The sequence below is a fragment of the Mustela nigripes genome, chromosome 14 (assembly GCF_022355385.1).
Source record: "Mustela nigripes isolate SB6536 chromosome 14, MUSNIG.SB6536, whole genome shotgun sequence".
NCBI classification, from domain to species: Eukaryota; Metazoa; Chordata; class Mammalia; order Carnivora; family Mustelidae; genus Mustela; species Mustela nigripes.
In genome coordinates this window covers 29620518-29692108 of record NC_081570.1, presented here as the reverse complement: position 1 = coordinate 29692108, position 71591 = coordinate 29620518, and the positions used below count along the sequence as shown (strand labels likewise).

The window sequence follows — 71591 nt, the reverse complement described above, 5'->3', positions numbered from 1 at the left end:
GCCCAGCCTTTTCTGCACATCAAAGAAAGGCATGGCTGAAATGGAAAATAAAAAAAGAAATAATGCCATAACAGTGCAATCAAATGAGAAACTTCTAAGAAAAATGAGATAGTTAATTTTAAGTATTCCTCTAGAAAGATATTTTATGCTATTCTCCCAATATATTCTCATTTTTTCATTTGACAGGTTCCTCCAGTTTCTGGTAGATTAGCAATATCTGTGTTTTCACAAACCTGGGGGGGGGGAACCCATGAGAACTAAAAAACAATACGTAAAAATCATCTCTGTATTAATAAGGTCATTTTTTAAATAAGATAATTTTAATCAAAAGTCAGTCTTTATGTTTTGACTCAATAATCCCAATTCTTTGAGATAGACCTGAAGAAATAACTGAAAAGAACAAAAAAGCACAAGCACATGGGACGCCTGGGTGGCTCAGTTGGTTAAGCAGCTGCCTTCGGCTCAGGTCATGATCCCAGCGTCCTGGGATCGAGTCTCACATCGGGCTCCTTGCTCAGCAGGGAGCCTGCTTCTCCCTCTGCCTCTGCCTGCCATTCTGTCTGCCTGTGCTTGCTCTCTCCCCCTCTCTCTCTCTGATAAATAAATAAAATTAAAAAAAAAAAAAAAAAAAAGCACAAGCACAAAAACATTTTACATTTTTCTCTTTGTATCAATTCAGATGACACTTCTGTTGTGAAACTATCCTGAATCTGGTGTCCCTCCTCTGTGTTCACACAGCATCTGAACTTCTCACAGAAGTACTCTGCATGGATTATTAACCTGAATGTCTCCATTACTGAACAATGACTGCTGTGGGGACATGGCAGGTAGGGGGCTCAGTAACTGTTAGGGGAAAAAAAAAATTTCAAACAACTTAAGTGTGCAACAATAAGGAAATGGATAATTTAGGTAACCGCCTAGTAGAATACGACAGACATTAGGAAAAACAAATAATATATTTGGTACGTGCATTTTAATGTTAAACCAAAAAAAAAAAAAAAAAGGTCTACAGTGTCAAAGAACAGACTGGAAGGAAACACAAAAAATGTCAGGGAAGTCATATATGAGCGGTAGATTTACAGGTGAACTTAATTTTTATATTTTCTACCCATTCATTCTTTTACTGAGTAATAACGTTCCAGGCACTGGAATGAGAGGAAAGCAGCAGATGCAACGAAAGCACTAGAATGGGGACACACACACGCAAGGAAACGGGAACCCAACGGACAAGAGGGTATGGCTCGAAGAAGTAAGCACCAACTCTGCCCAGGAGACTTGAAAATGCCTTTAAGATGGGTTGAGTTTGCCAAGTTAAGGTCAGTGGGCAGAGTACTCCACTAAAGCACAGCACAAATGACAACCGGCGGTACTGGGTATGTCTGCGGGACGCCGAGCAACCAGACGTGGCTGGAGCGTACAGCGCATGTCGTGAAGAACGAAAGGAGCTGGAGGTTGGCGGCGCCGCAATCACTCAGCGCCTTGATAGATCAGGTGGGTGGACCTCTGATTAAGAAACAGAAAGCCAAAGCATTACTCCGGCAGAAAGCTAAATTAATCTGGACAGAGAGCCGAGAAAGGCGCGGTCTACAGGCTTCATGGCACTGGCTGAAGCGCAGAAGGCCTGGGAATGCACAAAACATGCCCAGAGTTCGGGCCCGGAAATTCCGACACTCTTGAAAACAAGAGAAAATTCGTTAAAGAAATCTTGGAAGGAAACTCCTTAAGCTAAACTGCCCGCAGACAAACGCAGCCCCTACCGTCGCACCGGTATGCCCTTGTCCCTTCGATGACTGCCGCTCCCGGATGATCTGCGAGCGCCGCAGAGACCTGCCGCAAAGGACGCCCGCAGCGCGACGCTTGCAGTGCGACGCTTGCGGCGCGACGTGAGTCCAGACCTTCCCTCCGCGGTCGCGCCCGGAAACCATAGAAACCAAGCCCTTCGGTCTGCGCCTGCGCAGCCGTCAGCGAAAGCTACTGAAGGTACGGGCTTGTAAATAAACTGATCTTTAGGTGACTCCGTTAGACGGGGCCCGGGGGGTAGTTCCTACTATCTGCTCGCTTGGTGCCTAGCATTCTCACTACAGTTCGGATTGGTGAGGGGCTTGAGCCAGGCCACAAGAGAAAAAGTAGTGCCTACCCCACCTCCACCCCTTGCAGTACTAGTTGATTGAGCTCATGGGCTGTGGTGGGTTCAAATTCTGGCTCCGCCACTTCGGTGTGACCCTGAGAATGTGTTTTAACCTCACTATGCCTCAGTTTTCTCATTTTAAGTACCTGCAGTGTTAGGGTTGCTTTGGGAATTAAAAGAGGTAAGTGTAAAACACCGAGGCTGTTCCTGGCACGTGGAAAGCTCCCCAGGGCAACCACAGTTCGTTGATACTTCAACTTCTAAACTTTTCAGATTCGAGAAAGTCAACAGAGACCATGCCGCTCCTGTTTCAGAACATCCACGGGCTCTCTTTAAGAGACTTCAGAAGGGCCTCCGATGTGGCATCTGTGATATACACGGGGAGTGAGGGAAGAAAATACTCAAATACTTACATTTTTTAATCTTATCTTTTAAAAATTTCTATGTTTAAATGCTTTTTTTTATTCAGTAAACTTTGCACCCGACATAGGATTCAAACTCACGACTGTGAGATCAAGAGTTGCAATCCTGCAGTTATTGAGGCACCCAGTTGCCCCTTTAATTTCCATCTTTTGGTGTAAATGTTTATGAAATATGTAATGTTATTGCAATTGTACATATAAGTAATTTATTAAAAAATATGTGAGGTTTGGGCTTAAAAATTATTCTTTTAAATGATGTGCTCTCAGAAACGTTTATAGAAGTCAAGTCTTCTAGCCTTCCCAGCCTCATTGTCCAAAATTCTCTGCTTACATCTTCCCCATCCAAGAGCTTGTTGTTCCATTGTATTCTTGGAAAAGTCCTGCCAGCCAGTCTGATTTTTTTTTCCCCTTTCCCCTAGAAGGACACCATTTTCACCCTATCTACATTTCTTTTTTTTTTTTTTTAAGATTTTATTTATTTATTTGACAGATAAAGTAGGCAGAGAGGCAGGCAGAGAGAGAGAGGAGGAAGCAGGCTCCCTGCTGAGCAGAGAGCCCGATGTGGGGCTCGATCCCAGAACGTTGGGATCATGACCTCAGCTGAAGGCAGAGGCTTTAACCCTCTGAGCCACCCAGGCACCCCGCCTATCTACCTTTCTATGTGTCAAATTCTTGCTCTGCTGCAGGACTTTTGTATAAGTTTTTCCCTTGGATGCTTGGAGGCATCCAAGCCCTAGGATCACCAACTCTGGAGAGAATTCCTAAGGTCCCACAGCTTAACTGGTTTTCTTTTAAGCATTCCAATTCTTCCTCTGCTCCCCCCAGCCCATCAGATCTATAATTCCCAAATGGAATCAGAGTTTCAATTCAGCTAGAATTTCCTGAACACCTAATGCATGTTCAGCAGAGTACTGGAAGTTTATGGGATTGGTAATTCATGGGTCTTGTGCACAAAATAGTAGAGGTAGTAGCAAGATATTGAATGCCAACTCCTTCAGTACCTTCAATATCTTCCACTTTCTTGTTTAAATTGGTGATATCATCCACCCAGTCATTCAGGCAGGAAACTCTGAAGTTGTGTTTCGCCTTTTCCTCATCTTTTATCCATCCTTTAATTACTGGCCACGTTCTCTCAAATATTCTTTAAACAGGTTTCTAATTCATTTCTTCCACTCTGCCTCAGAGCTCCTCACTTTATTCTGTTTTTCACTGAATAATGTTTCTAAAATACTAATTTCATTGTATCATTCCTCAGATACCAAGCAGGATGGATTAGTACAAAGACGGGAGACTCAAAAGCAAATCAGAGTTCACTAAAGGAAACAAAAACATGCACCATAATAAATAGCAGCTGGTATTTGGCCTCAGTTTGACTGATGGAAGGAGTCATGTGGAATGTGACAAACAGGGGAGGATATGTCCTGTCTGAAGGCAGCGGCAGCTACTCGGCTGCATCCTGTAGTTATTAAGAAAATCAGGGCCCTCAAATTGTCAAATCACCTAAGTTTTTCAAGAGAAGCCAGAAATCTTATGTTACTGTTTAAATGTGAAACCTGCTACTTTTAAAATGCAGGATGAGTAAATTTTTTTTTTTTTCAAGTGCTGGCCCAACAAAACCCACATTGGAAATGTATTTTGATGTGCTAGATTTCAACCCTTGGATAGAGGGAAATCTGAAGGTAGGGAAAGGAATGTACTCTGATGGCTTTTTACGTCCAGCGTTGCTCCCTTCTTACCCACTCTTCTCACTGCTGCCAGTTTCTTTTCTAAAACTTAAAATGGATCATTCAAAAAAGAATTAATTAAAAAATAAAATAATAAACTAAAAAAAACCACCAAAATATTTCCTGAGCTCTTATCATATGTCATGGCCCTTGTTGAGCCCTTTGGACTAGGACACAGAATGCTGTAGCAAGTGATAGCAGAAATATGAACAAACAAGGGAGAACACAAAGGACAGGGTTATTCATACTGCTTCGGTTGTGTGTCAGGTGTCAGTGTATTCACGAAAAGGTTAAATTTTCGGGTTTGGCATTCAAGACCCCTCATTCAAGATCTGACTTCTTCCTATTCCTAAATCCTCGGATATAATTGCTTACCGAGCCTCCTCGTGTTCTCGGCCATCTAGAATTGCTCTTCCAAACTTTGGAGGAATCGTTTCTTTTCCCTGTAATGTCCCAACCTGCTTGCCGCCACCTTCCTACGGTCTCTCAAGCGAATGCCTAATCCGTCCAGACCGTTTTCTGGTGAAAGCTTCCCAAATTCCTTAGGCATTTACTACGCCTTTCTTGAAATCCCGCCAGCCTTGTAGACTTCTATTGTAGATGCTGTTCACTGTTGACACACCGGTCCCCTCCAACGGAAGGTGCAGACAACCCCGTGTCCTCATGGTATGAAGGAATGTCGGTGACCCGTCTTCCCGTACTGCGAATATTGGAGAACTACAACTCCCAGAATTCCCAGGCCAGAACTGTTTCTGCGCCGTTGCCATAGTGAGCACGCGCCCTCTTGGATTCTTGCGGTTTACGTTACGAGAGACTGGTTCCAGACCTTAAGGGTGTGTTGCCGTGCTCCATTAAACGCCCTTGGTTTACGTTGCGTTTACCTTGCTCTGCAGATTCTCTGCTTCGGGACTTGACGCGCAGAAGCAAGCCCGAGCTGTCGTGTTCTCCATTTTGTATGCGGGAATCCGAGGCGCGGAGACCGAGTGGAAATCGACGATGCGTTCGCCGCGATTTGTTCTAAGCAAGCAGAGCCTTGCTCCCAGCTTCAGCGCGTGAGAATGGCCTGATGACTTAATTTAAGCCCCCCATTCCTACCCCTGGAAACTAGCCTCAGCCTTTCTGTGTGAGCAAAGGCTGTGGACGGTGTCCGGCCTTCTAGAAACACCCTCGGTCTCCATTCACAGGACTTCTGTCCTTGACCTGAAGGTCCCCTCATGTTTACAGACCTTACTCAATTATAACCCAAGGTAAAGCTTTAACACCACCCTTCAGTAGTTAGGCTGTCTGCATAGTTTAACACATGGGGGACTTTGCAGCCCTGTATCCTACCAAGGCTACAGAGTTGAGTCCTAGCACATTTGGGGAAGACAGTTTGGAAACTTACCCCCACCCTCACACCCAAGCCCCCAGATACAAGACACATTAAAAAAAAAAAAAAAAAAAGCCAATAAGCAAAGTAATCTTAAAAAGATAATAATGGGGCCCAAGGCCAAGGCACCTGGTGGGCTCTAGTCGGTAGAGCATGTGACTGTTGATGGGGGTCCTGAGTTCGAGCCCCGTGTTGAATGTAGAGATTACTAGAAAAAAAAAAAATTTTTTTTTAAATGGGTGCAAACGCCTGGAATATATTGGAAGCCGGGATGATCACTTAAACTAGGAAAGAATGCCGACTGGAGTGAAGATACCAAGTTTAAGATGCAACAGAACCAGGAACTAAAGCAGCATAACTCAAGTGGGAATCTGTGCCAGGTTCATGGTGGTACGTAGGGGTAACTTGGTGCTGGTAAACATTCCATCCCTAGAATTAACTCCCCCAATTCTGACTTTAATTAGGCTTCTGAAATGGTATGTATGATTATATGAAGAGAAAACAGTTAAGGCCAATGGGGTAGGCTAACACACTTGACATATTTCCCATTGTAAATTTATGCACTGGAGGGGTGCCTGGCTGGTTCAGGTTCTGAGGGTCATGAGTTCAAGCCTCTCCTTGGGCATAGAGCCTACTTAGAAATGAAAACACACACACACACACACACACACACACACTGGAGTCTGGTTTTATAGACCAATATAGCTATATTAGTGAATCAGCCTTCCTGTGTACAGATCAGGGTGATTAACCTATCTGGGGGGAAACTGCCAAGGCAGCTGAGTAGCCTTCCCCAGGAAGCACCCTGGTCTCCCTGTCCAGATGCACAGAACACTTAACAAAGCAAGTTTTATCCGTTTCTGCCCATAGACTGTGAGCTTTTCTAGGGTAAGGACCACATTTCCCTTAACCCTAGCTACAGAGAGACAACCTGTGGAAGGCTTAAAATTATTTTATCTCGAAGTTAAGGGAGAGTTTCAGGTAGTCCACTGACTGGAAAAGGGAAGGAGTAGCTACATAATTCATTTAGTCATTCATCATTTAAGAGGCTAGAATAGAGAGGGACCTGACTGGCTCAGTGGACAGAGCATGATCTCGGGATTGTGAGTTCAAGCCCCACTTTAGGTGAAGATTACTTAAAAATTTTTAAAAACCTAAAAAAAGAAAAAAAAAGCCAAGGTGCTACTAATGGCTCAGTATAACGGAAGAGTCATGTAACACATAAACGCATTAGATAAAATGAAGCACTGTGTAAGAGTATGTCTCCTTAGGTCTTTCTCACAGTCCAGTTAAGGCATCTAGTTACTCATCCATTTTATTTTCTTTGAACACCTTTAAATCTTGGATTTAACTTGTTTTACTAGTTTACCTGTCTTGCCTCCTAAGAAAGGAAGCGTAAGAGCAGGGTTCTTTTCTGTCCAACTCATGGATACATTCTGGTGCCCGGAACAGTGCTTAGCAAATAGTAGGTGCTCAATTAATATTTATCAAACAAGGGGTGTGGGGTGGCTTGGTCGCTTAAGTGTATGCCTTTGGTTCAGGTTGTGATCCTGGGATACTGGGATCGAGTCCCACATTGAGCTCCCTGCTCATCAGGGAGTCTGCTACTCCCTCTGCCTTTTCCCTCTGCTCATGCTTGCTTTCATTCTCAAATAAGTCTTTAAAAAAATATATGTATCAAATGGACAGGTAACTCTGCCTGTTAGAGAGCAGGGAGGGGGCAAAGGAGCAGAAAGACCACTGCCCCTTGAGCAGACAACAGAGCTTTAATTCCAGACCAAAGAACAACAGGAGTACCATTAAAAATGACAGACTGAGTTGGTGGTGAGGACAGTTTGAGGGCAATTTCTCAATAATTCATGCAAGAACTAACCAGAGCTAAGTTTAGGTAGACTTTAGAGAATCTATGCAAACAAAACTCAGAGCAGCAGCAGCTGTGGAACTGAGCTAGGTTAGCTAAGTGAAAGGCAAAGACAAGCCAAACCAAAAGAAAAAGGGTCTTTCAAAGTGTGTCTATCTTTCAAAGTGTGTCTATATAAAGAGGGAAGATGAACCCAGGCAAAGCCAGAGCCAGGTTTAATCATCCTCCCCAATCAATGTACAGGCCTCTGTTATCTCTGATGGGACCAAAAGGAGACTCCTTAACTGGTCAACCTGCTGTCTAGTTTGGTATTAGCCCTTCTGTCTGGTACTTACCCTGAATTAGTTTCCCCCCCAATTCCCCAGATTTCTACAGATTAATAGCTACATGTCTAGTAGTCAAAACCTTCATTATCTAGCCCCTACCACCTAACTTCAAGCTTCTCCCAGGATCTACAAGATTTCATACTCTGGCTAAACAAGAATGTCCTCACTACATACCATCGTGATTTTCCACCACCCAGCCTTTGGACATTTCAAGCTCCAATTCTTTTTTTTTTTTTTTTTTTTGAAGATTTTATTTGAAAGAAAGAGAGCTCGGGTCACAGAGCTCAATCCCAGGACCCTGGCTGGAATCAGGACCTGAGCCAAAGGCAGTCACTTAAGCAACTAAACCACCCAGGTGCACCACCAGTTCCTACTGTTGCCTGAGTCTTACTTATTCTTTGCTCCAACTGTTGTCTCCCCAAACGAAAACTTCCTGGTCACTGCTACTAAGAACCATCTCTTCTTTTCCTTAGGCCATTATCTGTACCATTAATGTAACATTTAGCAACTTTGACCTGACCTGCTAATGTTCCTTGCTTATGTTCCTTGAGCATCCTTTTCAGGGCTCAAGGTCCAAATGCCTAAGTATATTTATGTATGTTAATTCCAAGTCAGGTAGGTACTGGGGATATAAGACGGACTAGGGCTACTTATAAAACTTATCAGGCTAGGGGGTGCCTGGGTTGGTTAAGTCTCTGACTCTTGATTTCAGCTCAGGTTGTGATCCAACCTTGTGTCAAGCTCCAGCTCAGTGGGGAGTCTGCTAGAGCCTCTCGCCCCCGCCACTCCTCCCACTCACTCTAAAATAATGTTTAAAAAAACCTTGGCCTTTATATAAACTCAAATATCTGCCCTCCACAAATAAAGAACTCAGAAGACACCAAGTAAAAAGCTTGCCAAATATTTGGAAAAACATTCAAATCCAACATAAACAGGATTGTCTCTACTTATCTCCTACTAACAGGAAGGCATGTTGGGTACCACACCAGGTGAAGCACCTTCACTGAAGCTGATGAGACCAAAAACACACTGGAATGTGCACCTCTTAAAAACTGAGCATGAGGAGGTTTGGATCACCCTGTTGCTAAAGTCAACTAAAAAGTAGTTGAAATATAAAATTATTTTCTTAATAAAAAGGCTAACTGGGTGATAAGGAATTACTGAAATAAAATCTGAGAATCCAGACAGCCTAGAACTCATAAAGCTGTGATGTTAAGGCATTTGCCAATTTGGAAGCCCCTGGATGCCTGCAGCGAAGGTTTCAGAAGCCTCATGGACTGAAGAGGACAAAAACCAAAATCTAAGGCCAGCTAAAGGTGGGAACCCCCATCTTAGGCTCCTTAAACTGGGATTCCTAAGTATTACACTTTTAAGATATGGGTGAAACACAATTAAGCCATTCTTCACATAGACTTGAGAACTGGTTGTGTGCCATCTGAAAGATCTAGGGAAACTCCAGCCTTCAATATGAATTACGGGTTAGTAATATCCCCAGCACAGGCAACCAGAAATCCTTCTAGAGGTAGATGCTTCATCCCTGTCCTGTTTATTCCTACAATTACTTGTTCAAATGTATCCAGCTCACAGATACCCTGGCACATAAAGAGACAACAGACTATAAGCAACAATCAGTAAAAACAAGAGACCCAGGAAGACTTCAGGTGCTTAAATTTTAAACAAATTTAGGTAATCTTCACAATGAAGTGTTAATTATCTTCCAGTATCATTTGGGGTTGAATAGCTAAGATTTTTCCCTAGAGAAACTTGCTTCTTTCTTCCTGAAAGTATCAACATTATTCAAATTAAACTGTAGCTGTGGACTATACCACTCTCTAAAGCCATTTTTAAGGAAAACAATCACCCAGGAAGCAGTCAAATCACTGTTTCTTAAGAACAATACTTAACGTTTTTCTGATAAACATAAAATCCTTACACCCATTTTTGTATTTAAAATTTCAAACTTAAATGTACCAAAAATAAGTCATTCTAATCACCCACCTCCCAAGCATGTTCACTGATCCTATCCTTGAGAATCATTGCTCTGAAAACTTCATTGACTTTTTCTGTAAAATATTCACTTTGACAATCAATTGGTTTTCATTTGTAAGCATTTTTTTAATCATGCGTCACCCAAGGTGTAACTCCCCTAGAAATGACAAATTAACATTTTTTTAAAAAGATTTTATTTATTTGACAGAGAGAGAGATCACAAGTAGGCAGAGAGGCAGCAGAGAGGGAGGGGAGGAAGCAGGCTCCTGGCAGAGCAGAGAGCCTGACACGGGGCTCCATCCCAGGACCCTGGGATCATGACCTGAGCCGAAGGCAGAGGCTTTAACCCACTGAGCCACCCAGGCGCCCTGACAAATTAACATTCTTGTCCACCAATCCACGATGTACTGAGTTTGCCTGTTTGTGAGTTTTTGTATGTTTATCAATGCTGCAGGGCCAGGGCGCACAAACTTTTGTGGGAAGGGCCAGAGTATTTTCAACTCGGTGGCCCATACTACCTGTTTCTGGAGTTGCCAACTGTGAAGCAGCCACAGACGCAAACAAATAGCTGTGGCAGTGTTTCAATAGAACTTTATTTACAAAACCAGGCCTTAATTTGCTGACCCCCGCTATAGTGAATAACAAAATACAGGTTCACTGAAAGGCATTACTGAATTCATTGGTTATTCATCTTTTATTATTTTCTTAGTCGAACACTTAAAAGTACAAATTCTAATTAGAGAACGTGAAATTTTGATGTTAACAAAGGGGTATTCATACTGGAAAGTTGAGAAATGCTGCTGCAGAAAGGAACGCTTTGGTCTTCAGATCTAATGAAGACCACTGTGAAAAAACCTGCTATAGAACAGTGTCAAATGTGTACTTTATGTCTCAGGCTGTGCTACTTTATGTGGGCTAATCTTGCACTTGAAAACAAAACCCAGTGATGTACATACAATTAACCCTCATTTTACAGACAAGAAAATTATGGCTCACAAATTTCAGTATCTGGGCAAGGCTCACGTAGCAATTAAACTCTGGGGCTACACACATCCAAAGGCCATTCCTTTAACTACTACACAGCCAACCCATCCTCCCTGGCAGGCAGAGAAGATTGACCATGTGTAAGAGGCTGGCCATATTCTTATATTTCTTGATGTTGTTCTTGTGGAGCTCTTAACAATTATCTGCCTCAGAAACTTTGATTTCCCCTATACTCTTCTGACCTAAGCATGAATACCTAACTCCTTTCACTCCCCTTAAGATTTTACCAAAAGAGGATAATATTACTTAAACAAAAAATTAAAACTAAGATGGTAGATATAGCTGTTCTAAGACCACAGGTCCTGGCCTATCCTTATGGGTTTCTGCAGGTTGACTACTTCTCTGGGTTTTGACCTACCTCCATGGAACAAAGACAATTCCCAACCTGGGAATGCCCCTAAGTTTGAGCTCTAGAAATCAAGGGAAAACTCCTTTTGTAGTCTAAGACCTACATTATAAGTCCCCATTTTCTGTCCTACGAACTGTCTCTTCTCCAGATAAAACACTAAACAAAAACATGTCTAGTACCTTTTGAGGAAGATTCCAAAACCCAGCCGTGGTGGTGTGTGTGTGGTCTTATTTACCCTATGGCCCCAAAGGGCAACTATATCATAACAGCCTAACAACACCAGGTACAGTAACAGAGTGTCTATCATTTCCCTTACAGAAACCTACTCTACCTCCCAGCCAGAAGCCATTTAGTAGGAATGGGGCTGACATCTGCCCCACGTCACACTGATTCTATAACAAGACATCAGTGCAGCAGCAGTCCCCATTCCTGATCCCTCCTTCAGGACCTCTGATAGCCCCCACAGCAGTCCTTCCTTGTTTTGGTGTGACTATCCCATTGTAAGGCCACTCCCATGACATCCACGGCTAGATCCTCTTACAGGAACAAGTGACTACCCTGGAGAAGGAAGAGATGAAACAAACTACCCTTCAAATATGAAGTGAAATAATTCTTTAATATTTAAAGATCACTGATGGGCTTTTTAAAAAGTCTATAAATCTTAAATGTAATGTTTTACCGGGGAAATGGTTATAGCAGCCTCACATATATTATTTGAATTAATAAACATTATCACAGTATTAAGAAGGCAAGGTAAACAAATAGCTTAAGTATTTTATTTGTTTGCAACTAAGCTTGTTAACACTATATAATGAAAATGTACAAAGAATAATGTTGCAGTTTTTGGTTAGATTTAAGTCAAAGACATTCATTAATAAGGAATCTTCGAATATGAATATTCCAGAATTTCTCTAAGCCATCTGATCAGAACAACTGTCTCTGAATATTACCTTACTTTGGAAGGTACTGGCATACACTTGAATTAAACTCAGAATTTTTCAAAATAAGCCCTAATTAATAAAACTATTCTATATTCAAACTAAAACAATTTTAATAGAACTTTCCTTTCCAGAAACAATAATAAAGGAAACAAGGCATTTTGTAAAATGTGGTCCTGAACAAGTCACAGTAAAAAATAAATGTATACTTAACTTCCACCTCCTCAAAACAGAGGCTACTTTCTGTTCCACAGCCTTGGAACAAGGTGAAGAACAGTCTGTAAGCAACTTTGGGCAGGGGGTTGCCAAAACAAAGCTCAAGCAGTTGAACATGGTCACTTCTTAAAAAGAATTTGGGGGAGCCTGACCAAAGGATCCAAATTCTGCTTTTAATAACCGATAAAAGGCGAAGTGGCTCCTCCCAAGTAGCAGTGCCACCAGGGGCTGGCCCAGCCCCACGCTCACCTGTGTTGTGCTCCCAAGCAAACCCTGATGCTCCTGCTCCAGGGAGACCTTTTCTTTCTAGAGGTTCAGTGTCCTGGGAGCTCTCTGTGTAAATGAGGTGAGCACAGACTCCACGTGGGTATTTTAAGGCTTGGAGTCAAAGTATTTTTCAACACGGCTAGGCAGAGTCCATGTGTCAAACGGCCCGTCTCCAGTTTGTCCTAATTCCTCACCAAGCATTTGTAGACCTAGGACCACAGACCTTTGCTATATTGTCATAATCACATCTAATGTCCATCCTAACTTATGATTCATATTCTGTGCCTGGAAACAGTCCCTGTATTTAACAATAATACCTACAACATAAAACAATCCACCGTTACAACTTATATGGTCACAAAACATTAATGATCTTCTGTAGACCAAGCAAATGTTTTTAACCATAATTGTCGTGCATCAAATTCACAGCCAGAATCCCCAAGATCAAATAAATTTGCACAATACAAATAATAACTTAAAACACACACACATACATATACACACACTCTCACACACACTTCTTACAGAACTGTGCTTGGGGAAACTCCATTTGTTGAGTGCCACTGAGGGCATATTTTGCTAAACTGCTGCTCCAGGTACTTTTGTTTGGAAAATCTATCACAGTAGGGCACAGCTGTTTATTGGATGAGCAGAAAAGAAAGATATGCTTGTGGCAACCAGAAAGTTTTAAGGTCTTTCAAGTTGTATAAAATGGACCTGCAGAAACGTTTAAGTGTTCTCAGGATGCAAAGTTGGAGCTGAAATGTGATATCAAACCAGTTGCAAAAAGTGTACAGCAGCCATCTCTTGAGGTCAAACCTGGTACCAGATATGCAAGAAAGCTTCAGGACACATCTATAAATTAGGGGGGAAAAAGAGTTTAAGAATACTAAAAATATTAACCAATGGGATATGTGAAAAACAACACAGAGAATGTAAGTCAACACTTAAGTTTTTAGTTTCAGTTTAGATATACAGCTAGTTATTACTCTATGTTTTGAGTAGTAGTAGTTCTAAGATGTCCAGAATTAAGAAATTCTGACCACACACTTGATAAGCTAGCTTAAGAAAGCAGCTTTCATAAATTAATAATTGAAACTACCTTTCTGGAGGAAAAGCCAGGTAACAAACAAATTGGTATTGCAGTCAGACTACCTAGGCTTCAGTCCTACTGAACTCCTAGCTTTAGGAGCTTGGACAAATTATATAACTTCTTTAAGTACCATCCTTACCTATAAAATGGGGCTAATAACAGTTCCTCCCTCACAGGGTTACTGTAGATTAAATAAACTTCACGAGGATTTAATGGGCTTAGCACAATGCTGGGCATGCTTTTTTAAAAAAATGTTAGCTATTATTTTACTTCACAGGGGTTTTTTGCTCTCAGGATACAAGGTGTTCAGTGTCAATACCTTGCTCTTGGAAGTTGGAAAATTAAAAAAAAACTTGGCAATACTTACAGCTTGTTGGCCTTGTCCCATATCGTCGCATAATCTGATCATGTGTGAATTTCACAAAAGATTCATATTGTTCTGTAAGGGGTAAAGACAGTATATACCATCCCTAGAACTCTCCCTCAGTTTTTCAAGAATCAAGTCAGGATCACATCTAGCTCCCCTGTTTGAATTATCCGCTCTCAGACCCTCCTTCTGAACAGCTGCTCTGAGATCTGTTACTTCCTTTTATTTATTTATTTATTTATTTATTTTAAAAAAAGATTTTATTTATTTATTTTGTCAGAGAGAGAGCGAGCAAGAGCGAGCACAGGCAGACAGAGTGGAAGGCAGAGTCACAGGGAGAAGCAGGTTCCCTGCGGAGCAAGGAGCCCGATGTGGGACTCGATCCCAGGACGCTGGGATCATGACCTGAGCCGAAGGCAGCTGCTTAACCAACTGAGCCACCCAGGCGTCCCTGTTACTTCCTTTTAGATCCTAGAGCCAAATCCCTAGCTCCTAGATTTGGTCACTGATCCTCTATAACATCACATTTTCCTAATTCTGCCCCTGCTATAACTCCTATAAAATGATTCTCAAGACAGGATTCTCAAGACAGACAGACTGGCTCAGTACTACAAAGTCAACAAATTTTAGGAACTCTGTAAGACATGAAGCTTGAAGCCCCTTTCTGCATTCTGTCCTTGCTATAAATCTCAACACGTTGAAAGAAAGAAGTGGGATAGCTAGAAAGAAGAGAAAATTTCATACTACCTAATTGCAAACAGTCCCAGAGAATTACCTTCCACAGGGAAACTCTGTAAAAAAGAAGGTAGTCTGACATTCATGAACAGAGGCATGACTTAGAGCTAACTGAACAATTCTGGGAATGGAGTTAGGAGAGGGGAAATGATATACAGGAGCTTCTTGTTTTAATACACATTATTAAGTATATTAAAGGATCAAAGAAGTTCGACTATAAAGAAATGCGTGTAACTACTACGAAACAAAAAGTTCTCAATTTAAAGCAGACTTTCCAACATTCTGCAGAGCGATGTGGTATGGGTCACCAGATTAGGAAATAATACTGTTACGGGAAGAAGTTGTTATCTAAAACCTTTCTGATCCCAACATGGTCCCCTTTCACTAAATGGGTACTACTTTCTATTCCTGATTCAGATCTCTTCCTTTCACAAAAGGCTCTACTTGTTGACATCACTGTCAACTCCCTTTGTTCAAACCTGAACTGTGCTTTCCAAACTAATGTACCTCCAAATCACAGAGTGCCAGATTTCCCACATCTACAAAGTGACTGCCACCAGGAAGTCTGATCATGTTGACTATACCCCACTCCCAACCAGGGGCTGGGAGGTTAGCCCAAATAAACCACTCACTGCCTTTATTCATATGGAAAAATGTCAAAAGAAAAGCCTGGTTTATCTTGTTTCAGAAATGTATATGAAATTTCCTTCCCTATATAAATCACAAAGTAACTTGACTATTCACAACTCGTTAAACGTTTCCTGCATGAAGTCTTGCTTTTTCTAAGTTACCATCTGACTGAACCTTATTATTTACCGAACCTTATGAACAAACAATGGTACAACCACTGCCTCAGCCTACCTGCTAGTTTGGTATTGAGGATTTGCTCATACTCCTCCCGAATTTTATCTTCATAGTCTTTTAAGAGACGCTCACATATTATTCCAACTTGTCGGAGGGTAAAGGTGGGCTGGTCCTTCTTCATCCAGGAGGAACCTAGTCAAAAAACAAATCTAATTTTGTTTTTGTTAAAAGATTTTAAGTTATCTCTACATCGCATGTGAGGCTCAAACTCACAGCCCCAAGATTAAAAGTCACATGTTTCTACCTGATGAGCTAGCCAGGAACCCCAAAACAAACCCAGTTTAAAGATTTTATTTATTTGACAGACAGAGATCACAAGTAGGCAGAGAGGCAGGCAGAGAGTGAGAGAGAGGAGGAAGCAGGCTCCCCGCCGAGCAGAGTCCGATGTGGGGCTTGACCCCAGGACCCTGGGATCATGACCTGAGCCGAAGGCAGAGGCTTTAACCCACTGAGCCACCCAGGCACCCCAACAAACACAGTTTAAATAATACATTATAGTTCTAAGGTTCAGAATTAATAACTTTATGTTAACAGTCCTAGGATACAAAAACTGTTCAGAAAAATGGTATTCTTCACAACTCTACATGGTGTTTTTCACAAAATTGCTGAGCTTCTGCCGCTAGTTTTACAAAGTCAGGCCAAAGGTAAATTGAGAAGTAGGAGGAAAAATGTTTATCCAGGTGTGCTAGCTGATCCGCATACAGAAAAACAGTTCTGATGCCATAACAATGTGAGTCCATACTCAATGCTCATTTGGTAAAGAACAAGAACAAAAAGTAAGTTGATATAAAGCCTCTAGTCTGGATTAGAGAAAGTAATTCAGAGCTACCCAAATCCTTGGTGATTATCTATACCTATGTTTAGCTGAGGTGCATCATAATTATCGGTAGAAGTAGAAGTCACAAAACATGACACACATTCTGATTTAATTCTAGGTTAGGGCCTGGCCATCTTTTAACTTCCACAGGTGATTCTGATAAGAAATGCTTAGAAGTCTGATGCTTAGGAGACCAAGTAACTCGTCCTATATAACAAACTATTAGCAATGTCACTGAAGTATGAATGAAGGAGACAATTAGGCCCTACATACCTCATCCTCTTTTTTTTTTTTTTTTAAGATTTTGTTTATTTATTTATTTGACACAGAGAGAGGAGATATAAACAGGGGGAGTGGGAGAGAGAAAAGCAGGCCTCCCGCAGAGCAGGGAGCCCAATGTGGGGCTTGATCCCAGCACCCCAGGACCATGACCTGAGCCAAAAGCAGATGCTTAAGGACTAAGCCACCCAGATGCCCCTACATATCTCATCCTTGATCCCTTTCAAATCTAGGAAAAGAAGAGTAAAATGTTTTTAAAATAGTAGTTAGAAACCAAAATACTCAATGGAATGCCAGAAAACATGGAAATCTGCTTCCTGATCATGAGAAAAATAGCAGCAGCTCCTTTGGTAGCCCAGTTGTTTCTCAAAGCTGAGTGTGTTGATCAAAGCTCAGCCTAGATTCCGTTTCTTCAGCCCGATTAATCAGTAAACCATTTAGCACTCTGAAACAAGTAATTCTTAACTTAAACCTAGATTTCTTCTTTACAATGAAACCTAACCAAAAGTTCTACCCAGTAATCACTGTATTGTTTCTCTGCATCCATTACATATTCTTCAAAATTCTAATACTAGAATCTCAAAAGAATATTAAGGAAAGACCAGCTTGTGCTTTTTCTCACTTTCTCAAGTAAATAAATAAAATCTTAAAAAAATATTATTTGGGGGCACCTGGGTGGCTCAGTGGGTTAAAGCCTCTGCCTTTGGCTCAGGTCATGATCCCAGGGTCCTGGGATCGAGCCCCGAATCGGGCTCTCTGCTCAGCAGGGAGCCTGCTTCCCCCTCTCTCTCTGCCTACTTGTGATCTCTGTCAAATAAATAAAATCTTAAAAAAAAAATCATGGTGAAATTCACATAAAATGCATCATTTTATTTATTTTTTTAAAAAAGATTTTATTTATTTATTTGACAGAGAGAGAGATCACAAGTAGTCAGAGAGGCAGGCAGAGAGAGAGGAAGGGAAGCAGGCTCCCCGCTGAGCAGAGATCCCGATGCGAGGCTCGATCCCAGGACCCTGGAATCATGACCTGAGCTGAATGTAGAGGCTTTAACCCACTGAGTCACCCAGGCGCCCCAAGGAGACAGTTTTAATCAAGGTAATTTTTAACTCTCAGAACTATTAAAAAGTAGAATAGTTTGTAAGGAAATAAACTACTGTTAAAGGACAGAGTTCACCACCAATGGAGATGTTTGTACACTTGACTCTTTCACACTTGCACTCTTGACTATTTGCAGGGATATTGCAAGCAAGACTGGTGGCTAAACTATGTGGCCATGAAGATTCCCTCCAACCCTGAGATTCTATTTTTGAGCACATCCTCTCTGACCACCTGTCAATGTTATAGAGCTGCTGTCACACAAATGTATGCAATGATGGAAATGTCCTATAGTTAATAGAACTACATGTGACTACTAAGCACTTGAAATGTGGCTACTGCATTCAAGAAACAAAATGTTAAAATTTCATTAAATCTTGGGGCGCCTGGGTGGCTCAGTGGGTTAAAGCCTCTGCCTTCAGCTCGGGTCATGGTCTCAGGGTCCTGGGATCGAGCCCTGCTCAGCGGGAGCCTGCTTCCTCCTCTCTCTCTGCCTGCCTCTCTGCCTGCTTGTGATCTTTATCTGTCAAATAAATATATAAAATCTTTAAAAAATTTTTTTCATTAAATTTTAATTAACTTTAATAGCTACATATAGCTAATCTAATGGCTAAGATATTAGACACTGCAGTTACAGAGGGTACTTCTGCACTGGGTGGATGGAAGCCAAATCAAATGAATCTAAGGTTTTTTTTCTGAGGGGTCTAGGTGGCTCAGTGCATTAAGCCTCTGCCTTCCGCTCAGGTCATGATCCCAGGATCCTGGGATCAAGCCCTGCATTAGGTTCTCTGCTCAACAGGGAGCCTGCTTCCCCTCCTACTCTGCCTACTTGTGCTCTCTCTGTGTCAAATAAATAAAATCTTAAACAACCCCCCCCCCATGACTCTGTGGTTTCAAATGTATTTATAAGGGGCGTCTGGGTGGCTCAGTGGGTTAGGCCTCTGCCTTTGGCTAGGTCCCGATCTCGGTGTCCTGGGATCAAGCCCTGCATAGGGAATCTCTGCTCAGCAGGGAGCCTGCTTCCCTCCCCCTCTCTCTGCCTGCCTCTCTGCCTACTTGTGATCTGTCAGACAAAAAATCTTAAAAAAAAAAAAAAAGTATAAGTAGTAATACAATGCATACATTTTACCAATTTTATCATTTTAGATGAAATCAGTTCTGGATTAGGAAACTATCATTTTAAGAACCATTTACAAACTTTTTTCCTTCTTCAATTTTTTTAATCTAAATTCCAGTTAGTTAACATACACTTTAATATTAGTTTCAGGTGTAGAATTTAGTGATTAATCACTTACATATAACAGCCAAGGTTCATCACAACAAGTGTACCATTTACACACTTTAAATGGGCGGTCTGTCCACACTAATGTTTGCTTACCTGGAGAACTAGGTGCCGTGAGTGCTGAGGAATGAGGCTGACTTTCCGAAGTACAAGCTTCACTCTGGTTAAGAACTACTTCTAAATGTCTCCACCTCTGATAACGACTATATTCTTGTTTTATGTTCTGAAAAATTTGTTCTAATAAAAAAAGAAACACATTTGAGCATTCATTTTATTGTTCTTCAAACTTCCTGTCCCTTCCCCCACATTATTAATATTAGCAAGAAAAGTATTTATACTGAATAAAGCACTCCTCCTATAACTCCAAAGTGTTCTCTCTTAGTGCTATTTCAACAATACATGGAAGAACAGCTGTTCTAGCATAAGCCCTTCAGACAGTTCCCTTTGCTTGTTTTCCTGTGACAATGAAGACCTGGTCTGCAGTCTGTTTTAGGATTAATGAGTGCAATTTACAGCAAAACAAAAAACCCATCTTTCACCTAATCAAGAGCTATTTTTGATTTGTGTTAAACTGCACAATTCTGCAAACTAGTATATTGGGGTGATTCTCCTACCACCCAAGGCCTTCTAAAAATGAAGCTCGTGTCCCATTTGGGACTCAAGATCTTTGGGGGAGAAGACAGTAGAAAACCACAATATGGTTGTCTCCTAGACATGGACCATGGGAAAACCTGAGATTTATTGCTTGGACCCAATGATCAGGGCTTAGAAAAGAACTTTCTGATCCTACTGAGAGGCACTACTTGATAGGACTCGGATTACTATTCTGAGTCAAAGTAGTCATAAACCAAATTTACTAACGCTATTGAAGGGAGTCCAGGACACACAAATTCACTTTGAAGTACATTCCTAGAGCCAATGCTGTCTGAAAGGATGTGGTTTTCAAGTTTTTTATTTTTGTGGGAGAATATGCATCCACTTTCCAGATGATAAAGCCTCCTTATCAAAAATAAAACCCAGAAAACCATATCACGACCCCACTCACATTATTCTAATGTATACTGTGCTATAATTGTAATTTTTTATGGGGTTGAGTGTTAATAATGCCATTCTGCTTCTTCCTAGCTGTGTGACTATGACCTTAGAAAGTCATTCAGGATCTTCAGCCTACTTCTTCAATATAAATGTTAACTGCCTACCCAATGAAGCTTTGAAAACAAGTGACAGGAGAGCCTAGGAAATGATAAACTCACAGTATCTCCACACATAACTAAATTTTCAAACACTCAGCCCAAATACATAAATGATGTAGGATTAGCAAAGCTTTCCCTTAAAAATGCTATGAAGTTCATATTTTAAGATCCCTGAACTTATGAAGGCTTCACTTCATCTTTAAAAAGTATTATTCTCCAAGCACATACTTGTCAGATTCAATACAAGGATGTACAGAACTGCAAAGATTTTAAACAAGAAAGGACAAGTATGAGGACAACGCTCATGAGAACAGAAGGTCTTTGATAAACCTCTGCCTCCTGTATGGCAAAGTGAACAAATGGAAAGATACAACTTTTAGGCTGGTTAGAGGACAAGCAAGTCCAAGAATCTAAATATGGTATGCACAGTAGAAAAATAAGGAAGTAGATGTGATCCTCTCTCCAAGAAGGCCACTTAAAAAACAAAATAAAACAAAACAAAAATGTACATTTCTTTTTAACAGTGGATAATAACTTTAGTCTTTGCATCTCATTATTATTTGACACTGTGCTTCTGGGTTATATCTGACTAAGCCTGTCCTCAAAATTCTACGATGGTTCCTAGCTGTTACAGAACAAAATTCACATTTTCTTTTCTTCCAAAATTCAAACTCTTTGGGGAGCCTGGGTGCCTCAGTGACTCAGTGACTCAGTTAAGCGTCTGCCTTCTGCTCAGGTCATGATTCCAGGGTCCTGGGACTGCCCCCCACTCCCGCCCAGCATTGGGCTGCATGCTCAGCAGGGAGTCTGCTTCTCCCTCTCCTCTCTCCTGGACTTGTGCTCTCTCAAATAAATAAATAAAATCTTTAAAAAATTTAAACTCTTCAACATGGCATCCCATGCCTTCCAAGGCTTGGCCCAAATTGTTTCCAGTTCCATCTCCCCTTATAGCCCAGTTACATTATCCTTTATTTGTGCATTTTCATTGCTTTGCTCATACAGTTTTCCTTCGCTTGAAATGTGGCTGTCTTTATTCCTTCACCGTCATTCAAGAGCTAGCTAAAATGCTACCTCAGTATGGATGTTAATCCTCAAGCCTCAAGTCATGATCAATTAATTGCTTTGCACCTGGACTCACACGTTTACAAACATCTGCCTCAGCAACACCCTCTTATGCCTAGTATCAACTTAGCTCATTTAAGCAATAAAAGGCTTAATTTGGGGGCACCTGGGTAGCTCAGTGGGTTAAGCCTCTGCCTTCAGCTCAGGTCATGATCTCAGGGTCCTGGGATTGAGTCCCATGTCTGGCTCTCTGCTTGGTGGGAAGCCTGCCCCCCCCCCCCCCGCATACTTGTGATTTCTGTGTGTCAATTAAATTAAAAAAATCTTTTTAAAAAATAAATAAAAGGCTTAATTTTATATGCCTTTCCCCAAAAAAGTGCTATGACACATATCTTTTTTTTAAAGTAAAAACAGTTTCTTGGCCATTTCTGAGAAACCTTTATGACCTTTGAGATAACAATTGTTATAAAATGAAGTCACAGATTTTTAAATTCACTTTTCTGTTAGTTAGCTTTATTCTTTCTATTTGTAAAGCAACTAACATTTCCTCTTCCATTCTTCCTTTTTAATCAAGAAGACATTTTTCACTTAAGCCAAAGCATCTTATAATCAATCATTCATACTTTGTTTCTTTCTTACAGAACCATATTCCAACAAGCATTAAGGAGGTTAACTGATCAGTCTTTACAAATGAGTATTTTAAATAAAATATTTTAATATAAACGACCAAGAAGGTAGTTTGCATGATCTATGAGAAAATTAAAATTTAAGGGCGCCTGGGTGGCTCAGTGGGTTAAGCCGCTGCCTTTGGCCCAGGTCATGATCTCAGGGTCCTGGGATCGAGTCCCGCATTGGGCTCTCGGCTCAGCAGGGAGCCTGCTTCCTCCTCTCTCTCTCTGCCTACTTATAATCTCTCTCTGTCAAATAAATAAATAAAATCTTAAAAAAAAAAAAAAAGAAAAAGAAAATTAAAATTTAAAATAAAAAAATAGTGACTCCCATTATTGCACTCCGCAATATTGAGGCTTCCAAATACATTCAACACTCATTTATTAAACATGTGCTGTAATGTGAACTATAACAGAATTAGTCTACAGGGTATACTGGAAGAAATAAAACGTGCATAAAATCCATCAAGATGGAGAAGTCAAGTATTAATTCTATTTTGCATAACAGAGATCCAGAAAGATTATATGACTATCCTTGCTATCTGTAGGAACAGCAAAAGAAAAAATATCACGTCAAGTAGGCATTTTGTCCCCTGCTTTTCTTTTCTAAGTAGGCTCCATGCCCAATATGGAGCTCAACGTACAACTTGAACTCAGGACCTTGGGATCAAGACCCTGATACTTAACTGACTGGGCCATCCAGGCGCTGTCCCCTGCTTTTGAAGGGCTCTTTACAAAAAATTTTTGCAAACATTATCTCATTCAGTACATAAGGCTTTGCAACATTAAGTGGTCAGGGAATTTAAAGTAGAACAGAGTTCCTTATGGGGTAGGGTTAGTCACGTAATGGATGGGAGATTTGCAAAAATGATTGTTTTTGGATTAGCAAATACAAGGGGGGAAACATGGTGGAAAGCAAGGATAATAGGCACACCCGGGTGGGTTTGGGGAAAGAGCAGCAAAAGCATTGTTTGGGGGGAAAAAATGTGTAAAAGGCTAAGTAAGTCATAGGGTTACAGCTGATAAATCCTTCTACTAAAAGAATGAATAGAGGTGAACTGGAGAAAGAGTGTCTGTGAGGGCTTGGCTGGCAACTGCAGGAATTTTGGTGTGAGTATGAGGGCCTGCAATCTGCATTATGGATATGCGGAGGAAAGAGGAAATAAAGCCCAAAGACACTGGTAACTGAAAAGGGATGAGGAAAAGAATCATTTTAAGGCAGTCCTAAGGTTTCACTTACACTTGAGCAAGTGGAAAACGCACACAAAGAAATAACTTGACGAAGTCCAGTTTTGAGGACCCTCCCCCATCTCCAGGAGCCCTTTAAAACTGCTACATACTAATTCTGATGCCCTCTCCCTTCAATTCCTGCACAATGGTTGGGGGGGGGGGTGTCCTAACTTTACAGTCACACTAGCTCTCCCCTTTCCTTGACCAGCATGTAATCCTTACTGAAAGACTCTTACGGATAGTTGAAGTCCTGCTTCCGGAACCTCTGTAATGTTTAAGGATTCTCAAATAAATTCTAGCTAACGAGCTACCGATATCGAGCCATATATGGTACAAGACAATAGCCATATTAAGATTCAGTATCAATAAAAGAACATGGCCAGTCCCTTAGAAATAGGCTGAAATCGGATTCTATGACTTCTGCGACGGCCTCTGGTCCCTAAAGACTTCTGAAAAGCAGGTCCCCCTGCAAGCTACAGTACAGAGAACAGCACGCACTCAGGTCCCTTCCCAAGAACCCGCCCCCAACCCCCACCCTCAAGGCCGGGTTCGTGAGTAGAATCCCATTTTCCATGGCCCACTGGATCTGCTGGGCGGCTCTGTGCAGGCCCGGGCAGCGGAGGCAGGAGGGGCTTCACGCACGGAAAGGGCCCCGAGCGGCCAGGGATATTCCCATCTTCCTCTTGCTGCCCACCCCTCTGGTCTCTCCAGCTCCAGGAAAATCGAAAACGGACACTGGAGCCCCACCATCCCTCCCGGATGTCTCCCATCCCCGGAAGCGACACGGCCCAGCGGCACCCCAGTTCCCGTTTCTCAGGGCAAAGAAGGGGTCTGTGGGTGAATCAGCCTAGCGCCCATAGCCGCCCCACCCCCACCCCCCAAAATGCCTGGGCCTGGCTTCCTGCCAAGCCCGCAGCATAGGTTACCCGGTGTTGGAAGGCGCCGCTCGCTGCCGGGTGGGGCGGGCTGCTGCAGAGTCGGCGGTGGGGTCTGCGTCTGCAGAAGCGGCGGCGGCTCAGCGTCCGGGGGCCTGAGGCCCGGAGTGGGGCCAGGCAGAGGGGCGCAGCGCCGCCGCTTCGGGGAACCAGGGCTCAGCAGCGCCGCCTCGAACTCCATGGGCCGCTTCAACGTCGCCCCGCACGCCATGCCGCTGACGGGCCAAGAACCAGGAGCGGACGCGGAGGTAACTGCGGCCCAACCTCCGGCTCCTCAGCGGAGCTCGCAAGCCAAGCCGGCTCCAATGGCGCCTCCAGCACCCGGCAGCGACGCTGGCCCCGCCTCCTGTGACGTCACGGCCCTGGCCACCGCCCGGCAGAGGGGGAGAAGCCGGAAGAAGGCCGTTCTGGGAGGCCCGTCTGCTACACTCTGGCCCGCCGCGCCCCCCACTGAGGAAATGGCACGGTCTGGGCGGAGAGCTCGGTCGCCAGGCAACCTCGGGAAGGCCCCCACCCCCGCTCCTCCCCTCCCGGGGTCCCATTATCCCCCTTCCCCCACCCCACCCCTGTCCCCCAGTTTTTCGAGCCGTCGCGCCGGGCTGGCCCCTTAGGTTTTCGCACCTGCGCGGCAGGGGCGTGGGGGAGGGGTGAGCTCAGAGAGGCCGGTCGAGAGGGCGCAGGGGTCGCGTGTCTCCCGTCCGGCAAACCTCCTTCCATCTAGGCCGCTGTAGTTCCCTGGATGGAAGAGAGGGGCATTCTGAAAGGTCTTCAAGGGCACTCCCGAGTCCAGGGAAGTCTTCACTTAAGCATAATCTTAGATCTGAGTATGGGCTTTAGGAAGTTCACCAACCCCATGAAATTGTGTGTATGTATCTTAGGATAGATGACCCATATCTTCAGAAGCTCATCAAAGCGGTCTGCTACTCAACGGTCGTTAAAAACAAAACCCACTGGCTTAAATTATCCTGGAATGGTCAGAGTGTTAAGTACTTAAGCTGGTTTGCCAGTCCCCACACTGACTAGCAGCTCAGTGCTTCCTTGGATCTGTGAGAATTCTTTACAGCAGTGACAGCGGTAAAATACTTTTGAAAAATTCTGGGAAGATACACAGATTACAGGAGGGTTCCACTTTCAGAAATTGTATGTGCTTATGAATTACTGGGAAGCAGGTAAATGCTTTCAACTGATCACCCAAGCATCTGTGATCCAAAAAAGTTAAAACCTTTCTATAATTATGCATGTATGTTGAATAATGGCCATTCCTCCTGGGATCTGACTGCTTCGGCAAAGCTCTGGAGGTTTCCAGTACAGTGCAAGTTTCAGATACTCTTTTCTAATAGGCCATTTGCCAGATCAATGTGCCCCAACAGTTGAGTTGGAAAATATGGTCATACTACCTTAATCCTATTCTTTCCTTCCCTTTTCTATTGCTTTTTTCTGTATCTTCCCCAGTTTCTCAAGATTTTACAATGCTCCAAGCACAGGTCAACTTTTTTTTTTTTTTTTTTTTAAGTTTATTTTATTTCTTTATTGGAGAGAGAGAGAATGCAGGAAAGCTAGAGGGAGAGAGACAAGCAGTCTCCACATAGAGCAGGGAGCCTAACATGGGCTGGATCCCAGGACTCCCAGGACCAGGAGCCCAGCTGAAGGCAGCTGCTTAACTGACTGAGCCCCCCAGGCAGGCACCCCTGTATTTATCTTTGACAATTAGCAGAAATAATTCTAAAGTAACTGAATATACCAGATATCAAATTTATTTTATCCCTTTTTCATAAGGACCTAGGGAAGGTTTACAATAGACTAGAACGCTAGAAACAGAATATTAGGGCCAAACTAAAAAGAGATCACAATTATCCTAAAGTTAAATATACCTGTGACTGAATTTGAGACAGTTCTGAGCTTCCTGGCTGCCAGGGTAAAAATGAAAACATAGTATATGGCATCTTTTTTTTTTTTTTAATAGCAGATGGTATCTAAAAGGAATTAGTGCCTCAGAGGAGTCAGACCTTACATTTCTTCAATAGCTAAAAATGTGAATTCTAAAGATAGTTGTTCATGTGACTTTATTAGGAAGCAGTGAATGATATAACAAAGCAATCAAGAAGATTTGAATAACAAGTGCAAAAGCAAAATTCATATAGATATTTCTTGTTATTCTCAATAAAAGCCAAGGACATAAAAGCAACCTAGTGATGACTATTTTTTAAGGGGCTTGTCTAATGTGTAAATTGTTTTCTGTGGTCTAAAGTGGTCCAAAGTCAGAGCTTACAATGTTTGAAAAATGTCATCATTATCAGCACTTTTTCCAGCTAAGGTTTTGCTAAGTACTTTGATAATCAGTTTCTTCCCTATGATCCTTTAAAATTTTGAGTGTGTCTTGTAATATTAGTGTTTTAAAACAGGAAGTTATAATTTGTTTACATATTTGACTGTACATCAAAACTATAAATTCCTTGAGAATAATAGCCAAGCCTCATTCATCTGTGTTTCCCCATCCCAGCACAGTGCTTGAATACAGTGGGGGTTGGCATAGAATAAATATTGGTCCAATGCATAAATGGTAATTATTTTGAGGTTGTTCTCTGTGTCCCTGAAAGTTGATAGTCCACATTGCTGAATAAGGGTGGATTCAGATGATTCAGAAACCAAACAAGTAGGTGGTATAGCCTATTATAAGCTGCAGTTGACAGTGGCCCAATCAGAGAGATATCCTTGAGGGAAGCAGATGGGCTGCTCTGATGGCCCCTCAATGTGGGGTCTCCTTCTGGGGTCACAGCAGTACAGGTCTACTTGATGAGTCATTCACATGCACACACATACACACACACATTACTAATTACCAGGCACCATGCGATTATGCTTGAGACTACTGTGGCATGAAAAGAGACATGGTTCCTGTCCTCCTAGAGCTTCCAGCCTGTTCGAGATGGCAGACAATCAAAACATCACAAGGACAAATATATAATAACCAACTGTGACAGGGACTATGAAGGGAAAGGACAGAATATTATGAGACAATACAACAGACCAAGACCAAGATCTTAACCGATCTTGGAGAGTAATGGAGACTTCCCTGAAATAGTGACATTTGAGCTAGGAATTAACTAAGCAAAGACAGGTTGAGAACATCTCAGTCACAGGGAACAGCATGTCCAGTAACTTGTTATAAAGAAGACCATAACATGTTTGAAGAATCAAAGGAAGTCGCAAGTGGCTGTGGTACAAAGCAGGAATGCAGAGAGCTGGGGAGAAAAAACTGATGAGGAAGGCAGGAGCCTGATCATGTAATGCCTCATTGGCAGCTGAGATTTTTTACCTTTATTTTCTTCTTCTTCCTTCCCTCCCCCTCCCTCTCCCCCCTGCTGCTGCTACTGCTTCTTCTTCTTCTTCTTCAAGAGAATGTTTGTTTTTTAATTTTAATTTTTTTAGAGAGAGAGAAGGTGCAGAAGCAGGGCAGTGGGAGAATCCTAAGCAGGCTCCACCCCCAGCACAGAGCCCGACCCAGGGCTTGATGTCAAGACCCCAAGACCATGACTTGAGCTGAAATCAATAGTCTGATGCTGGGGCACCTGGATGGCTCAGTCAGTTAAGCAACTGCCTTTGGCTCAGGTCATGATCCCAGGGTCCTGGGATTGACCCTGCTTCTCCCTCTCCCTCTGCTGCTTCCCCTGCTTGTGCTCTCTTACTCTCTCCCTGTCAAATAAACAAATAAAATCTTAAAAAAAAGAAAAAGAAAAAGAAAAAGTCGGATGCTCAACCAACTGAACCACCCAGTCACCCCTACCTTTATCTTTGGAGCAGTGGGAAGCCACTTGGGGTGGGGGGGGGGTAAGGTGGGAATAAAAGAGCTTAAGTATGATCAGATTTACATTTGAAAAGATTCCTATCTGCTATATTGAGAACTGGTTGGAGGAGAGCAGGGGTGGATGGAAATCAGTAGAGGTTATTATATGTGTTCAGATGCATGCCTTGTAGTATTAGTTTTATAATATTACAAGGAACCTCCCACCTCCCCCGCACACACGAATTCTTTCATATCCCCACTTGCGGATGTTCCTATGCCAGTTCTTCCTGGGAAAGCTCCATAGTAGGTCTCTCAGGCTCTGTTTACTGGTGCCAATGGTTCCCTAACCCAGGGGCATAGTTGGGCTAAAGCAGGGGATGGGAGTGTAAGGAAAGGATACCATCTTCCAAAATTTTCCAGGATTCTTTGCCTAAAGTTTTCAAAGAAATTGTCTGTATTTGCTGTCTCCTTCTAAATGCTTCCTATCCACCAAATGTCAACTCACATCAGTCTAATTTCTGCCCCTCCATTCCACTAAAACACATGATCTCCAAGCTATGGAGAGAAGTAGACCGACGCAAGCAAAGTTTAGAGGATAAAGTGAACACTGGTGATTAACTGGCTCATTTGGAAGAGCATGTGACTCTTGATCCTAGGGATGTGAGTTCAAGTCCCATCCTGGGTGTAGAGGTTACCAAGAAAGTTACTAACATTAGAAAATAACAGGGGCACCTGGGTGGCTCAGTGGGTTAAAGCCTCTGCCTTCGGCTTGGGTCATGATTCCAGGGTCCTGGGATGGAGCTCCGCATCGGGCTCTCTGCTCCGCAGAGAGCCTGCTTCCCCCTCCCCCCTCTCTGCCTGCCTCTCTGTCTGCTTGTGATCTCTGTCTGTCAAATAAATAAATTAAAAAAAAAAAGAAAATAATAAAATTTGGGTGCATGGGTGGCTCAGTCATTAAGCATCTGCCTTTGGCTCAGGTCATGATCCCAGGGTCCTGGGATTGAGGCCCGCATTGGGCTACCTGCTCTGTGGGAAGCCTGCTTCTCCCTCTCCCCCGGCTTGTGTTCCCTCTCTCTGTCAAATAAATCTTTTTTTTTTTTTTTTGAGTTTATTTATTTATTTGACAGAGAGATCACAGTAGGAGAGAGGAAGGGAAGAGATCACAGAGAGAGAGGAAGGGAAGCAGGCCCCCTGCTGAGCAGAGAGCCCGATGTGGGACTCGATCCCAGGACCCTGAGATCATGACCTGAGCCGAAGGCAGCGGCTTAACCCACTGAGCCACCCAGGCACCCCTGTCAAATAAATCTTTAAAAAAAAAAAAAAAAAACAACCCAAATTTAAAAAAACAAAATAAAATGAACAGAACTTGGTAAGGATTAGGTATGGAGGGTAAGAGAGATGAAGGATTCAGATACGACTCTTTCTCTGTGCCATATTCCAAGAAAGTTTTTATCAGGCAAGGACCAGACTCAGGAGGATGATATACATAGTTTTGTACATGTTGCATTAGAGGTCCCTTTAAAGCATCATGTGGGATTCTCAAGTGGGGAGCGTGTGTATAAATCTATGGGTCTGGAATTCAGAAGTCTGGGTTGGAGAAAAAACTAGAGTTAATAATGTAGAAATGGTAATTGAAGTTATGGGGAAGCTGGGATTGTCTAGGGTAGAATTCTTAGCCATTTTAAAAAATGTTTTAATTTTCATATAGTCTATCAATATCTGATATATATACATAAATATAAATATGTAATATTTATCCATTGGATAGTAATTAACTATAAGAAATTATGTAATATAAAGACAAAAAATTCTTGAGATTAAAGAAACATACTGTAAAGGGAATTCTCTTTTTTAAAATTTTGCTCACTTATTTTTATTTTATTTATTTATTTGAGAGAGAGGGGAGGCTCAGAGGAGAAGACTTCCTGCTGAGCAAGGAGCCCAATGGCAGATTTGATCCTGGACTCCAGGATTATGACCTGAGACTAAGGTAGTTGCTTAACCTACTCAGCCGCCCAGGTGCCTATAATCTTCTTTATTTTTAAGTAGTCTCTACACCCAACATGGGGCTCAAACTTACAACCCCAAGATCAAGAGTCACTTGTTGGGGCACCTGGGTGGCTCAGTGGGTTAAGCCTCTGCCTTTGGCTCAGGTCATGATCCCAGTGTCCTGGGATTGAGTTCCGCACCAGGCTCTCTGCTCAGCAGGGAGCCTGCTTCCTCCTCTCTCTCTCTCTCTCTCTCTGCCTGCCTCTCTGCCTACTTGTGATCTCTCTCTGTCAAATAAATAAATAAAATCTTAAAAAAAAAAAAAAAGAGTCACTGTTGTGGCACCTGGGTGGCTCAGTGGGTTAAGCTTCTGCCTTCGGCTCAGGTCATGATCCCAGTGTCCTGGGATTGAGCCCCGCATCAGGCTCTCTGTTCAGTGGGGAGCCTGCTTCTCCCTCTCTCTCTGCCTGCTCTCTGCCTACTTGTGATCTCTGTCTGCCAAATAAATAAATAAAATATTAAAAAAAAAAAAAAAGAGTCACTTGCTATACCAACTGAGCCAGCCTGGTGCCCTAGGAAATTATAATAGCAGCCTGAAACAAAGGGTATGAAATGAGCAAGACCTAGGAATTGGGGTGGGAGTCATCCAAAAGTTTCATGTTGAGTGGAGGATGGAGAAATAAAAACATTCTAAAAGATCCTATCTTGGGACACGTGGGTGGCTTAGTCAGTTAAGCATCTGCCTTTTGCTCAGGTCATGATCCCAGGGTACTGGGATCAAGTCCAGTATTGGGCTCCTTGCTCAGTGGGGAGCTTGCTTCTCCCTCTGCCTGCTCTGCCTCCTGTTCTCCCTGCTTGTGCTCTCTCTTTGACAAATAAATAAACAAAACCTTTTTAAAAAGTAAATAAATTAAAACAAAAAAATAAATTAAAATAAATTAAAAGTTAATAAATAAATAATACATTAAAAAGTAAATAAACAAAAAAGAAGACCAAATCTTCTTGGGGGAAGGGAAGGAAGAAGTGGGGGAAGAAAGCATGTCTATTAATCAAGTAGTTGGCATTTTTTAATATGACAGTAGAAAAATATGTGTGTAATAATAAGTATAGGGAAAGGAGAAGAAATCAAATAATATGGAAAAGTATGGTAGAACTCAAAAATTAAAATCAACAAGAAAAAGAAAAAGGGAGAACAAATGGTAATTTGATAAAATCAGAGCACTCAGCAAAGTAAAATAAATCATAAATATAGTATCAATTGACAGAACTGAGTGCTATCAATTGCCATTAAATGTAAAGAAACAGAACTATCCTATTGAAACACAGTTCGTCAGACTGAGCTAAAAATGAACCTAACTAGGGGTGCCTGGGTAGCTCAGTCAGTTAAGCATCTGCTTTCAGCGCAGGTCTTGATCCCAGGGTCCTGGGACCAAGCTCTGAGTGGGATGAACTAGTTAGCAGGGAGTCTGCTTCTCCCTCTCCCTCTGCCTCCCCTCCTGCTTGTGCTCTCTCTCTCTCAAATGGATGAATAAAATCTTTTAAAAAAATGAACCCAATTATGTATTATATATAAAAAACAGATTTAAAAATGCAGTGATAAAGGGGTACCTAGTTGGCCTAGTTGGTTAAGCGATGGACTCTTGGTTTCAGTTCAGGTCGTGATCTCAGGGTTCTGAGATGGAGCCCCACATAGGGCTCGGCGATCAGTGGGGAGTCTGCTTGATATTCTTTCTCCCTCATCCTCTGCTCCTTGATTCCCCCGTCCCCCTATTTCCCCCGCAGTCTCTCTCTCTCTCTCTTTCTTTCTCAAATAAGTCTTATATTCTATTTATTTATTTGAGAGAGTGTGAGAGTGAGAGAGATCACAGAGGCAGAGGGAGAGGGAGAAGCAGACTTGCCGCTGAGCAGAGAGCCTGATGTGGGGCTTGATGCCATGACCCTGAGATCATGACATGAGATGAAAACAGATGCTTAACAAATTGAGCCACCCAGGTAGACCCCCCTTTAAAAAAAGATTTTATTCATCCATTAGAGAGAGAATGAGAGCAAGAGAGATAAAATAAATAAATAAATCTTAAAAGATAAATGCAGTGATAAAGAAAAGTTGAAAATAAGGAGTGGGCAAGGCAAATTCAACAAATCCTAAGTAAAAGGAAGGTGGAAGTGGCAATGTTAGCACCAGGAGGACTCTAAAGAAAAAGAACTCAGTGGGGTAATATGATACAATAATAGCATAATCTGAGAGCTAATAATTATAAACTAAACAACATGACAGCTAAACATACAAAGCAAAAACTACTAATAGGCTCCTGGCTGGCTCAGTCTTGATCTCTGAGTCATGAGTTCAAAGCCCACATTGGGTGTAGAGCCAACTTAAAAAACAAATAATAAAAATTTTTTAAAAATTAGGAAGCCAAAGAGAATTTGATAGAAATACCATTATATGGTCATGTGGGTGGCTCAGTGGGTTAAGCCTCTGCCTTCAGCTTAGGTCATGATCTCAGGGTCCTAGGATCCTGATAAATAAAAAAAGAAAATCTTCTAAAAAAAATTAAGATATTTTATTTATTTATTTGTCAGAGAGAGAGAGCACAAGCAGGGGAACCAGCAGGCAGAGGGAGAACCTGCCGAGCAAGGAGCCAGACTGTGGACTGAATTCCAGGAGGGTGGGATCATGACCCTAACAAAGGCAGATGCTTAACCAACTGAGCCATCCAGGCGTCCCTTGATTATTATTATTTTTAAAGGCTATTTATTTGAGAGAGAGTGAGAACACAAACCAGGGGAGGGTCAGAGGGACAGGCAGACTCCCCACTGAGCAGGGAGCCCAACATGGAACTTGATCCCAGGAACCTGAGATAAAGACCTGAGCTGAAGTCTCATGCTTAACTGACTGAGCCTCCCAGGCGCCCCTAAACAAATTTGGTTTAATAGTCATTTATGGGGGCGCCTGGGTGGCAGAGTGGGTTAAGCCTCTGCCTTCGGCTCAGGTTTTGATCTCAGGGTCCTGGGATTGAGCCCCGCATCGGGCTCTCTGCTCAGTGGGGAGCCTGCTTCCCTTCCTCTCTCTCTCTGCCTGTCTCTCTGCCTACTTGTGATCTCTGTCTGTCAAATAAATAAATAAATAAATAAAATCTTTTAAAAAAATAGTCATTTATGGATCCTAACATCCATTGAATGGAGAATATCCTTTTTTTTTAAAAAAAATTATTTATTTATTTGACAGAGAGAGGCACAGCAAGAGAGGGAACAGAAGCAGGGGGAGAGGAAGAGGGAGAAGCAGACCTCCCACTGAGCAGAGAGCCTGGTGTGGGGCTCAATTCAGCCTGAGCTGAAGGCAGAGGCTTAATGACTGAGCCTCCCAGGCATCCCTCCTTTTTTTTTTTTTATATGCACATGAATCATGTATAAAATTAGACCACATACTTGTGTCATAAAGAAAACATAAATGTGTTTTTTTCAAAAGCAAGTTTATAGAGTATACTTTAATATGATCCAATAAAATTAGAAATACATAATAAAAAGGTAAAGGGGCACCTGGCTAGCTTAGTCAATAGAACATGCAAGTCTCAATCTTGGAGTCATGAGTGCGAGCATTACGCTGGGTGTAGCAATTACTAAAAAAAAAAAAAAAAAAAAAAAAAAAATTAATTTTTTAAGAAGGAGATAAGAAAATCTTTAAATGCCTGGAAATTAATAAGCATATTCCTATATATCATTGAAATTAAAGAGGAAATAAAAATTGAAATTGTAAACTAGAAAGCAATAAAAAAAAAAGAGGACATTTCAGATTAAAACCTATGCACAGCAAACAGCTCCTTCTGCAGTCAGGAAATACTAAAAAATACATGAACTTACAATTCATCTTAAGAAATTAGAAAAACATGGGGCACCTGGGTAGCTCAGAGGGTTGAGCATGTGCCTTCTGCTTGGATCATGACCTCCAGGTTCTGGGACAGAGCCCCATGTCGGGCTCCTTGCTTAGCAGGGAGTCTGCTTCTCCCTCTGAAAAACAAATAAAAAAACAAATAAATTAAAAGAAAGTAGGAAGAAATCATGGATAAGAAAGCTAAAGTTATAATATAAAATGAAAAATAGTAAGAAGGATGAATATAGTGAAAGCTTTTTTGTTTAAAGGATAATAAAATCGGTAAACTTAAAAATTTTACTAAGGAAAAGAAAGACAAAATATTAGGAATGAGAAAGGGGACAATCATACATACAGAAGAGATGAGAAAACCAGAATATTACTTGCAACCTGATGGCTAAACATTTGAAAAGTTATAACAGAGATAGTTAATTTCCAGTTAGATTATAAATTATACAAATTAACTTCAAAATAGGAAAACTATAATATAGCATTCATCACGAAAGAGATGTGAAAGGTAATTAAAGATCTACTATTTAATAAAAGGATCTGGGGGCCCCGGCTAGCTCAGTCAGTAGAGCATGCAACTCTTGATCTCGAGGCAGTGAGTTTGAGCTCCACACTGGGTGGAAAGATTATTTAAAAAAATAAAAAATACAAAAAAATAAAAGACTCAGAACCTGATAGTTTTCCAACCCAGTTTCATCTAACCTTTAAGTAACATGTAATTCCACTGGTATTTCATCTACTAGTCCAACCAAAATTTAGGAAACTCCTCAATTCATTTTATGAAGCGGACATAAATTTTAAAACCAAAGTCTGATAAAGATAATTCCAAAAGAGAACTATTGCTCGTCTTTATTAATGAATAGAGGCACAAATTCCAAATAAAATATTTGCAAATAAAATTCAATACACAAAAGTAACACACTGTGACCTAACTGGGTTATTTCAAACATGTGAGGGTGATTAGACTATAAGGAAATATAATTCATAAACTTCATGAATCAAAGAAAAGCCTTAAGATCATATCAGTAGGGGAACCTGGTTGGTCCAGTGGGTTAAGCCTCTACCTTTAGGTCAGGTCATGATCTCAGGTCCTGGAATCAAGCCCCACATCGGGTTCTCTGCTCAGCTGGGAGCCTGCTTCCCCTTCTCTCTCTACCTGCTTCTCTGACTATTTGTGATCTCTCTCTCTCTCTCTCTCTGTGTCAAATAAATAAACAAAATCTTAAAAAAAAAGATCATATCAGTAGATGCTGAAAAGGTCTTAATAAAATTCAATAGCTATTCTTAATAAGCATGTATAGTTTGTTCTAATCACATGCCAAAAGCAAGCTTGCCCTATCATTTAAGGGCACAGGAAAATTCAAGTTCTCTAAAATATATGAGAACCACATTATGAGAATAAATAAATAAAAGATGTTTAACATTAAGAAATGGGGAGAAATTGCTAGAACATGAAAAAGACTTTACCTCGGGAGGCCTAGGTGGCTCAGTTGGTTGAGCGTCTGCTTTCAGCTCAGGCCATGATCTGGGAGTCCTGGGATCATGGCTCCCTGTTCAGCAGGGAGTCTGCTTCTTGCTCTGCCTGCTGCTCTTTCTCTCTTTCTCTGACAAATAAGTAAAGAGAATCTTTAAAAAAAAAAAAAAAGACTTTACCTCAACCAACAGACAGTAACATTCTAAATGGTGAAATTCTCAAACTATTTTGATTAAAACTAGACAGGGATGACCACAATCACCATTGTTATTAAGTATTACCTTGGAGTTACTATCATAGGGATTAAAACAAGGTAAGACATTGTATAAACATTGGAAAAGAAAAGGTACTAATTGTGCTGGTATAAACAATGACAAAAAAAACTACTAGAATTAATAAGAGAATTTGATTAGGTAGGTGGCTACAAGGTAAATATATTTTTAAATTTTAATTTTTTAAAAGATTTTATTTATTTATTTGACAGAGAGAGAGAGATCACAAGTAGGCAGAGAGAGAGGGGGAAGCAGGCTCCCTGCCGAGAAGAGAGCCTGATTCAGGGTTTGATCCCAGGACCCTGGGATCATGACCTGAGCTGAAGGCAGAGGCTTAACCCATTGAACCACCCAGGTGCCCCCCCAAATTTTATTCTTAACAACATTATAAAATATCTAGGAACAGACCAAATCTCTTATAAACATTGATGCAAAAATTCTGAACTGAATACTAGCAAACAGAATTCAGCAGCATATTAAAAGGACCCATGAGCAAGTGGGCTTTATTCCTGGAATGCAAGGATGGTTCAACATAAGAAAATTGATCAGTGTAATACACCACAGCAACAAAATGAAAAACAAACAAACAAACAAACAAAACAAACAAAAAACCCACCCAAATGACCATCTCAATTGATGCAGGAAAAACATTGATGAAATTCAGCATCCTTTCCTGATAACAGCTCTCAACAATATTAGAAGGAAATTACCTCAGTATAATAAAGAGTACGTATGACAAACCCACACCAAACATCATACCCAAGGGTGGAAGAATAAAACTTTTCCTCTAAGATCAAGCACCAGGCAAAGACAAAGATACTTCTGTTCAACATAGTGCTGCAAGTTCTAGCCAGCACAATTAGGTAAGAAAAATCAAAAGTATTCAAAATCAAAAGGAAGAGATAAAATTATTTCTGTTTGGTGATGATATGATCTTATATGTAGAAAACTCTAAAGATCCCACAAAAAAAGCTATTAGAACTAATAAATGAATTTAGCTAAGTAGTAGAATATGAAGTCAACAACACAAAAATCATTTACTATACGTGAACAGTGAGGATTCTGAAGAGAAAATTATGAAAACAATTCCATTTACATAGAACCAAAAAAAAAAAAAAAACCAAAATAATTTGGAATTGGGGTGCCTGGGTGGCTCTCAGCTAAGCATTCAATTCTTGATTTTGGCTCAGGTCATGATCTCAGGGTCATGATTTCAAGCCTCACATTGAGCTGGGCATTCAGTCTGGAGTCTGCTTGAGATCCTTTCTCTTTCTCTCCATCTTCCCCTCCCCCCATGCATGCTCTCTCTCTCTCTCTCAAACAAATAAATCTCTAAAAATAAAGTCTTTAAAAAATAGGGATTAACTTATCCAAAGAGGTGAAAGACTTGTACAATGCAAATGACACAAAACATTGCTGAAAGAAATTAAGGAAGACAAATAAATGGAAACAGTTCCATGTTCATAGATTGGAAGGTTTAATATTGTTAAAATGTCAATACTACTGAAAGCAATCTACATTTTAAATGCAATTCTATCAAAATCCCAAAGACATTTTTTTTTTGCTGAGAATGGAAAAACCCATCCCAGAATTCAGATGTAATCTAAAGGGACCAGAATAGACAAAACAATCTTAAAAATAAGAACATGGGTGCTTGAGGTGCAGTTGGTTGAACATCCAACTCTTGGTTTGGGCTTGGGTTGTGATTTTGGTGTCATGGGATTGAGCCCTTTGTTAGGTTCCATGCATGCTGCAGAGTCTGCTTGGGTTTCTCTCTCTCCCGAAAATAAATAAATAAATCTTAAGGGGGAAAAAAAAAAGAACATGGGCTCTTGGGGTCTCAGTCAGTCAAGTGTCTGCCTTTGGCTCAGGTCATGATCCCAGGGTCCTGGGATTGAGTCCCGCATCAGACTCCCTGCTCAGCGAGGAGCCTGCTTCTCCCTTTCCCTCTGCCTGCCACTCCCCCACTTGGATTCCCTCTCTCCCTCTCTCTGTCAAATAAATAAATAAATCTTTTAAAAATTAATTAAAATAAAAAATAAACTGGAAGACTAATACTTCTACTTATATTACTATATTACTTACCTTCCCACCAAGTTACAATAATCAGATCAGTATGGTATTGGCATAAAGACAGACATATAGTCCAATGGAATAGAATAGAGAGCCCAGAAATAAACCATCACATATATGGTCAAATGATTTTTTGAAAAGGGTGCCAAGGCTATTCAGCAAGGAAAGAACAATCTTTTCAACACACCATGCTGGGAAAACTGGGTATCCACATGCCAAAGAGTGGACCTTTACCAAATACCATATATAAAAATAAACTCAACATGGATCCATGACCTAAATGCAAAACACAAAATAATAAAATTCTTAGAAGAAAACATAGGACAAAAACTTCACAATCTTGGATTTGGAAACGACTTCTTGAATATAACACTAAAGGCACTGATAACAAAATAAAGGGATTACATGAAAAATTTTAAAGTTTGTGCATCAAATAACACTATCCACAGAGTAAAAAAGCAATTCACAAAACAGGAGAAAAATATTGGGAAATCCTATATCTGATAAGTGATTAATATCCAGAAAATATAGAGAATTTCTAAAACTCAATGAGAACAAAAAAACCTAATGCAAAAATGGGCAAAGGGGGGCACCTGGGTGGCTCAGTGGGTTAAAGCCTCTGCCTTCGGCTCAGGTCATGATCCCAGGGTCCTGGAATTGAGCCCCACATCGGGCTCTCTGCTCAGCAGGGAGCCTGCTTCCTCCTCTCTCTCTCTCTCTCTCTCTGCCTACTTGTGATTTCTGTCTATCAAATAAATAAATAAAAATCTTTAAAAAAAATGGGCAAAGGACTAGAATAGACATTTCTCCAAAGAAGATATACAAATGGCCAATAATCACATGGAAAGATGCTCAACATCATTGATCATTAGGGAAATGCAAATAAAAACTAGTGATACCACCTCATACCTGGTAGGGCAGCTAATAAAAAAATAGAAAATATCAAATTTTGGCAAGGATGTAGAGAAATTGGAACCTTGTGCACAGTTGATGGGAATGTAAAATAACAGTCACTGAAGAAAATATTATGGTGGTTGCACACAAAGCTAAAAATGGAATTACGTATGATCCAGCATTCCACTTACGGGTATATTCAAGAGTTGAAAACAGGATCTTGGGCACCTGGGTGGCTCAGTTGGTTAAGCTTCTGCCTTCATCTCAGGTCGTGATCTCAGGTTCATGGGATTGAGTCACACATCGGGTTCCCTGCTCTGCGGGGAGCCTGCTTCTCCCTCTCCCTCTGGCCCTCCCTCTGGTTCTCTCTCTCTCACAAGTAAATAAAATCTTTTTTAAAAAAAGGAAAAGAACGGGGCGCCTGGGTGGCTCAGTGGGTTAAGCTGTTGCCTTAGGCTCAGGTCATGATCTCAGGGTCCTGGGATCGAGCCCTGCATTGGGCTCTCTGCTCAGCGGGGAGCCTGTGTCCTCCTCTCTCTCTCTGCCTACTTGTGATCTCTCTCTTTCTCAAATAAATAAATAAAATCTTAAAAAAAAAAAAGGAAAAGAAAAACAGGGTTTAAAAAATATATTATTTATTTATTTATTTATTTGACAGAGAGAGAGATCACAAGTAGGCAGAGAGGCAGGCAGAGAGAGAGAGGAGGAAGCAGGCTCCCCGCTGAGCAGAGAGCGCAATGTGAGGCTCGATCCCAGGACCCTGAGATCATAAACCCGGCTGAAGGCAGAGGCTTAACCTTCTGAGCCACCCAGGTGCCCCAAAAAACAGGGTCTTGAAGAGATATTTATACACCCGTGTTTGTAGCAGCATTATTCACAATAGCCAAAACCTGGAAGCAACCCAAGTATTTACTGACCAATGAATGGAAAAGCAGAATATGGTATAAAAAAAGGATGAAATTTTTTCAGACTTAAAAAGGAAGGAGATTCTAAAAAAGTAAAAAATACAAAAAATACCAAAAATATTTTTTAATAGTTTATTTATTTATTTGACAGAGAGAGACATAGCAAGAGCGGGAACACAAGTGGGGGAGTGGGAGAGGGAGAAGCAGGCTTCACGCTGAGCAAGGAGCCTGATGTGGGGCTCTATCTCAGGACCCTGGGATCAGGACCTGAGCCAAAGGCAGACACCTAACAACTGCCACCCAGGTGACCACCCCCCAATTTTTTTTTTTTAATGAAGTAAATTCTGGAATATGCTACAATATGGATGAACTTTGATGACATTATGCTAAGTGAAATAAACCAGTCACATAAAGACAAATACTGTATGATTCCACTTTTAAGAAGTATGTAGAGTAGTCAAGGTCATAAAGACAGTACGCATAAAAGTGGTTGCCAGGAGTGGAGGGGAGGAGAGATTGGGAGTTATTGTTTAATAAGTACAGCGTTTCAGGGTTTTTTTTTTTTTTTAAGATGTTATTTATTTATTTGACAGACAGAGATCACAGATAGGCAGAGAGAGAGGAGGAAGCAGTCTCCCTGCTGAGCAGAGAGGCCGATGTGGGGCTCTATCCCAGGACCCTGGGATCATGACCTGAGCTGAAGGCAGAGGCTTTAACTCACTGAGCCACCCAGACACCCCATAGCATTTCAGTTTTAGAAGATTAAAATAGTTATGGAGCTGGATGGTGGTGATGGCTGCATAGCCATGTAAATTTTTGTACTTAATGATATTGAACCATGTACTGAAAAATGGTTAAGATGAGGCTGGCTCAGTCAGCAGAGGGTGCGACTCTTGATCTAGGGGTCATGAGTTTGAGCCCTATGTGGGGTGTAGAGATTACTCAAAAGTAAATAAATAAACTTAAAACATGGTTAAGATGACAATTTTTGGTTTTTAATTTTTAATTTTTTAAAGTTCCAGTATCATTAACATATGGCATTATATTAGTTAAGATGGTATATTTTATGTTATGTGTATTCTGTCACAAAAAAAAAAGGAAAAAATACCTAAGAATAAGCTGAACAAAGTCACAGGTCATATAGGAAGAATATGATGAAATCTTATTGAACAACGTAAAATTGAAGCTAGATTTAAAAAAAAGTTATTTGTTCTTGGGTACCAATGTTATAAAAACACAAAAATTTTTTTTATTATTTATATTTAATGTAATTCTAGTTAGAATTCTGACAGGCAGTTTTTTTAATATATATTGAACTGAATTGCTAAAATAATCTTAAATCCATATGGAAGAATAGAAGCCTTAGAATAACCAAGGAAAACATAAAAATGAACTGTAGTGAAGGGGGACTACTTGCTTAAACAGATGTCAGAATATTCATAAAACTGACGTAATCAAAGTAATATAACGTTGGCATAGGATTAGTTCAGTGGAAAATAATAGAAAATCTAAAACGAGATCTTATTGTATTAGATTGTTCAGCATGTAACAATGGTGTCATTTGTCATAGAGGGAAAACATGGTTCCTTTATAAATGTTGCTGTTGAACTGGTTGTGTATGTGGAAGAAAATAATTTTTTTTTTAAGAGAGAGAGAGAGCATGGGTGGGGGTGGGGAGTGGGGAGGGGCAAAGGGAGAGAGCTCCAAGCAGGCTCCATGCCTAGCACAGAGCCTGACTTGGGGGCTCAATCTCATAACCCTGAAATCATGACCTGAGTTGAAATCAAGAGTTGGAGGCTTAACCAACTGAGCCACCCAGGCGTTCCTGGAAGAAAATAATTTGACCCCTATCTTATGCAATTTAAATAGATGGCTTAAATACTTACAGTTAAATGTAAATATAAAATAAAAATAAAAATCTTAGAAAATGTAAGAAGGGATCTAATGTGCAACATGGTGATTATAGTTAATATACTTGAAGTTTTCTAGAAGAGTAGATTTTAAATGTTCTCACCACACACAATGGTGACTTTGTGAGGAGATGGATGTGTTATTTACCTTGGTGGTGATCATTTCACAATGAATACATACATTATCACGTTATACAGTTTCATCTTCTTTTTAAAGATTTTACTTATTTATTTTTAGAGAGAGCACAAGTGCGGGGAGGGTTAGAGGCAGAGGGAAAGACAGAATCTCAACCAGCCTCCATCCTGAGTGCAGAGCCTGATTTGGGGCTCAATCCTATGATCTTATGACCTGAGCCAAAATCAAGTCAGATGCTTAACCAGCTAAGCCACGGAGGCTTCCCTCACCTTACATACGTCTAAAAATTCTGTTGTGCAACATAAGTACCTGTATAAAGTGCAGATGCTCAAAACATTTTGGTAAAATTTAGATGTTACATAATTTAAAGAGGAAAACATTTTTTGAAAAAGCAACTATTTTAATTTTGCATATAATTAATTATTTTTTTTTTTAAAGAGAGGGAGAAAGAGAGAATCTTAAGCAGGCTCCATACGCAGTGTGGAGCCAGACATAGGCTCAATCTCACAACCCTGAGATCATGACTGGATTCCAAATCAAGAGTCGGATACTTAACTGACTGAGCCACCCAAGAACCCCTTTTCTGTATATATTTTTATAAAAAAGAAAGAAGATGCAGGAGACTATATGTACAGCCTAGGCATGAGGTAGACCAAGGCAGCAAACTCAGCCGTTAGAAAAGAAAAGTAGGGGAAGCCTGGTTGTCTCAGTCTGCAGAGCATGCAACTCTTGATCTCTGGTCAAGAGTTCAAGCTCCCCTGTTGGGTGTAGGGACTACTTAACAAACAAACAAACAAACAAACAAACAAAAAGGAACTACTTGACTAAATGAAGCCTCTTTTTTTTTTTTTAAAGGATTTTATTTATTTATTCATGAGAAACAGAGAAAGAGAGAAAGAGAGAAGCAGAGGGAGAAACAGAGGGAGAAGCAGGTTCTTCACAGAGTGGGGAGCCTGATGTGGGACTTGATCCCAGGACTGTAGGATCATGATCCAAGCCAAAGGCAGATGTCCAACTGACTGAGCTGCCCAGGCCCCCAAGTATAGCCTTTTAAATGAGTCGTAAAACAAGCAAAAAAATTTTGGGGGGAATGCAACAGAGTGAACAGAGAGTTGACATTTATATATATTTTTAAAGATTTATTTATGAAAGAGAGAGAGAGCGCACACGCATGCGAGCAGTGGGGGAGGGGCAGAGGGAGAGAGAGTGAATCTCTAGCAGACACCACTCTGCTCCCCCCTGAGTCTCAGGTGGGACTCAACTCCACGGCCCTGTAATCATGACCTGAGACAAAAATCAAGAGTTTGATGCTTAAGTGATTGAGCCACCCAAGACTTACCATTTATAACATTAGAGGAATTCTTGCAAATGGACAAGAAGAGGACTAAGACTTGAACAGAAAAATGGACAAAGTCCATGAAGAAGTAATTCACAGAACAAATGTGGGTGCACAAGAAGCATATTAGAGTGTTCCGACTCACCAAAGCCAGGGAAATGTAAATTAAATAACAGTTTAAGATTTCACTCTATACTTACCAGATTGTGAAAATTAAAACATTTAGATAATATTTATTGCTGGTGGGATGGTTGAACAAGAGGCATTATTAGATATTGCTATAAAGTAGAATAGATTTTTTTAAAAAAATTAAGTTATTTATTTCTATACCCACCATGGGGCTCAAACTCATGGCCCTGAGATCAAGAGTCCCATGCTCTACTGACTTGACCAGCCGGGTGCAACTGGTATAGACTTTTTGTAAAGCATTTCAGCAACACCTTTAAAAAATAAAAACATATTCTTTCATCTACAAATCCCATGTCTGGGTAGACATCCTATAAAAGAAAAGCACTGGACTATATCTACGAGGATGTTTATTGCAGCGTTGTTCACAGCGGCCAAACACTGAGATTAAAGAGAATATTCATCATTCAAGCAGTGACTGAAGAAAGTATGGTACATTTGATGCAGCTATTAAAAAAAGAGTAGGTCAGGGGCACCTGGGTGGCTCAGCTGTTAAATGTCTGTCTTCTGCTCATGTCATGATCCCATGGTTCTAGGATCAAGCCCTGCTTCGGCTCCCTGCTCAGCAGGAAGCCTGCTTCTCCCTCTCCCACTCCTCTTGTTTTTGTTCCCTCTCTTACTGTGTGTGTCTCTCTCTGTCAAATAAATAAATAACTTCTTAAAAAATAAAGAGTAGGTTAGAAGTATGCAAATTTATATGGTAGGATTTTATTTTTATTATTTTTTAAAGATTTTATTTATTTATCAGAGGGAGAGAGAGTGAGCACAGGCAGACAGAGTGGCAGGCAGAGGCAGAGGGAGAAGCAGGCTCCCTGCTGAGCAAGGAGCCCGATGTGGGACTCGATCCCAGGACGCTGGGATCATGACCTGAGCCGAAGGCAGCTGCTTAACCAACTGAGCCACCCAGGCGTCCCACATGGTAGGATTTTAAAAAGGAAACCAAGGTATGGAGAATTTATGTAATTTATCTAAGATCATAAAGCTAGTAAGGAGTAATATTAAGTATTAGTACTAGGAATACTAGTAAGCATTCAAATAGTATGGGTCCAGAGTCCATAAACTTAGCCACTGTATTGTGTTATTTCTGAGGGGATATAAACAGAAAGTAGAGGATGACAAAGAAAAGGGGGGGAAATAAGAGATTCCACAAAATACCACCAATGTGAAAGGAGCATGGAACAAAGGGGGAATAACCATCTGGTAGCAACAGTTTACCCTTGATCTCCTAAGACAGGGCAGAACAGCAGAGGCCACCCTTCTTAACTCTCAATGTGGCATGGGAATGGTGACTGCTTAGACCACCAGAAGACACTCCATCTTCCTTTGTTGAGGTACAGAGCCTGTATTAGCCACAAGTACCACAATGCTTTGGATCTTCTTGCCATCCCTCTCTGAGCTTACCCTGAGTCTCCTCTCTGCTGGTGTGGCTCTGATTCTCAATGCAGCTGGCTGCCGTTCACAGAGATGGGATGTAGCAGAGGCCTCTTTTCTCTCTGGCAAATAGCAGAATGGTGTGGTTAAAACAGATCTTGGGGGTGGGGGGGGGCGCCTGGGTGGCTCAGTTGGGTTAAAGCCTCTGCCTTCGGTTCAGGTCGTGATCCCAGGGTCCTGGGGGATCGAGGCCGCTTCGGGCTCTTCGCTCAGCAGGGAGCCTGCATCCCCCTCTCTCTCTGCCTGCCTCTCTGCCAACTTGTGATCTCTGTCAAATAAATAAATAAAATCTTTAAAAAACAAACAAACAAACAAACAAAAAACAGATCTGGGGATCAGGCAGATGTGGGCTCAAATCCCAGCTCGGATATTGACCACTTTGTGGAAGTCTAGGCCAGTCACAAGCTCTCTGAACCCAGGTTGCTCACCTATAAAATGAACCTACCTCACAGGTGAATTACCGGAGTTAACTGAGATGATGCCCCTCGAATGCCAAGCACAGCTCTTCTTCTTCTTCTTCTTTTTTAAAATATTTTATTTATTTATTTGAGAGAGAGACAGTGAGAGAGAGCATGAGTAAGGAGAAAGCCAGAGGGAGAAGCAGACTCCCCGCGGAGCTGGGAGTCCGACGCGGGACTCGATTCCGGGACTCCAGGATCATGACCCGAGCCAAAGGCAGTCACTCAACCAACTGAGCCACCCAGGCACCCCAGCTCTTCTTAATAAAGTCAGAACGTATCTCTCAGTGGGGCACTTGTATTCAGCTACTTTTATTTATTTATTTATTTATTTTGAAGATTTTATTTATTTATTTGACAGACAGAGATCACAAATAGGCAGAGAGGCAGGCAGAGAGAGAGGGAAGCAGGCTCCCTGCTGAGCAGAGATCCCGATGCAGGGCTTGATCCTAGGACGCTGGGATCATGACCTGAGCCGATGGCAGAGGCTGAGGCTTTAACCCACTGAGCCACCTAGGCGCCCCCAGCTACTTTTATTTTTTAACCCACAGCCTTTCTTCCCATTATTTGTTGTGGGACTCCAACAAAGAAGCTGGGCATTGAACCAACTGTTTGCTTACATATCTTCTAAAACATTTTTGAAAAATTGTGTGCTCTTGTGCATATGTTTTAGTTGATTTTAAATTTTTTCATTCTGGGGAATGTGGGTGGCTCAGTCAGTGAAGGCATCTGACTTTGGCTCAGGTTGTGATCTCGGGGTCCTGGGATCGAGCCCCTCATAAGGCTCTGCACTCAGCAGGGAATCTGCTTGTCTCTCGCCCTCTACCCCTCCTCTGATTGTGCTCTCCTGTCTCTCTCTCAAATAAATAAATGAATATAAAATCTTTTTTTTTTTAAAGATTTTATTTATTTATTTGACAGACAGAGATCACAAGTAGGCAGAGAGGCAGGCAGAGAGAGAGAGAGAGGGAAGCAGGCTTCCTGCGGAGCAGAGAGCCCGATGCGGGGCTCGATCCCAGGACCCTGAGATCATGACCCGAGCCGAAGGCAGCAGCCCAAACCACTGAGCCACCCAGGTGCCCCTATAAAATCTTTTAAAAATAAATAATTTTTTTCATTCTAAGATCAGTACTGCAAAAGATAGGGTTTCCAGCATATTGCAAATATCAACATTTTAAAATTAAAAACCATTACATATCTATTTTTGAATATATTGACTATTAAAAAATCACATGTCTGAAATCAGTTTCACTGGGCCAAAACTGGGAATCATTATAAATATGTTAAATATATTGAATCATTTTAAAGTGGTCTAGAAAGGCCTCTGACCAATAAGGGCACCAGATCAGATAGTGCTTGACCAGCCTAGCCATACACCTTTTTGCGGCATTTGACTTCTAGTGAAACAGTACTTGAGACACAGAAGGAAAAAGCTCTAAGCAGAAGCCATAAGGTCGTAGCATCTAGGAGAAAGAAGAAATCTAGCAAGATATAGGACAGCAGGGACAGAATCCATCAGTAGAAATAGCAGGAAGAAACAGAGGCAAGGACAGAGATGAACTGTGTCCAGAGAGTGGAGGGTAGGGAGCAACAGATGTAGGTGGGGCAGGGGAGTGACCACTGGCATTGTCTTTGGGCACTAGAGCTGTTACTGTATTCTAAATGCCCGAGGGCCAGAGTTCAGTGGCACAAAGCCTAGAAATACAGACCAAGATGCTTTTGTAGGTTTTTTGTTGTTGTTTTGTTTTGTTGTTTGTTTTGTTTTTTTGGTAGGCTCCTGACCCGGTGTGGGGCTTGAACTCACAACTGTGAGATCAAGACCTGAACCAATATCAAGATTTGGACCCTTAACCTACTGAGCCATCCAGGGGCCCCTGTTTTTGTGCTGCTTATTTGTGATTCTTTTTTTCCTTTAAAGACTTAATTGATTTATTTGACAGAGAGAGAGAACATGCACAAGCAGGGTGAGTGGCAGAGGGAGAGGGAGAAGCAGATTGGCCGCTGAGTGAGGAACCCAGAGTGGAACTCGATCCCAGGATCCTGAGATCATAACCTGAGCTGAAGGCAGACGCCTAACCGACTGAACCACCCAGGTGCCCCTTATCTGTGATTCTTTGGACCAAATTCCCACTTCCCGTGGTAAGATGGGGATGCTTTTATTTCCTTTAGCCTAAATGAAGTTAATGCCGATATCAACACGAGGAGGGGGCTTGCAAGGAGCAGACTTCTGGAGTTGTGAAGAACGGAATGTGGCAACCACAGCAAGATGGTGAGCGGTGAGAAGCTTTCTGTTAATTGCACGACAGAATAGCCATTGGGAGCATAGGCTCTGGGGCCAGAGAAACTGAATGTGAATTTGTCCTTGTTGCCAGACTTTGGGAAAGTTTCTGGGCCTCAATTTTATCTGTAAACGAGATATAGATATATTGGTTTCCTATGGCTGCTGTAACAAATTGCCACTTGGTGACTTGAGATAACAGGAATTTACTCTCATATAATCCTAGAGATCAGATGTCTGAAATCAGTTTTATTGGTCCAAAATGAAGAATCAAGACATTACAGACACCTGGGTAGCTCAGTTGATTAAGCGTCCGCCTTCAGCTCAGGTCATGATCTCCAGGGTCCTGGGATTGAGCTCCTCATCAGGCTTCCTGCTCAGCAGGGAGTCTGTTTCTCTTTCTCCCTCTCCCTCTGCCCCTCCCCTTGCTTGTGCTTTCTCTCACTCTCTCTCCCAAATAAATAAAATATTTAAAAAAAAGAAAAATAATCAAGGCATTGGCCAGACTCTTCTCCATCTAAACACTCCAGAATAGAGTCTGTTCATGGCCTCTTCCTGCTTCTGCTGGCTGCCAGCATTTTTCAGTTTGTGGTTACATCATCTGACTACCTCTGTGGTCCCACTGCCTTTTCTTCTTCTGCTGGTGGCAAATCTCCCTCCACCTCCCTCTTACAAGGATATCTGTGATTGAATTTTAGGACCCAGCTAGATAGTCCAGGTGGATCACATAACCATAATGTAGCTCTTTTACCAGATAAGGTGATATTCTGACATCAACTAACATACTATCGTAAAATTCTGGCATTAACCACCAGGAGTTAGCACAGAACCCACCATTAAAAGGCATGGTCCCCAATAAAACTAACTTCACTTCAGAAGCCACCCAAACTTTAGCCATCCCCAGGCCAACCCCATTTATGCCAACTGGCTACAAATTTGAGGGTTCCCCACTCTGGCTTGAAAATTTGGTAGAACGACTCACATAACTCAGGAAAGTTCTATACTTCCAAATATAGTTTTATTATAAACAATACAAGTCAGGACCAGCCAAAGGAGAGCCACAGAAGTTGGGAGGGCCTCAAATGCTGAGCTTCCATGCCCTCTACCTGTGAAATCAGGGCATATCACCTCCTGGTACATCAAAGTTTGCCAGCCATGAAGCTCTACCAAGCTTCAGAGTCCAGAGTTTTTACTGGAGCTTCGTTATATAAGCAAGATTGGTTAAATCATGGGGCCATTGGTTGGCCGTCAATCATTGGTTGAGTTCAGTGCCCTTTCTTCTTTTGCCTCTCTAGAGGTCAGGCTGATATCTTATGGGTATGTCATTGTAGTTTTGATTTGGATTCCTCTAAACACCTGTGATGAATGATGTTGAATGTATTTTCATGTGCTTATTGGTCATTTGTATATATTCTTTGGAGAAATACCTATTCAAAATCTTTGCTCAATTTTTGATCAAGCTTTATGTCTTTTTAATTATTGAGTTCTAAGAGTTCCTTATGTATTCTGGACAAGTACCGTATCAAACATATCACTTTGCGAATATTGTCCTCCCATTTTGAGAATATTTTCTCTCATTTTGCTTTTTTGGTGGCGGTGTGTGCAGCACAAACATTTAAATTTGAGGTAGCCCAACTTACCTGATTTTTTTATCAGTTGTACTTTTGATGTCACATCTAGGAAATCGTTGCTTAATCCAAGGTCACAACAATTTTATTCCCATTTTTCTTGCAGGATTTTTATAATTTAAGTTCATATATTTAAGTCTATGATCCATTTTGAATTCATTTTTTGTGTATAGTGTGAGCTAAGGATCCAACTTCATTTTTTTTTGCATGTGGATATCAGTTGTATTTGTACCACTTGTTAAAAATTAGTCGGTTTTTTTTTTTTTTTTAAGATTTGATTGATTTATTTGACAGAGATCACAAGTAGGCAGAGAGAGAGAGGAGGAAGCAGGGTCCTTGCGGAGCAGAGAGCCCTACTCAGGGCTCGATCCCAAGACCCAGGGATCATGACCTGAGCCTAAGGCAGAGGCTTTAACCCACTGAGCCAACCAGGAGCCCCGAAAAATTAGTATGTTTTTGAGACAGGTGTTGAATGTTTTTGGAGTGCTGGATACAGGAAGAAGGACTTCCTGACTCATGATGGTTCTGAATTTCAAAATTTGCTCTAATCTGGGAAATGTAAACCATGTTTTCCCTATCTTATTGTAGGTAACATAATCAACGGTCTCTTACATTTTTTGATTTCATGAAATAGTTTTTTTTTTTTTTAAAGATTTTATTTATTTATTTGACAGACAGAGATCACAAGTAGGCAGAGAGGCAGGCTGAAAGAGAGAGAGGAAGAAGCAGGCTCCCTGCCGAGCAGCAGAGAGCCAGATGTGGGAATCGATCCTAGGATCCTGGGATCATGACCTGAGCTGAAGGCAGAGGCTTAACCCACTGAGCCACCCAGGTGCCCCTCAGGAAATAGTTCTAATCAAGTCTTCAGTGTCTCACCTTCAGGGGGCATATCATCAGGAAGTCTAATAGTGATGGTTAATTAACTGTCTGCAAACAGCAGACCAATAGATATTAATCAGAGTTGTCGGTTGCAACAATAGAAGCCAAAAGTGGTTAACTTAGGAAGAAAACGAGTGTATCAGAAGGATATTATAGCTTATAGAAGAGAAAACTGGAGAAGCAGGCTCGGAAAAGGAACAGAAAGCCATTAATCTAGCTTAAAAAAAAAAAAAAGGCACCTGGGTGGCTTAGTGGGTTAAAGCCTCTGCCTTCAGCTCAGGTCATGATCCTAGAGTCCTGGGATCGTGTCCCACATCAGGCTCTCTGCTCAGCAGGGATCCTGCTTCCCCCTCTCTCTCTGCCTGCCTCTCTGCCTACTCATGATCTCTCTCTGTCAAGTAAATAAATAAAATCTTTAGAAAAATAAAAGGCTAGATAGCATTGATCATTTCTTTCACCACTGCACATTTGTTGCTTCCAGACTCTTTTTTAAAAATTTAAATTCAATTAATTAACATACAAGGTACTATTAGTTTGCTTGAGACTCTTGACACCATTACTGCAGCCCTTAAGAATCTCAAATTGAGTCTTTTCAAGACTCCAGTGTCCCAGGCATGAGCATCTTATTGGCCAAACCTTGGTTATTGGCCCATGACCTGGACAATAGGGGATAGGGAAGGCAAATCCTTGTTTTCCTTCAAACTTCTGTAATATGATTTGGGCTTCTCCCTCTCCCTGAGACCCATAAATGGGACTATGCCTCAAAATAAGAAGGGTGTTCAGACATGAGATGGCTAAAAAAAAAAACAATAAAGTACATTAGAGAAACAAATAATAATAAAAACAATAGCCAACATTCACTGAGAGCTACGTATGTATAAGTTTTATGTGAGTTAACTCAGTTAACATTTACAATAGCCTGATAAAGTATGTCCCATTACTAACCCACGTGGTAGGCTAAATAATGGCCCCCAAAGATATCTACTTCTTAATATCCAGAACCTCTGAGCATGGCAAAAGAGTGAATACTACCTGTTGTCTAATAATAAAGAACTTGACTGGGGGTGTCTAGCTGGCTCAGAGAGTAGAGTACGTGACTCAGGGTTGTGAGTTTGAGCCCTATGATCTCACATTAGAAACTTACATTAAGGGGTGCCTGGGTGGTTCAGGCATCTGCCTTCAGCTCAGGTCATAATCCCAGGGTCCTGGGATGGAGCCCCAAGTAGGGCTTTCTCCTCAGCGGGAAGCCTGTTTCTCCCTCTACCACTCCCCCTGCTTGTATTCCCTCTCTCACAGTTTCTCTCTCTCTCTGTGTCAAATAAATAAATAAAATCTTTAAAAAAAAAAAAAAAGGAACTTATATTTTAAAAAATTTACTTTAGAACTTACATTAAAAAAAAATTGAATGGAAAAAAAATTGGCCTTTGCCTCTATTATGTCAATTGTATCTTAGCAAGCTTGGAAATTTAGAAAAATTATTTATTAATAAAAATTTATTAATAGAAAATTTTATTAATACATAATAAAATTGTGGGGTGCCTGGGTGCTCAGTTGGTTAAGCGTCTGTCTTTGACTGGGGAGTCATGATGTCAGGGTCCTGTCAGGCTCCCTGCTTAGCAGGGAGGTTGCTTTCCCTCTCCCTCTGCCCCTCCACCATGTTAAAAAAATACATGATAAAATTGCTATGGAAGATAAATCCAACTTCACCATGAATGTGGTAGATCTGTGGCTGCCAGCAATTCCAGACTCACAGAGTCACATTTTTTCTTTTCCTCAGCAAGGAAAAGAGCATCTTCCTCCCAACTTCGCTTGAAAAATCTCAGGGAAAATACTGATTAACCTTGCTTGGGTTAGACTCCCATCCCATTTCCCAGGAAGATCACAGGTCTGTGGTCAGGAGAGAGGAGCTAAGGGGAGTCTGAAAACAAGCCTCTGTTGCATTAGGGAATATAGGCAAGAGTAAACTGCAGACATTGCTTCAAGAATTTTGGCAAAATCCAAGAGGGAATCTAGGAGCTTGAATTTTAAGATTCTACCACCAAGAAGCAACAAGGACACAGTTAGATCAGGCTTCTTTGTTTACTTTGGGGAGTTTTGGTAGAGACTCAGATTTAAGGGATCCATTAAGGCAATAGTTGTAGCCTTAGTAGCTAACAGAACTGTGAGGCAAATTTAGATCCAACACTCTGGCCAGTGAAGAACTTGGAAAAATGTAGAGGAAGGAATTTAAAGCTGTAGAAACTATGCAAATATATACACATAGGGATAGACTGGTGGACAGATAGATGAGATGGATACATAGGTAAGGTAGCTATTTACATTAGTTACTTTTTGGAAATGGAATTTAGGGAGACTTTCATTTTTTACTGTTTTATTGTGCATTTAAATATTTTGCAGTATTTTATAAGAAATAAATGAAAGAATTTTTAATTAATTAATTAATTAATTTTAGAGAGTGCATGAGAAGTGGGAGTGGCAGAGGGAGAGGGAGTGAAGCCTGATGTGGGGCTCCAACCCAAAACCCTGAGATCACGACCCGAACTGAAACCAAGAGTCGGATGCTTAACCAACAGAGCCACCCAGGCATACTAAAAGAAAGATTTTTTAAAAACAAAGTGCATGAAAAAGAAATGGAGTTCCCATTGTCATCAGACCATCCTTATCTGGTGTTGGGTTCTCCAGGACTCTTCTCTCTCATCAGGTGTTAAAAGCAGATGGGAGTTGCTCAGTCGGATAGGTGGCTGCCGTGGGCTCAGATCATGATCTCAGAGTCCTGGGGTCAAGCCCTGCATCAGGCTCCATGCTCGGTGGGGAGCCTGCTTCTCCCTCTGCCTGCTGTTCCCCCTGCTTGTGCTTGCTCTCTGTCTCTCTGACAAATAAATAAAATCTTTTAGAAAAATGTAGAGGGCGCCTGGGTGGCTCAGTGGGCTAAGTCTCTGGCTTCCACTCAGGTAATGATCTCAGGGTCCTGGAATCGAGCCCCCTGTCGGGCTTTCTGCTCAGCAGGTAGCCTGCTTCCCCCCTCTCTCTGCCTGCCTCTCTGCCTACTTGTGATCTCTTTCTGTCAAATAAATAAATAAAATATTTTTTAAAATGTAGATTGGGGTGAAAAAAGTATAGGAAAAAGCAGAGGAAACCTTCATGTACTGTGGGTGAGAATGCAAGCTGGTGTAGCCACTACAGAAGACAGAATGGAGGTTTGGGGCACCTGGATGGCTCAATTGTTAATGTCTGCCTTCTGCTCGGGTCATGATCCGAGGGTCCTGGGATCGAGTCCTGCATCGGGCCTCCTGCTCAGAGGGAAGCCTGCTTCTCCCTCTCCCACTCCCCCTACTTGTGTTCCCTATCTCACTGTTTCTCTCTCTGTCAAATAAATAAATAAAATCTTAAAACAAAAACAAAAGAAAACAGAAACAGACTCATAAATACAAAGAAGAAACTGGTAGCTGCCAGAGCAGGGGAGGGTAGGAGGTTGGGGGAAATAGAAAGTACAAACTTCCAGTTATGAAATAAATAAGTCACAGGGATATGAAGTATGACATAGGGAATATAGTCAATAATATTGTAATAATTCTTTATGGCAACAGAGGGTAACTATGCTTATTGTGGTAAACATCCCATAATACACATAAATATTGAATCACTATGTGTTGTGCACGTGAAACTAATATAATACTATATGTCAAGTGTGTTTCAATTTAAAAAAATGAAATAAGCAAAAAAAAAAGGTAGATTGGAGAAAAACAATATGCATTTTATGTCCCATATATGTAAAACAAAAAGAATATATATACACATACACACAGGTTATCATTGGAATGATAAATAGGAAGCCAATAAAAATCAATGATTCTTAGGAGGAGAAGGGGGCGTGGGGTTTGGAGGATAAAGGCAACTAAGAGATTTGCTTTTCATTGTCTATTGGTGATGATGTTTGCATTTTTTTTTTTTTTACCATATGAATGCATTACCTATTAAAATAGTTGTAAAAAGTACCATTTGGAGATTGAATAGAAGTAATGGGTAGTATCTGAGACAAGTGGGGTAGACGGCATGCTCAAGGTTGACACCAAGCCCCCCGGTCCAGCCTGCCTACATTGCAGAGGCTGGAAGGTTAAAACTGCACTTCTAAGACCTTCTTGGAGCTTGGTCTCTGGATGTATTTTAAATTTCCTAGTCCTCTACGTGCTAAGGGTTTGAATCTGGAATTGAGTTTTGTTTGTAGCAGGCACTGTGAGATATACTGGAACTAGTCCAGAGTTGATTTTCTTTTTTTTTTTTTTTTTAAAGATTTTATTTATTTATTTGTCAGAGACAGAAGGAGAGAGAGCAAGTGAGCACAGGCAGACAGAGAGGCAGGCAGAGGCAGAGGGAGAAGCAGGCTCCCTGCCAAGCAAGGATCCTGATGCGGGACTCGATCCCAGGACCCTGGGATCATGACCCGAGCCGAAGGCAGCTGCTTAACCAACTGAGCCACCCAGGCGTCCCCAGAGTTGATTTTCATTCTTAGTTTAAGTCATAATTCTTAATTTGATTAGCTGAATTCTTAGATTGATCTTTATTCCCTGGCAGGGGTGGTCTTGACGTTTAAGAGTTTAGTGGACATTTGAAATTTCTTTTGGGCCCTTGACATTGGAACTCCTGTCTTGCATTTAGGTTTCAGGTTTTGCATCTGGGATATAGGACCCATCATCCTCTTCAAAAGGTGAAAGTGCTGAGTACGCCCTTGGCCACATCTCGTGCAGGAAGAGGGTTGGCATATGGACGGCACTCTGCAGGTCTCACACACCTACCTCCAAGCTAGCTAGGGAAACTCGTTTCCCGGACAGGCCGAGGCCACGGGAGTCAGGGGGCGGGTGGGGGAAGCCATCAGCCAGCATTCCATGCTAGTGCTACCACAGGCACAGCTGTGTGTCAGAGCCCCGCAGCCACAGCAGTGGCGGCCTTACCACCCGCCCCATTCTACTCCTTGACTTTGCTGTTTCTCGATGCGTAACCCAGACTATGAGTCTTCTCTTCAGCCCTCATGAATTCTACTAGCTACTTAATCTCCTTTCAATACATTGCTTTTCAGGGGCACCTGGGTGGCTCAGTCGGTTAAGCATCTGTCTTCTGCTCAGGTCATGATCCCAGGGTCCTGGGGATGGAGGCCAGCATTGGGCTCTGTGCTCAGTAGGAAGTCTGCTTCTCCTTCTCCCTCTGCCTGCCTCTCTGCCTACCCGTGCTCTCTCTATCTCTCTGTCAAATAAATAAATAAATAAATAAATAAATAAAATGTTAACCAATCAATCAACCAATAAATACATTGCCCTTCAGCTTGCAATACCCAGAGTTGTGTTTTGTTTTTGTTTTTGTTTTCCAGAGTTGGTTTTTGTTTCTTGCAGTTTAGAATCCTGGTGGATACAGGTAAAGAAGACAGATTCTCCCTTTTGGGTGGGTGGGGCTTTTGCAGCAGGATTTTCTGTTTAAGGAATGCACTTTGCATTGGCAGAAGTATGGCAGTGAGTGAGAGAACGGATGCCCTGGTGTTATCAGCGATCCTCCTTGTTTGAGGACATTCTGGATATAGACATATATGACAATATATGACAGATGTATTTGTTTTTTATTTTTTAAAAAATATTGAAGTATAGTCGACACAATTTTACATTAGTTTCAATGTTGCCTTTTACACAGTGATTGGACAAGTCCACTGGTTATGCTGTGTCTATTCTTGTGTTGTGCTCAGTACAGGCAGACTTACCATCTGTCCCCATACAATGCTATTACGATACCATTGACTATATTTCCTATGCAGTACTAGGTTTTACTCTGATAAGATGCTAATAAAAAGTATTTTTTAAAAAATTATTTACTTGAGAGAGAGACAGTGAGGGGGAAGAGGTAGAGGGAGAGAATCTTCAAGCAGACTCCCCAGGGAGCTCAGAGCCCCGTTGTGGGGCTTGATCCCAGGACCCTGAGATCATGACCCGAGCTGAAACCAAGAGTCAAAGGCTTATCTGACTGAGCCACCCAGGCACCCCTAAGAAAGGTTTTTGGTTTTTTTTTTGAAAAAAGATTTTATTTATTTATTTATTTGAGAGAGGGAGAACACTAGAAAGAGATGGGCAGAGGGAGAGGGAGAAGCAGGCTCCCACTGAGTAAGATGTCTGATATGGGGCTTAATCCCAGGATTAAGGCAGATGACTGACTGAGATTAACTGACTGAGCCACCCAGGCACGCCAGAAAGCTTTCTTATATATGTTTCTCTGTATGTAGGGGCCCTTGACATATTTATAATTGTAGTAGGTTCCTGGTAAATTCAAAACTCTTTAAATAAATAGATATATATATAATAAATATATAATATTAAATATATTTAAATAAATATATAATAAAAATATTTAAATATTTATATATTAATATATTATTATGCATGTGTATTTATTAATATTTATTATATATCTACATTTAAATATATTTGAATAAATCTATAAATATATATTTATATATATATTTAATTTTTTAAAATTAAAAGAAATATTTTAAGTAGGCTCCATACCCAACATGGGGCTTGAACTCACAACACCTGAACTCACAACACCAAGATTAAGAGTTGCATGCCCTATGTACTGAGCCAGCTAGCCACCCAGAAGCTCTTTTCAACTTATAGTAACCCTCCTTATCTCTGATAACTTTGTTAACTTAAATTCCATTTTGTGTGATATTAATATAACTATACCAACTCTCTTTTGGTTAGTTTAATCATGTTTTCACCTGTTTTAAAAAAACTTTTGGGAGTGCCTGGCTGGCTCAGTCAGTGGAGCATGCAACTCTTGATCTTGGGGTTGTGAATTCGGGCCCCATGTTGGGTGTAGAGATTACTTTAAAAATTTTAAAAAATCCTTTATATACTTTAAACTTATATAATGTTATATGCCGGGGTGCTGGGTGGCTCAGTGGGTTAAGCCTCTACCTTCGCCTCAGATCATGATCTCAGGGTCCTGGGATTGAGCCCCGCATCAGGCTCTCTGCCTGCCTCTCTGCCTACTTGTGATCTCTGTTAAATAAATAAATAAAATCATTTAAAAAATGTTATATGTCAATTTTATTTTAATAATAAAAACTCTCAACCTTTCCGACTTTCTTAATTTTGGGGTGTGTCTTCTTTAAATAGATTTGTTCATTTAGCCTTCATTTTCTCCTGTTTTCTCCTAGGAATCCCTTAGATATCAGCCAAGGTTAGTCACGCATTGAAAAAGTTTTTTTTTTTTTTTACATTTTATCTAGTGTTTTTAGCTGTACTGGGTTTTCTGTGAATGGTTAATATGTCTTTTTTCATAAACAGAGTACCTTTAAAAAATGCATATTTCATATATTTTAAGCATGTAACGAATGCTCAGTCCCAGAAAGAAAGCTACCTTATTGGGATATTCACATTTGCAGTTTATCTAGGACATTTAGGAAAGAATTCAGCATTTGGGAAACATACTCCATGGAGTCTGGAAGAATATAATAAGTAACTTTATGCAGCTTAGTTTATATTGTTTCCTGCTGAGTGGCCTAACACTCAGGGGTCTTGAGCTATCCCATACACTGCACACCTCTAGGGACTCCTCCGTAGTTTTACTGCCTGCTAGGAATCACAATTCGGACAAGAAGCTTGGTGGTCAGGAGCTACAGAGATACGTCCTGACACCTGCTGGTGGCTGAGGGAGGCTTCATCTGCTAAAGGTGGGAACTGTTGTTGCTTTTGAGTTCAAAAGTTTGACAAACAATTATTGTTTCACACTTTTGTGTCAAACTTTGGCATCATTGCGTGGATACAAAGATGAAACAGAGTGGGTTACTGCTCTCGAAGAATTCATAATCTCAGGGCATACTCTTTAGCAGGGAAAGAGAAAGACACACACCCAGATAATTTAAATACTTTTTGGTAGCTGTTAGGATGTGTGTGAGATAATAAAAAATATATGCTGGTCTCTCCCATGTTCCTGGCACAGAGCTCCCTTGTAAATTCCTGAGTGATAAGAGCACTAGAAGCCACTTTTGTTCTGTAGAGGTGGCTCTGGGTGGGCTCCTGGTTGGCTCCTGGAAGGGGCTGGTCCCCAGAAAGACCAAGCCCTGATTTGAAGCTTGGAATTTTCAGCTCTTCCCCTCCCATTTCTACAGAGAGGGGAGGGGGTTAGAAATGGACTTAATAATTGATCATGCCTATGTGAGGAAGCCTCTATAAAATCCCAGTAGTATGGGGTTCAGAACCATGTGCCGGTCCATGAACCATCCAGGAATGGGGAGGGTATGCAGCCCTTCTGTTTCCAAGGGGACAGAGCTCTTGTGCTTGAGACTCTCCCAGACCTTACCCAATGCACATCTTCATCTGGCCATTCACTTGTGTCCTTTATCATACCCTTTAATAAACTGGTAACGGTAAGTATTTCCCCAAGTGAGCCACTCTAGTAAATTAACCAAACCAGAGAATAGGAGTATGGGAACTTCTGATTTGTAGCCACTTCAGAGAGGTGGTGTGGGTGACCCAGGTACCTGCTACTGGCAATGGGCATCTGAAGTGGGGGACAGTCTTGTGGGACCGAGCCCTTAATCTGTGGGATCAGCAGTGTCAGTATTGAGTTAAATTGTCGGACCCCCAGCTGGTATCTCAAACTGCTTGGTGGGGGAAAACCTCCGTGCATTTGGTAACCGGAACAGCAGCAGAGCAACTGTCCGAGGGGAAGTGTTGTATGTGAGTAATAAAGGAGACACACAGGAGGGAAAGACACCCCCCCACCCCCACCCTCACCCCCAATGATGCGGTAAGCTCAGAGGCAGGGAAGTTCGTTTACTCTGCTGCTCCACATGTGGAACACTCAGTAGCTCCCAGATTTACCATTTTTCATTTCAGCTACAGACAGAGACAGAGTGAAGTCTTTCTGCCCCCAGTGCAAATTTTTAGGAAAACGGAAATTTGTATGTCCCCCCCATCCCGTCCCCAGTCAAATGTCCTTCTCTGGTCCAATCACTGTGACCAATGTTGGCCACAGAATATATACATGACAGCCAAAGTCCCAAGGGGTGGTATGGGAAGGAGCAGTTCTCAGAGAAATGGTGCTGTACTGAGCCAGCAGGATACTTGGCTCTGGTCTTTCTGTAGCACTTAAACCTGATTCAATCCTGCCATCTTCTCTGCCTGAGCAGCTAAGAGCTGCTGGAGAAAAAAAAAAGCCACACAAACATTGGTAGAAATTCCAAATGGAACATCCAATTGGGAAAAGGTCCCCTAGGCACTGTGATGGTGGTGGGGTGGGGGTTAAGCATTGCAAAGATTGATTTGATCAGGGGGGAGGGGGCATCTGGGTGGCTCAGTTGGTTAGGCATCTGCCTTTGCTCAGGTCATGATCCCAGGGTACAGAGTTGGGCTCTGTGCTCAGCAGGGAGTCTGCTTCCCCTCTGCCCCTTCCACACCCCTGTCCCCTGCAGTCTCTCTCTCTCAAATAAATAAAATCTTTAAATAAATAAATAAATAAATAAAAATCTCAGAACTGAGATTTTGTAGGCACTGATTCATATTAACAAGGTTCAGAAGGAACCGATGTTCAAATCCTAAATGAGAATTTATTAATTTACAAAAATTACTTAAGGGCATATCAACCATCCCCAGGGCCTAGTGAGATGGGAATTATTAAAATGCACTGAATGAATAATGAGAAACTAGTAAACCTATTTTACCAGGGGTCAAGGTAGAACCAGTTTGGTAGACAGAGCCCAGGGGGCTTGTGATTAAATCTCTGCCGAGGGTCTCCAAGTCACACCACTCCGGTGTCCAGTGCCAGATCTGGCTTCCCAACACACCACCACCAAAGGCAGAGCGGCAGAGACCACCCTGCTGAGGTTTTTTCCTAGGAGGGCACAGTGGGGAAGGGCTCAGATGTAGTCATGAAAGCGGGACTTGGAGACAGAATGGAGTCCAGTACCGGGGCCACAGAGAAAGATCGGAAACTGTCGCTGGCTCCCTGGCTCAGACCCAGGCCCGCGGAGGGGAGGACTCATTCATCCAGGGCCAACCCAGGAGTGAGACTGCAGAGCCGCCTAGCCCGGCCCAGACTGGGTGTCAAGGCGGGGAGGGGATTTCATCAGGTTCCCTCCCCGTGGGCCGGGCGGCTGGGAACCTGTTGGAACGATTTTAGTTTGGGGAGGGACGGAGGGACCGCTGGCGGGGCGGGAACGTCAGGGCCGCAGAGGCAGCCCCTCGGCCCAGGCATCCTGGCAGGCGGTGGGCAGCCTGTCCTGGCTGGGACAACGTGGGCCTCCCGAGGTAAGCGCGGGGTCCGGGACCTGCGGAACGAGGCCCTCCTGGCGGAGAAGGGGGCGGGGCAGAAGGCGCTCCGGGGTAGAAAAGCCGGGGTCCGGGGTCTGAGCGGGAAGGAGTCGGCGGTGGGACGCTCTTGGCAACCTCCCTTCTGGACTAGTCTTCAGGATGGCCGCTTGGGATCCTGCAACTTTCATTTTGAAAGTAGGATGTCGAGGGGGCGTCTGGCTGGCTCAGTCCAAGGAGCATGGGACTCTTGATTTCGGGGGTCGTGAGTTGTGTAGAGATTACTTTAAAAAATGAAATAAAATAAACGTACCATGTTGAGTTAGGAGTGGGGGGGCTGACTCTGGCTTCTCCCCCAGGGACATGGCGGGGGACCAGGTAATGGCATTCTCCTTCCCAGCCCTGGTCAGTCACTGGCCCTCTCTTCCTTCACCCCATTTTTCACCATAACCAACCCCCCTTCCACACCTTTGTCCCTCAGCATTGCCCCCAGTCCCTTCCAGCTGAGCCAGTTCCTAGCCCTCCTGGGCTGGCCGACCTCCCGCGTGCCCCGCACTGGAGAAGAGACAGCTGCCAGGGAGGACTTCTTCCTGCTAGGCGCCTCCCCCGGGCTTGTTTCCTCCTTCCTGGTGTGGGTGTCTGAGGGATTTCGCTCATTCATGTGTTATTATTCACTTGTTGATTCATCACTGTTTGAGCCTAAACCTGCATTACGGGGGAGGGGGCACACAGTCTCTGCTCTTCATGGGACTGGGGAAACTGTCCTTTATTTCATACACATTTAATAATGATAAGCTGGTGCGCCCTGTGGCATAGGTAACATTATTTTGAAGTTGACCAGACACTTGGATTCCTATCCCATCTTTCCTGTTCACTTTCTGAGCCCCCATTCCCTCATCTGTAGAGTGTTTTATTTATTTATTTTTTAAAAGATTTTATTTATTTATTTGACAGAGGGAGGCACAGTGAGAGAGGGAACACCAGCAGAGGAAACGGGAGAGGGAGAAGCGGGCTTCCCCGGGATCCGGGAGCTCGTGCTGGGCTCAATCCCAGGATCCGGGGATTGTGACCTGAGCCGAAGGCAGACTCTCCACGGCTGAGCTACCCAGGAGCCCCTGCAGAGTGGTATTGTCATGAGGATGGCATGAAAGGGAGCTGGTCAGGCACCAAGCCGGTGCCTGGCAGGCAGTGGGTCCTTAATAAACACCAGTGCTCTTCCTTTCTTCTTTAGCACACCGCTCCCCCTTCCCCTCGCGCGTTCCTGCGCCGAACCTCCCACCGCCACCTCCCCCTCTCCATAGGTCTGTAAAGATGTCTAAGAAAACCCCTGATCTTGAAAGCACGTAGGCAGACGCGTACACTCAGAATGGGTAGAGAAGGGGGAGGTGAAGAAGGGAGAGGGAGGCTCAGAAGGGGTGGGGATGCGGCGGGATGGGGAAGGGGCCTCCCTCGGGTCTGAGGTAAGAACACCGAACCAGGGCTGGGACTCCAGGGAAGGGAGATGAAGCTCCCGGGCAGGCTCCCCTGCGGTGTTTCTGAATTTGCAGACACACTGAGCAAGTGATGGAAACTACCAGTTTCTAAAACCAACTCTGCCTGGCCTCAGGCTAAGGGCTTTTAAATGCATTGTCTTATCCCGGTTACATTATTACTATTCCCATTTTACGGATAAGGAAATGGAGACACTGGGAGATACAAACAGGCTAAGCCTAAGGTCACATGGCTGATAAACAATGGATCCTGAGTTCAAGTCTAGATTAGACTCTATCCATGCTCTTTGTCCAACTCCTTGCTGTCTTTCCAGTTCCTGTGTATCAGAGAGAACAAAAGGACATGATTATTCTCCCAACTTCTTAGACACCAACTTCTCACTTCCTGTACATCTCCTGCCCTGGGTTGCTTCATCCCCATGGGGAGGGGCACATTCCTTCCTGATTCATTAATTCATTTACTTATTCATTTATTCATTTAATTTATTCATTTATTCATTCACCCATCATTTATTCATTCAAGTGCTCTGTTGGGCACAAGAGGGCAGGGACCATGTCTGTGTGTTCACAGTTGTGTAACCAGCATCTTGGGTGTCCCTAATACAGGAATGTTTGATGAATCCTTTTGTAAATGGGTCCAACAAACATTTTTTGATGTATTCTGTGGGCTCCCTCATAGGGATTCATAGATGAATGAAACAGAAGTCCTAACCTCAAGACTCACATAGAGGAGATGGTGATAATACAAAGAAGGCATGGTACCCTAGACAGGAACAGAGGCTGCAGAGGGAACGATGAGCGTCATTTAGTTCCACCATGTCTGCCTTGTTCTCTACTGGATACAGGGCCTAGCCAATGGCAGGCTCATGGCAGATGCCTGTAAGGCTTTGCAGAGGAGGTGTTTAGGACAGAGTCTTGAAGGGGGTGTTCAAAGTTAGAAGTTAGAAATGTTAGAAGGGGGTGTTAGAAGGAGAGGGGCGCCTGGGTGGCTCAGTCTGGTTAAGTGCTCAACTCTTGGTTTCTGCTGAAGGTCATGATCTGAAGGTTGTGGGATTGAGCCTTGAGTTGGGCTCCATGCTCACTCAGCACGGAATCTGCTGGAGATTCTCTCTCTGTCCTTCTCCCTCTACCCCTCCCCTGCTTGCTCTCTTTCTCTCTCTCTCTCAAATAAATACAATCTGAAACAAAGAAAAAAAAAAGAAGTTCACCAGGAGAACAAATTGGGGAAGGAAGATACTCTAGCAGAGAGAGATGCTCATGCAAAAGCCTAGTGGAGGGTGGGAGCTGGAATTGCTAGGAGCTTAGTATGGCCGAAGGGTAGTGTCAATGGAGGAATGAAGGATAAATGGGCAGGACTCAGGCTATGAGCCTTGTTTAAGGAAAATAGATTTTACACCAAGGGTATTGGGTAACCATTGAAGGGATTTAGCAAAAGGAGGACACCATCTGACTTGTATTTCAGAAGTGTGGCTGAGGCATGGGGAGGGGTCAGGGAAATGGCACCAAGACCTCTAGGCCTGATAGGGTTCCTCTCTGTCTGAAGAAATGAGCCTTCCTCTTTTTAGGACTTCCTTTTCAGGACTTCCTAATGGTTCATGAAGGGCCTCCTAACTTGCCTTGTGTTCTGATCTACTGTGCTTCATCTTTGGCTGTATGCTGGGTTACAGCTAATCTATTCTTTCTAATAGAAATACTGAAATTTACAAGTGATTTACATTTGTATCTGGAGCAAATTCTGGGGTATACAGCTTGCTGATTTGTGCTTTGTTACGTAAAGGAGAGAGATGGAGTTGCAGGGGGGCACCAGGAATTGTGAATTGTGTTGGGCTCTGTTATGTGGCGTGAGAGTTTGTGTTGAACATGGAACTGGATGTGGATAGGTTTCAGAGAATCCGTTTCCGGGCCCTCAGATTCCACAGGTATTCCCTCCTGAAAGCAATCTGCTTGACTCGATTTTTTTTTTTTTTTTTTTAGATTTTATTATTTTTATTTTTAAGTAGGTTCCCTCAGCCAGCATGCAGCCCAGTGTGGCACTTGAACTCATGACCCCGAGATCAAGACCTGAGATAAAATCAAGAGTTGGACACCTAACTCACTGGGCCACCCAAGCACTCCTGACTGGGTTCTTTTAAGTTCTTCTTGTGAACTCATTCCTTCCTCCTCCCTCCCTTCTTCCTTCCTTCTTTCTCTCCCTTCCTTCCTTCCTCTCTCTCTCTTCCTTTCTTTCTTTGTGGGCTTCATGCCCAACGTGCAGCTTGAACTCAAGACCCTGAGGCTCAGGGTTGCCTTGCTCTACTGCGGAACCAGGCAGGAGACCCTAGTTCTGCTTTCATTATTTCCTTTCTCTGGCTTTGCTAGATTTGTCCTGAAACTTTCAGTGGTGCATTGCCCAGGGCTATAAAAACCAGAAGGACAAGTAGAGGGTGCTTTGTTCCTGAGGGATCAGATAAGATAAACTGAAGGGGTGGTACCTTACTGCAGACTCTTAAAATTTACTTTTCATTTTATTTTATTATTATTTTTTAAGTGAGCTCTACACTCAGTGTGGGGCTTAAACTCATGACCCTGAGACTGAGAGCTGGACTCTTCTGACTGAGCCAGCCAGGTGCCCCAGCAACCAGAAGTTTAACAGGCTACTCAAGGTCACAGAGCTATTATGTGGCAGAATCAGGACTTCAACTCCAGAACCTCCCCTCTAGAATTTGTGCTCTATTATGCCACTCTGCTTTAAATTGAAGTGCCTTAGCTCATTAACTGTGTATTGTAGAATTAATTGGGACCTGAATTGGTTGTCTTCGGATATACTCACTGTATATCACTGCAGATATACTCACTGATAGAAATGTTTAAAAATGAAGGTGGGTTTTCTTACAGACAGAAAATTATTCTGCTTTGACTAATCGGTTGGACAGTGAACATTGGCTTTGACAATTGGATTAGATGACAGACGTTTTCCAAAAACTGAACTAAATGTGTAACTCCAAGGTTTAGATGGAAATATACCTAAAGCATGTTTCTAATAAGACTACACCAGCAAATTCTGTCTTAGTACCTATTTTAACTTGTAAAAAAGAATTTTAGACATTATTGTAAAATGTGTGTGAGGGTCATAGCTTTTTCAAAATCTAATGCGGATTTGTGTGCAAAACAATGTGAGGTCATGCAGGACCTTACCAGTCTTGGTAAGAATCCTGTATTTGTCTCAGAGACAGCAAGGAACCGTTGAGAGGTTTTAAGCAGAGTTGCTGTAGTCTGATTTATGGTTGTATTGGTTTGCTTTGGAGGGGGCCAGGAGTGGAAGCTGAGATGGAGAATATTTCAGGTAGGACACCAGCAGTCTACTCTGTGGAGGGTTACCAAGATGAACAATGTCAATGGGAAGACAGAATGGTATGGGATGGGTAATCATTTTATTTTGCCCTGATTCTGTGGGTCTGGAATTTGGGCAGAGTCCTGCTGAGTAGTTCTGCTGTGTGTGGTGTCATCTGGGGTCACTGACTTGGCTGTCTTTAGTTGGTGGATGGGCTGGGCTGTAGGGTCTAGGAAGACTTCACTTAGGAGCACCCAGGTGGCTCAGTCCGTTGAACATCAGGCTCTTGGTTTCCGCTCAGGACATGATCTCAGTCAGGGTCCTGAGAGTGAGCCCCACCCCCTCCTCTCAGCAGGGAGTCTGCTTGGAGATTCTTTACCTCTTCCTCTGCCCCTCCCCCTACTCCCACACACAGGCATTCTCTCTCTCGAATAAATAAATCTTAAAAAAAAAAAGCCTTCACTTATACATAGGTCTGGCATCTCGGTGCCCTTCCGCATGGCCTCTCTGTCTCCATATGAATAATTGGGCTTCATCATAGGATGGTGGCTTCGGGGTAATCAAGCTTCTTTTCTAAATTTTTAATGAATTAATGAACTGATTAATTGATTATTTCTAGGGATTTACTTTTCTTTCTTACTTTCACAAGAACTTTATTTATTTTTAAAGATTTTATTTATTTATTTCACACACACACACACACACACACACACACACAGACACATCACAAGTAGGCAGAGCAGCAGGCAGAGAGAGAGGGGGAAGCAGGCTCCCTTCTGAGCGGAGAGCACGATGCAAGGCTTGATCCCAGGACCCTGAGATCATGATCTGAGCCGAAGGCAGAGGCTTAAGCCACTGAGCCACCCAGATGCCCCCAAGAATTTTATTTTTTAATTTAAATTCAGTTAACTAACATAAAATGCATTATAAGTTTCAGAGGTAGAGGTCAATGATTTTTCAGTCTCATATCATACACAGTGCTCAACTTTCTTTTTGAATTACTTATTTATATTTTTTCATAGTAAGCTCTACACCCCATGTGGGGCTTGAACTCATGACACCGAGAGATCAAGAGTTGCGTGCTCGGGGCGTCTGGGTGGCTCAGTGGGTTAAAGCCTCTGCCTTGGGCTCAGGTCATGATCCCAGGGTCCTGGGATCCAACCCTGCATCAGGCTCTCTGCTTGGCAGGGAGCCTACTTCCTCCTCTTTCTCTGCCTGCCTCTCTGCCTACTTGTGATCTCTGTCTGTCAAATAAATAAATAAAATCTTAAGAAAAAAAAAGAGTTGCATGCTCTACTAACTGAGCTAGCCACGTGCCCCAGTAGTCAACCTTCTTATGGTCTTAGGTTTCCACAAAGAACAAGAGTGGGGCTACAGATCTCTTAGGGCCTGGCCTTGGGATGTGCTACTTCTGCCCCATATTACTGGCCTAAACCTGTCACAGCGCTGGCCCAGATTCAAGGGCAGGAGAGATAAACCCCACCTCTTAGTGGGAGGAATGGCAAATAATAGATGCCATCTGTAATCTATCACCCTAGGCTTCTGGGAACTGATTAACCGTAATCACCCTGATGGGGCTGAGTCACTTATAAACCTAAGCCACAGTATACTGTGTTGGGACAATTTACAGATCTTTATTCCTCCCTGGATAGGGAGGACCTGGGAATAGGAGGTGGGTTTTTTGTTTTTTTTTCTTATGTTTCCAGAGCCCAACGTACATAAGACATTCAGGGAGTGCTTATCCAGTGAATGCACACATCACATAAGAATTCACTGCTTCTCAAACCACAGCTTCTCAAACCACAGTATACATAAGCATCCCTTGAGGAGCTGTCAAAAGGTATGGAGATTCCTGGGCAAGACCCCAGCTCAGACCCTCTGAATCCAAATCTCTAGGGTAGGGGTTTTTAGTCTGGACTGAACGCTAAAATATACCAGCACTTGGGCCCTAGTCCCGGAAGCTCTGATACTATTGGTGGACGAGCTGGGCTCATGAGCCCGATGTCAACATTTTTTTTTACAATCTTCTCAGATCATTCTGATGTGTAGCCAAGGTTAGGAACCACTGCCAGGATGAGAGAACCAGCTATCTTCCCCTGACATCCCTAGATGATTCTGATGGAGGTGATCTATGAGAAGTGACTGTCTTCAGTTTGCCCAGGACTGTCCTGATTTTAGCATCCCAAGCCCCACATCCCAGGAAATCCCTAGTCCTCTGCAGTCTTGCACAGCTGGTCACTATCGATGGACCAGGAACATGGTAGATGAGGCAGTGAAAGCCCTTTTGAAGAGTAACTACAAATACCTAATGAGAGCCATGATTCTGCCTCTTTAGTCACAGGACTGACGGAATAGTATCAGAATGCCGTCCAACAGAGTCAACTCCCCAAATGAAGGCGGAGATGGCTCAGGATCAGTGTTTCCCTTCAGCCCTGTCCTCTGGTAGACTGGGTTAAGCTACTTAAATAGGGTGTCCAGCTCTGGGAATTCTTCCAGACTGTATTCCTTAGTGTACGGGAGGCAGCTTTGGAAGACTGGCCACAATCAGCAAGGGTGATGTGTGGAGAATAGTATAATATGTATATGATATGATATGATAGATATGATAGTTCTTGTGTCTCTATGCCAGTGAGTATTGTTACTACTATAACTTATACTGTGATCAGGTACAAAGTTGTATGTCCTACCCTAGGTAGTGCTGGGGGAAACAGTGAGGATGGGGGAGAGCCCCTCTAGCCTCAGAAAAATGGGTTTGTGTCTCAGCTTTGGTGTGACTAGGTTGCTATATGATCAGGGATGACTCTTTTGCTTTAGTGGTTCATCTGTAAAATGGGAGGAGTATGACGTCATCCTCACAGAGCAGCAAGGAGGGACCATTGAAATAGTGTAAGTGAAAGTGGCTGGAGCCTGGGAAGGGGGGTATTGTGATTGTTGTTGAGTGGGAAAGACAGAGATTATTCTGCTGAGAGGCCTTGTTCGGGACCAAGGCCATGATTCCCCCACCCTGAACCACAGCCCCAGCTGCGTGGGTTTCCAAGGAAGCAGCTTTTACCGTGTCGTGGGCGCACACAGACCTCAGGAAGCAGGATGTCTCTACCTTAGTTGCCCTCACAGTGAGTGCAAGTTTGCTTTGCTTTAGGAGTAAGAAAAACTTTTGGAAAAGGTTTTTGAAGGCGTCTGTTTGTTTGTTTGTTTGTTTTTAAATCATCTGCTTATTTATTCCGAGTGTATCCTCAGAGATGTAGCAAGAAGAAAACAACCACAGCCACAAACCCATAATATTGAAAAGCTGGTTCTTTATTTCTGTAGCTAAAAAAGTGCTCTTTCAGGCTATAACCACAGAGACTGCTGCAGGCCTCTGGAACGGGCCATAATGATGGTTTGCAGCGTGATGAAGGAGACTGTTAATCTCTGTGGCCTAGAAGCCCAATCCGTGGCCTCTCTAATTACCCAGGTTGCCTAGCAACACCACCAAAAGCCTCCCCACCAGGCCCAGCTGGGCGAAAATTGGGTACACCCAGCACAGACTGCCGCTCAGCCTCCTGGGCTCCCAGGCCACATCAAGGCTGGACTCAGCCTTGGCTGGGGCCCGCCTGGTACCAATCAGTGGGTGGGGCCAGCTCTTTAAAGAAACAATTCAGATATTTAAAACCTACTCGTGTGAATGCAACTAGGAAAGCAGCACAAACTCATGATCCAAAGTCTCTTCTGCCAAAGACGAGTTGTCCTAAGGTGGGTGGCCTCGCCTGTGCTCTCCTGGGTGAGGTGAAGGAGGGAAGGGGAGCCTGACTTAGACATTTGGGTTCTTGGAGAGGCAGATGCTTTTCCCTTCCTGGGTGCCTGTGTCTATCCCGACTCCCTGGGGCAGTAGTGGGAGCCCCAGACTCTGGGCTGAGGACTTGCCACTTCCATGGCTCCTATTTGGAAACTCCTGGGCTCTAGTCCAGGTCTGTTTGGGGAGCTGGAGGAAGAAGAGGGAGATGAGGGTAGAGGGAAGGATGGGATGAAAATAAGCTAAATAAAGATGTCCACTTCTTTAACACCTGGTGCCCAGAAATCGCAGGACAGAGGAACACACAAGGTCTGTGAAGTGAGACACCCAGGGCTGTTCTCCGAGCCCTCCCCTCACTGGCTGGGTTATCTTGATCAAGTTCTTTTGGAAGCCTGAGTTTCCTTATCTATACAATGGGGGTGTTATGATCTTATTTTTTTTTTTAACTTTTGTTTTTTGTTATTATCCTGTTTTATAAGGTTCTTGTGAAAATTAATGAAGAGAAGGCTCATCAGGTGTTTAGCGTAGAATCTGTAAGTGCAGGACACCTGGGAGGTTCAGTTGGTTAAGCCGGTGCCTTTGGCTCAGGTCATGATTCCAGGGTCCTGGGATAGAGTCCTACGTTGGGCTCCTTGCTCAGTGGGGAGCCTGCTTCTCTCTCTGCCTCTGCCTGCTGCTCTGCCTGCTTGTGTGCGCGCTCTCTCTCTCTCTCTCTCTCTCTGAAAAATAAATAAATAAAATCTTTTAAAAAGTCTGTAAGTGTTCACTATTTTTTTTTAAAGATGTATTTATTTATTTATTTGAGAGAGAGAGAGAGACTGAGCAAGAGAAAGAGAAAAGGAGCAGGAGGAAGGGCAGAGGTAGAAGCAGGCTCCTGGCTCAGCAAGGAGCCTGACCTGGGGCTCGATCCCAGAACCCTGGGATCATGACCTGAGCCAAAGGCAGACGCTTCCCACTGAGCCACCCAGACGCCCCTAGTAAGTGCTCACTATTATGGCAACTCTTCCTATTTCATTTGCTTCTTACAATAATTCTGTAAGATACTGAGGGGAGAAAGGGGGTGTATTTTATAGCCGAGGAAACTGTGGCACAGTGAAATTAAGGGGTATGCCGGGAGCAGAACTCGGGTCTTCACAGTGCCAAGCACAAAGACAGGTGACAAGCCCTTTGGTAGCCTTTACAAGATGGTGGCTTTGCTGGTCTCCTCTGATGGTTCAGTGATGGCAGAATGATGTGGGGGTGGGGTGGGGTGGGGTGCAGAGGAAAAGGATGGTAGAAGGCACTTTTCAACATAAAATGATACAAGACTCTTGGTTAATGTTGTCTGGACAGATTTCTTCCTTCCAGTATTCTTTACATAAACTTTTTATTTTGGAATAATTTTAGATTTACAGAAAAGTTGCAGAGAGTTTGTTTACCCTTACGCAGATGCTAGTATTTTCTGAACACCTCCTGTGTGCCAGGAACTTTCGGGGCACAAGGAATACAGCAGTAAAACTGACTCTGCTTTCCACTGGAAGAATACAGAGTTTGTGGTATGAATGGAACCTGGAGTCCTTAGTTTGTGGGTCTCAAAGGTGCTGCTGCCTCCATGTCACCTGTCAGAGATCTGCTACAGCTATCAAATTAGTTTTTTTCAGGAGAGAAGCCAGGAAGCTGTATAGAAACAAATGCTGAAAAACAGTTGCTTGGGAGATCTGGGTGGCTCAGGGCTTCTCCCTCTGCCTGCTGTTTCCCCTGCTTGTGCTCCCACTCTCACGCTCTCTCTCTGACAAATAAATAGATAAAATCTTAAAAAAAAAAAAAAAGAAAGAATAAGAAATGCTAGAGGGGATTTGAAGGCAGAACTAGTTTGGGGAACTATTGGTCTGGTACAGACTGTCCATTTCCTGGCACAGGTGAGAGAGGGACTGGCTCCAGCTCACACAGCCAGAAAGTGGCAGAGTCTAGACCAGAAAGCAAGTCTCCTGGTTCTGTGCCCTCCCACGCTGTGTCTCCCTAATGCAGAACAAGAAGTGAGTTTAACTTGTGACAGGAAGACCCCAGGTAGAGTTTAGAAGAGTTTCTTGGGTATTTAGGTGTTAGTTAGGTTCTTGGCTGCAGGGGACAGAAACTAATTTTTGCTGATGACTCCAGTAAATTAATTTTATTGAAATCACGTTGGGTAGGAAAAGAAAAGCAGTATCTCGGGGTGCCTGGGTGGCTCAGTGGGTTAGGCCTCTGCCTTTGGCTCAGGTCATGATCTCAGGGTCCTGGGATCCAGCCCTGCATTGGGCTCCCTGCTCAGCAGAGAGCCTGCTTCCTGCCTCTCTGCCTACTTGTGATCTCTGTCTGTCAAATAGATAAATAAAATCTTAAAAAAAAAAAAAAGAAAAAGAAAAACAATATCTCAACTCCTACTCACACTTCCGACACCAAATATGTGGATTTTTCATGCCAAGGAATTCTGACACCAACTACCCCCCCGATTAAGGGTTCAGTGCCCTATGACTGCTCTCCACTTCAGATGCCCATTGTGGGTCTGGGCTTCTGATCAACTGGCTAGAAATTGGGGTGACCCCCTCCTTGGGCTTAATAATTTGCTGAAACATTACTTGTGGAACATAAGGAATAGCATGGAGGACATTGGGAGAAGGAAAGGAAAAATGAAGGGAGGGAATCGGAGGGGGAGATGAACCATGAGAGACTCTGGACTTTGAGAAATAAACTGAGGGTTTTAGAGGGGAGAGAGGTGGGGGGATGGGTTAGCATGGTGATGGGTTGGCCTGGTGTTGGGTATTAAGGAGGGCACATATTGCAAGGAGCATTGGGTGTTGTTATAAACAATGAATCTTGGAACACTACATCAAAAACTAATGATGTACTGTATGGTGACTAACAGAATATAATAAAAAATAATTACAAATAAATAAATAAATTTGAAACAAACAAACCAAAAAGAATTTTCTAGAATAGCTCACAGA

The 71591-nt window shown here is 42.4% G+C and overlaps 3 protein-coding genes across 9 annotated transcripts in view; 1 reads left to right on the top strand and 2 right to left on the bottom strand.

Annotated features, from left to right (window-relative positions):
• NDUFS5 (NADH:ubiquinone oxidoreductase subunit S5) overlaps positions 1-1872 on the bottom strand; it is a 5632-nt gene extending 3760 nt beyond the window's left edge. The window contains exons 1-2 of one of the 2 annotated variants that reach the window (XM_059376390.1): positions 1766-1872; positions 1-35 (exon numbers count right to left, since the gene is read on the bottom strand). The exon at positions 1-35 is cut by the window's left edge and continues 183 nt beyond it. In XM_059376390.1, coding sequence (XP_059232373.1) covers positions 1-33 — 33 coding nt within the window. In that variant the 5' untranslated portion in view covers positions 34-35; positions 1766-1872. Of the gene's footprint in view, positions 36-1757 lie in introns of both variants that reach the window. The other variant, XM_059376391.1, reaches the window with a different exon arrangement.
• Positions 1873-13352: 11480 nt separating this feature from the next.
• AKIRIN1 (akirin 1) lies at positions 13353-24607 on the bottom strand. Its single transcript, XM_059377350.1, has 5 exons — positions 24246-24607; positions 19263-19403; positions 15690-15824; positions 14094-14165; positions 13353-13488 (listed from the first exon to the last, which is right to left on the bottom strand). Exons 1-5 carry the CDS (start codon positions 24463-24465, stop codon positions 13478-13480), a joined length of 579 nt encoding a protein of 192 aa, XP_059233333.1. The 5' UTR covers positions 24466-24607; the 3' UTR covers positions 13353-13477.
• A 35250-nt stretch (positions 24608-59857) lies between these two features.
• RHBDL2 (rhomboid like 2) overlaps positions 59858-71591 on the top strand; it is a 55895-nt gene continuing 44161 nt past the window's right edge. For 5 of the 6 annotated variants that reach the window (XM_059377346.1, XM_059377347.1, XM_059377344.1 and 2 more), the window contains exon 1: positions 59968-60056. The gene's annotated coding sequence lies outside the window, so the exon portion shown is untranslated. Of the gene's footprint in view, positions 60057-71591 lie in introns of all 6 variants that reach the window. The other variant, XM_059377348.1, reaches the window with a different exon arrangement.

Bases quoted from the DNA above. Each gene is read 5' to 3' on its own strand.
- AKIRIN1 (XM_059377350.1), bottom strand. From the start codon at position 24,465: ATGGCGTGCGGGGCGACGTTGAAGCGGCCCATGGAGTTCGAGGCGGCG. The intron at 15,825-19,262 runs GTAAGCAAACAT...TTTTTTGACTAG, and splicing joins CACGGCACCTAGTTCTCCAG to GTTCCTCCTGGATGAAGAAG. The intron at 14,166-15,689 runs GTAGGCTGAGGC...TACCCCTTACAG, and splicing joins CCTCAATACCAAACTAGCAG to AACAATATGAATCTTTTGTG.